The sequence below is a fragment of the Leuciscus leuciscus genome, assembly GCF_965113295.1.
Source record: "Leuciscus leuciscus genome assembly, chromosome: 1".
Taxonomy (NCBI): Eukaryota; Metazoa; Chordata; class Actinopteri; order Cypriniformes; family Leuciscidae; genus Leuciscus; species Leuciscus leuciscus.
The window spans coordinates 83,166,486-83,238,574 of record NC_138725.1 but is presented as its reverse complement, the minus strand read 5'-3'; the positions used below and the strand labels follow the sequence as shown (position 1 = coordinate 83,238,574).

The 72,089-nt window shown below is 40.3% G+C and overlaps 2 protein-coding genes across 4 annotated transcripts; one reads left to right on the top strand and one right to left on the bottom strand.

The window, feature by feature from the left end:
* Positions 1 to 42,338: 42,338 nt before the first annotated feature.
* On the bottom strand, positions 42,339 to 48,790 carry LOC309493715 (piggyBac transposable element-derived protein 4-like). Of its 3 annotated transcripts, XM_082162923.1 has the most exons (9): positions 48,049 to 48,790; positions 47,363 to 47,434; positions 47,069 to 47,137; positions 46,721 to 46,789; positions 45,904 to 45,972; positions 45,556 to 45,624; positions 44,742 to 44,807; positions 44,394 to 44,462; positions 42,339 to 44,176 (listed from the first exon to the last, which is right to left on the bottom strand). In XM_082162923.1, exons 1-9 carry the CDS (start codon positions 48,204 to 48,206, stop codon positions 42,595 to 42,597), a joined length of 2,223 nt encoding a protein of 740 aa, XP_082019049.1. In that variant the 5' UTR covers positions 48,207 to 48,790; the 3' UTR covers positions 42,339 to 42,594. The 3 variants fall into 3 exon arrangements, with proteins under 3 accessions (XP_082019049.1, XP_082019050.1, XP_082019051.1); XM_082162924.1 differs by lacking the exon at positions 44,742 to 44,807; XM_082162925.1 differs by lacking the exon at positions 47,069 to 47,137.
* A 15,812-nt stretch (positions 48,791 to 64,602) lies between these two features.
* Positions 64,603 to 66,298, top strand: LOC309480903 (uncharacterized protein). Its single transcript, XM_082145619.1, has 3 exons — positions 64,603 to 64,869; positions 65,243 to 65,374; positions 65,889 to 66,298. Exons 1-3 carry the CDS (start codon positions 64,785 to 64,787, stop codon positions 66,215 to 66,217), a joined length of 546 nt encoding a protein of 181 aa, XP_082001745.1. The 5' UTR covers positions 64,603 to 64,784; the 3' UTR covers positions 66,218 to 66,298.
* The last annotated feature ends 5,791 nt before the right edge of the window (positions 66,299 to 72,089 follow it).

Below are 72,089 nucleotides of genomic sequence, written 5' to 3'. Positions count from 1 at the left end.
ATGATTAGCATTTTGCTAGCATTATGCTAGCTTGATTAACATGTTGTTAGCATGATGCTAACTTGAATAGCATTTTGCTAGCATGATGCTAGCTTAATTAGCATATTGGTAGCATGATGCTAACATGATTAGCATGTTGCTAACATGATGCTAGCTTGATTAACAATAATGCTAGCTTGATTAGAATGTTGGTAGCTTGATGCTAACATGATTAGCATGTTGCTAGCATGTTTTTAGCTAGATTCTAACATGATTAGCATGTTGCTAGCATTATGCTAGCTTGGTTAGCATTTTGCTAGCATGATGCTAGCTTGATTAGCATGTTGCTAGCATGATGCTAGCTTGATTAGCATGTTGCTAACATAATGCTAGCATTATTAGCATGTTGCTAGCTTGATTAGCATGATGCTAGCATGATGCTAGCTTGATTAGCATGTTTGCTAGCATTATGCTTGCTTGAATAGCATTTTGCTAGCATGATGCTTGCTTGATTATCATGTTGCTAGCATGATGCTAGCTTGATTAGCATGTAGCTAGCATGATGCTAGCTTGATTAGCATGTAGCTAGCATGATGCTAGCTTGATTAGCATGTAGCTAGCATGATGCTAGCTTGATTAGCATGTTGGTAGCATAATGCTAGCATTTTTAGCATGTTGCTAGCTTGATTAGCATTTTGCTAGCATGATGCTAGCTTGATTAGCATGTTGCTAGCATTATGCTTGCTTGAATAGCATTTTGCTAGCATGTTGCTTGCTTGATTAGCATTTTTCGCTAGCATGATGCTAGCTTGATTAGCATGTTGCTAGCATTATGCTAGCTTGATTAGCATGATGCTAGCTTGATTAGCATGTTGGTAGCATAATGCTAGCATTATTAGCATGATGCTAGCATGATGCTAGCTTGATTAGCATGTTGCTAGCATGATGCTAGCATGATTAGTATGTTGCTAGCATGTTTTTAGCAAGATGCTGTTGCCAGGTGGTTGCTAGGGTTTTCTGGGTGGTTGCTATGGTGTTGCTAAGCAGTTGCTAAGGTATTCTGGGTGGTTGCTAGGCGGTTGCTAGGGTATTATTGGTGGTTGCTAGGGCTTTGCTAGGTGGTTGCTATGGTGTTGCTAGGCAGTTGCTAGGGTGTTCTGGGTGGATGCTAGGCCTTTTTATAGAGTTCTTAAAATCTTTAATAACGGGGCCGTATAGACACAAGCATGGAGCGATATTGCAAGGCTACGAGTGTGATATTGCTTTAAAAAAAAAAAAAAAAAAAAAATGTTTTTTATTGGTTTAGGGTGGTTGCTAGGGAGCTCTTAGTGGTTGCTAGGGTGCTGTAACTGGTTGCTAGGGTGTGGCTATGAAGATTTTAGGCCATTACTTATTGGCTGCTTGATAATATAAATCCTCTGAGGGAGAGAGAGAGGGAGAGAAACGCAGGGGTGTCAGGCCCTTTGGAGTGGTGTGTGTGAAAACGGCAGTTGGGATTCAAATGTTTTTAGAACTCCCCATGTAAAGTCAATGGGACTTTTTTGGCCGCTTTTTCGTCCGCTGTGCGAACATCGTACACCCGATCGCTTAGAAAAGTCATAGCACACCTCTCCTCAATGAGCCGGTCGATTTGACACCTCAATCAGGGGTCTGTGACAAACGGTGCGGGGCAAGTTACGCGCTAAACTTTGTCCAGAATAATAATAAGAACTAGAATGTACATTTCCTGAAGAAAATGTGAAGTGGTGCTTGCAGTGGCAAAACTCACCACTCGGTTGCTAGGATTTTGTACATGATTGCATACGAGACAACAACCATGTCTGTACGATGTTGTGGAGCTGAAATATGGCTTCTATATGTTGCAATATGGTTGCTAGGTAGCTCTAAACGGTTGCTATGGTGTGGTTACACAGTTACCATGATGATATTTACAGACTGGTTTCCCAACCAAAACAAACAAACACACCCCCATGTCTATACGATGTTCTGGTGCTGAGATATAGCTCATTCATGTGTTTGTACGGTTGCTAGGGTACTCCAAATGGTTGCTACGGTTTGTTTATACAGTTTATGGGGTAATATATAAAGAGTATTTGCAAGTCTGGGTCAAAAAATGCCCAACTCTGTGTTTTTACAATGTTTTGTTGCTGAGATATGGCTTGTAAATGTTGTTCAATGGTTGCTAGGGGCCTGTAACTGGTTGCTAGGGCGTGGCTATGAAGTTGTTATGTCACTACTTATTGGCTGCTTGATAGGACAAATCAAAAGAGCCCAAAACCAAGGCTCTATGACCTTCTGAATCAAAGATATGATTTTGCAAATTTTGAGCCTATGTTAAGTCTATGGGAAATTTTTCGGCTAATTTTTCGCCCGCCAGACGAACATTGTACACCCGATCGCTTATAAAAGTCATAGCACACCTCTCCTCAATAAACCGGTCGATTTGACACCTCATTCAGGGGTCTGTGACAAACGGTGTGGGGCGAGTTACGCGCCAAAGTTTTGTCTAGGTGAATAGTAATCACAACACTAGAATGTACATTTCCTGAAGAAAATGTGAAGTGGTGCTTGCAGTGGCAAAACTCGCCACTGGGCAGATGCTAACACAATTAACATGTTGTGATACCATGATATACCACGTTTTAGCATTATTTACCACGATTTACCATGTTTCTAAGATGATTTACTACGATTTACCACATTCCAGCATGATTTACTATGATTAACATGTTGTTAAAATGATGGTAGCATGATTAGCATGTTGTTAACATGATTAGCATGTTGGTAGCATGATGCTAGCATGATTAGCATTTTGCTAGCATGTTTTTAGTTAGATGCTAACATGATTAGCATGTTGCTAGCATTATGCTAGCTTGATTAACATGTTGTTAGCATGATGCTAGCTTGAATATCATTGTGCTAGCTTAATTAGCATATTGGTAGCATGATGCTAGCATGATTAGCATTATGTTAGCATGATGCTAGCTTGATTAGCATGTTGGTAGCTTGATGTTAGCATGATTAGCATGTTGCTAGCATGTTTTTAGCTAGATGCTAACATGATTAGCATGTTGCTAGCATTATGCTAGCTTGATTAGCATGTTGTTAACATGATGCTAGCTTGAATAGCATTGTGATAGCTTAATTAGCATATTGGTAGCATGATGCTAGCATGATTAGCATTATGTTAGCATAATGCTAGCTTGATTAGCATGTTGGTAGCTTGATGTTAGCATGATTAGCATGTTGCTAGCATTTGTTTTTAGCTAGATGCTAACATGATTAGCATGTTGCTAGCATTATGCTAGCTTGATTAGCATGTTGCTAGCATTATGCTAGCTTGATTAGCATTTGTTGCTAGCATGATGCTAGCTTGATTAGCATGTTGGTAGCATTATGCTAGCATTATTAGCATTATGCTAGCTTGATTAGCATGATGCTAGCTTGATTAGCATGTTGCTAGCATGATACTAGCATGATTAGTATGTTGCTAGCATGTTTTTAGCAAAGATGCTGTTGCCAGGTGGTGGTTGCTAGGGTTTTCTGGGTGGTTGCTATGGTGTTGCTAGGCAGTTGCTAAGGTGTTCTGGGTGGTTGCTAGGCAGTTGCTAGGGTATTCTTGGTGGTTGCTAGGTGGTTGCTATGGTGTTGCTAGGCAGTTGCTATGGTATTCTGGGTGGATGCTAGGGCGTTGCTAGGCAGTTGCTAGGGTGTTCTGGGTGGTTGCTAGGCGTTCTGGGTGGTTACTAGGCAGTTGCTAGGTGTTCTGGGTGGTTGCTAGGCAGTTGCTAGGGTGTTCTGGGTGGTTGCTAGAGTTTTTTTGGTGGTTAATAGAGCATTTCTAGACGTTGCTAGGGTGTTCAGGGTGGTTGCTAAGGTATTTTTGGTAGTTGCTATGGTGTTACTAGGTGGTTGGTAGTTGTCAAATATGGTTACTATGGAGTTTTTATAGAGTTCTTAAAATCTTTAATAACGAGTTCCTTCAGTACGGCACTCGGCCTGCGGCCTCGTGCCTATGGCCGAATAGGCACAAGCATGGAGCAATATCGCAAGGCTACGAGTGTGATATTGCTTTAAAAAATGTAAAAAAAAAGTTTTTATATTATTTATTGGTTTAGGGTGGTTGCTAGGGAGCTCAGAGTGGTTGCTAGGGTGCTGTAACTGGTTGCTAGGGTGTGGCTATGAAGATTTTAGGCCATTACTTATTGGCTGCTTGATAATATAAATCCTCTGAGGGAGAGAGAGAGGGAGAGAAACGCAGGGGTGTCAGGCCCTTTGGAGTGGTGTGTGTGAAAACGGCAGTTGGGATTCAAATGTTTTTAGAACTCCCCATGTAAAGTCAATGGGACTTTTTTGGCCGCTTTTTCGTCCGCTGTGCGAACATCGTACACCCGATCGCTTAGAAAAGTCATAGCACACCTCTCCTCAATGAGCCGGTCGATTTGACACCTCAATCAGGGGTCTGTGACAAACGGTGCGGGGCAAGTTACGCGCCAAACTTTTGTCCGGAATAATAAGAAGAATAATAAGTTTAGTGACAATAACACTAGTGGTGCTTTGAAAAAGCACCACTAACTAGAATGTACATTTCCTGAAGAAAATGTGAAGTGGTGCTTGCAGTGGCAAAACTCGCCACGCGGTTGCTAGGGTGTTGTACATGATTGCATACGAGCCAACAACCATGTCTGTACGATGTTGTGGAGCTGAAATATGGCTTCTATATGTTGCAATATGGTTGCTTGGTGGCTCTAAACGGTTGCTAAGGTGTGGTTACACAGTTACCATGATGATATTTACAGACTGGTTTCCCAACCGAAACAAACAAGCACACCCCCATGTCTATACGATGTTCTGGTGCTGAGATATAGCTCATTCATGTGTTTGTACGGTTGCTAGGGTACTCCAAATGGTTGCTAAGGTTTGTTTATACAGTTTATGGGGTAATATTTAAAGAGTATTTGCAGGTCTGGGTCAAAAAATGCCCAACTCTGTGTTTTTACAATGTTTTGTTGCTGAGATATGGCTTGTAAATGTTGTTCAATGGTTGCTAGGGGCCTGTAACTGGTTGCTAGGGCGTGGCTATGAAGTTGTTATGTCACTACTTATTGGCTGCTTGATAGGATGAATCAAAAGAGCCCAACCCCAAGGCTCTATGACCTTCTGAGCCAAAGATATGATTTTGCTAATTTTGTGCCTATGTTAAGTCTATGGGACATTTTTCGGCAAATTTTTCGCCCGCCAGACGAACATCTTACACCCGATCGCTTATAAAAGTCATAGCTCACCTCTCCTCAATAAACCGGTCGATTTGACACATCATTCATGGGTCTACGAGAAACGGTGTGGGGCGAGTTACGCGCCAAAGTTTTGTCTAGGTGAATAGTAATCACAACACTAGAATGTACATTTCCTGAAGAAAATGTGAAGTGGTGCTTGCAGTGGCAAAACTCGCCACGCGGTTGCTAGGGTGTTGTACATGATTGCATACGAGCCAACAACCATGTCTGTACGATGTTGTGGAGCTGAAATATGGCTTCTATATGTTGCAATATGGTTGCTTGGTGGCTCTAAACGGTTGCTAAGGTGTGGTTACACAGTTACCATGATGATATTTACAGACTGGTTTCCCAACCGAAACAAACAAGCACACCCCCATGTCTATACGATGTTCTGGTGCTGAGATATAGCTCATTCATGTGTTTGTACGGTTGCTAGGGTACTCCAAATGGTTGCTAAGGTTTGTTTATACAGTTTATGGGGTAATATTTAAAGAGTATTTGCAGGTCTGGGTCAAAAAATGCCCAACTCTGTGTTTTTACAATGTTTTGTTGCTGAGATATGGCTTGTAAATGTTGTTCAATGGTTGCTAGGGGCCTGTAACTGGTTGCTAGGGCGTGGCTATGAAGTTGTTATGTCACTACTTATTGGCTGCTTGATAGGATGAATCAAAAGAGCCCAACCCCAAGGCTCTATGACCTTCTGAGCCAAAGATATGATTTTGCTAATTTTGTGCCTATGTTAAGTCTATGGGACATTTTTCGGCAAATTTTTCGCCCGCCAGACGAACATCTTACACCCGATCGCTTATAAAAGTCATAGCTCACCTCTCCTCAATAAACCGGTCGATTTGACACATCATTCATGGGTCTACGAGAAACGGTGTGGGGCGAGTTACGCGCCAAAGTTTTGTCTAGGTGAATAGTAATCACAACACTAGAATGTACATTTCCTGAAGAAAATGTGAAGTGGTGCTTGCAGTGGCAAAACTCGCCACTGGGCAGATGCTAACACAATTAACATGTTGTGATACCATGATATACCACGTTTTAGCATTATTTACCACGATTTACCATGTTTCTAAGATGATTTACTACGATTTACCACATTCCAGCATGATTTACTATGATTAACATGTTGTTAAAATGATGCTAGCATTATTAGCATGTTGTTAAAATGATTAGCATGTTGGTAGCATGATGCTAGCATGATTAGCATGTTGCTAGCATGCTTTTAACAAGATGTTAGCATGATTAGCATTTTGTTAGCATGTTTTTAGCCAGATGCTAACATGATTAGCATGTTGCTAGCATTATGCTAGCTTGAATAGCATTTTGCTAGCATGATGCTAGCTTGATTAGCATGTTGCTAGCATGTTTTTAGCTAGACGCTAACATGATTAGCATGTTGCTAGCATAATGCTAGCTTGATTAGCATGTTGCTAGCATGATGCTAGCTTGATTAGCATGTTGCTAACATGATGCTAGCTTGATTAGCATTATGTTAGCATGATGCTAGCTTGATTCGCATGTTGGTAGCTTGATGCTAGCATGATTAGCATGTTGCTAGCATGATGCTAGCTTGATTAGCATGTTGCTAGCATGATGCTAGCTTGATTAGCATGTTGCTAGCATAATGCTAGCATTATTAGCATGTTGCTAGCTTGATTAGCATGATGCTAGCATGATGCTAGCTTGATTAGCATGTTGCTAGCATTATGCTTGCTTGAATAGCATTTTGCTAGCATGATGCTAGCTTAATTAGCATATTGGTAGCATGATGCTAGCATGATTAGCATGTTGCTAACATGATGCTAGCTTGATTAGCATGTTGGTAGCTTGATGCTAGCATTATTAGCATGTTGCTAGCATGTTTTTAACTAGATGCTAACATGATTAGCATGTTTCTAGCATGATGCTAGCTTGATTAGCATGTTGCTAGCATTATGCTAGCTTGATTAGCATGATGTTAGCATGATGCTAGCTTGATTAGCATGTTGGTAGCTTGATGCTAACATGATTAGCATGTTGCTAGCATGTTTTTAGCTAGATGCTAACATGATTAGCATGTTGCTAGCATTATGCTAGCTTGATTAGCATGTTGCTAGCATGATGCTAGCTTGATTAGCATGTTGGTAGCATAATGCTAGCATTATTAGCATGTTGCTAGCTTGATTAGCATAATGCTAGCATGATGCTAGCTTGATTAACATGTTTCTAGCATGATGCTAGCTTGATTAGCATGTTGCTAGCATTATGCTAGCTTGATTAGCATGTTGGTAGCATAATGCTAGCATTATTAGCATGTTGCTAGCTTGATTAGCATAATGCTAGCATGATGCTAGCTTGATTAACATGTTTCTAGCATGATGCTAGCTTGATTAGCATGTTGCTAGCATTATGCTAGCTTGATTAGCATGATGTTAGCATGATGCTAGCTTGATTAGCATGTTGGTAGCATAATGCTAGCATTATTAGCATGTTGCTAGCTTGATTAGCATAATGCTAGCATGATGCTAGCTTGATTAACATGTTTCTAGCATGATGCTAGCTTGATTAGCATGTTGCTAGCATTATGCTAGCTTGATTAGCATGATGTTAGCATGATGCTAGCTTGATTAGCATGTTGGTAGCTAGATGCTAACATGATTAGCATGTTGCTAGCATGTTTTTAGCTAGATGCTAACATGATTAGCATGTTGCTAACATTATGCTAGCTTGATTAGCATGTTGCTAGCATGATGCTAGCTTGATTAGCATGTTGCTAGCATTATGCTAGCTTGATTAGCATGTTGATAGCATAATGCTAGCTTGATTAGCATGTTGATAGCATAATGCTAGCTTGATTAGCATGTTGGTAGCATAATGCTAGCATTATTGGCATGTTGCTAGCTTGATTAGCATAATGCTAGCATGATGCTAGCTTGATTAATGTTGCTAGCATGTTTTTAGCAAGAAGCTGTTGCCAGGTGGTTGCTAGAGTTTTCTGGGTGGTTGCTATGGTGTTGCTAGGCAGTTGCTAAGGTTTTCTGGGTGGTTGCTAGGCAGTTGCTAGGGTATTCTTGGTAGTTGCTAGGCAGTTGCTAGGGCGTTGCTAGGTTGTTGCTAGGGTGTTCTGGGTGGTTGCTATGGTGTTGCTAGGCAGTTGCTATGGTATTCTGGGTGGATGCTAGGGCATTGCTAGGCAGTTGCTAGGTGTTCTGGGTGGTTGCTAGGCAGTTGCTAGGGTGTTTTGGGTGGTTGCTAGAGTTTTTTGGTGGTTACTAGAGCATTTCTAGACGTTGCTAGGGTGTTCAGGGTGGTTGCTAAGGTATTTTTGGTAGTTGCTATGGTGTTACTAGGTGGTTGGTAGTTGTCAAAGATGGTTACTATGGAGTTTTTATAGAGTTCTTAAAATCTTTAATAACGAGTGCCTTCAGTACGGCACTCGGCCTGCGGCCTCGTGCCTATGGCCGAATAGGCACAAGCATGGAGCAATATCGCAAGGCTATGAGTGTGATATTGCTTTAAAAAATGTAAAAAAAAAGTTTTTATATTATTTATTGGTTTAGGGTGGTTGCTAGGGAGCTCAGAGTGGTTGCTAGGGTGCTGTAACTGGTTGCTAGGGTGTGGCTATGAAGATTTTAGGCCATTACTTATTGGCTGCTTGATAATATAAATCCTCTGAGGGAGAGAGAGAGGGAGAGAAACGCAGGGGTGTCAGGCCCTTTGGAGTGGTGTGTGTGAAAACGGCAGTTGGGATTCAAATGTTTTTAGAACTCCCCATGTTAAGTCAATGGGACTTTTTTGGCCGCTTTTTCGTCCGCTGTGCGAACATCGTACACCCGATCGCTTAGAAAAGTCATAGCACACCTCTCCTCAATGAGCCGGTCGATTTGACACCTCAATCAGGGGTCTGTGACAAACGGTGCGGGGCAAGTTACGCGCCAAACTTTTGTCCGGAATAATAAGAAGAATAATAAGTTTAGTGACAATAACACTAGTGGTGCTTTGAAAAAGCACCACTAACTAGAATGTACATTTCCTGAAGAAAATGTGAAGTGGTGCTTGCAGTGGCAAAACTCGCCACGCGGTTGCTAGGGTGTTGTACATGATTGCATACGAGCCAACAACCATGTCTGTACGATGTTGTGGAGCTGAAATATGGCTTCTATATGTTGCAATATGGTTGCTTGGTGGCTCTAAACGGTTGCTAAGGTGTGGTTACACAGTTACCATGATGATATTTACAGACTGGTTTCCCAACCGAAACAAACAAGCACACCCCCATGTCTATACGATGTTCTGGTGCTGAGATATAGCTCATTCATGTGTTTGTACGGTTGCTAGGGTACTCCAAATGGTTGCTAAGGTTTGTTTATACAGTTTATGGGGTAATATTTAAAGAGTATTTGCAGGTCTGGGTCAAAAAATGCCCAACTCTGTGTTTTTACAATGTTTTGTTGCTGAGATATGGCTTGTAAATGTTGTTCAATGGTTGCTAGGGGCCTGTAACTGGTTGCTAGGGCGTGGCTATGAAGTTGTTATGTCACTACTTATTGGCTGCTTGATAGGATGAATCAAAAGAGCCCAACCCCAAGGCTCTATGACCTTCTGAACCAAAGATATGATTTTGCTAATTTTGTGCCTATGTTAAGTCTATGGGACATTTTTCGGCAAATTTTTCGCCCGCCAGACGAACATCTTACACCCGATCGCTTATAAAAGTCATAGCTCACCTCTCCTCAATAAACCGGTCGATTTGACACATCATTCATGGGTCTACGAGAAACGGTGTGGGGCGAGTTACGCGCCAAAGTTTTGTCTAGGTGAATAGTAATCACAACACTAGAATGTACATTTCCTGAAGAAAATGTGAAGTGGTGCTTGCAGTGGCAAAACTCGCCACGCGGTTGCTAGGGTGTTGTACATGATTGCATACGAGCCAACAACCATGTCTGTACGATGTTGTGGAGCTGAAATATGGCTTCTATATGTTGCAATATGGTTGCTAGGTAGCTTTAAACGGTTGCTAAGGTGTGGTTACACAGTTACCATGATGATATTTATAGACTGGTTTCCCAACCAAAACAAACAAACACACCCCCATTTCTATACGATGTTCTGGTGCTGAGATATAGCTCATTCATGTGTTTGTACAGTTGCTAGGGTACTCCAAATCGGTGCTAAGGTTTGTTTATACAGTTTATGGGGTAATATTTAAAGAGTATTTGCAGGTCTGGGTCAAAAAATGCCCAACTCTGTGTTTTTACAATGTTTAGTTGCTGAGATATGGCTTGTAAATGTTGTTCAATGGTTGCTAGGGGCAAAGTTGTTATGTCACTACTTTTTGGCTGCTGGATAGGACAAATCAAAAGAGCCCAACCCCAAGGCTCTATGACCTTCTGAGCCAAAGATATGATTTTGCAAATTTTGTGCCTATGTTAAGTCTATGGGACATTTTTCGGCGAATTTTTCGCCCGCCAGACGAACATCTTACACCCGATCACTTATAAAAGTCATAGCACACCTCTCCTCAATAAACCGGTCGATTTGACACCTCATTCAGGGGTCTGTGACAAACGGTGTGAGGCGAGTTACGCGCCGAAGTTTTTTCTAGGTGAATAGTAATCACAACACTAGAATGTACATTTCCTGAAGAAAATGTGAAGTGGTGCTTGCAGTGGCAAAACTCGCCACTGGGCAGATGCTAACACAATTAACATGTTGTGATACCATGATATACCACGTTTTAGCATTATTTACCACGATTTACCATGTTTCTAAGATGATTTACTACGATTTACCACATTCCAGCATGATTTACTATGATTAACATGTTGTTAAAATGATGCTAGCATGATTAGCATGTTGTTAACATGATTAGCATGTTGGTAGCATGATGCTAGCATGATTAGCATTTTGCTAGCATGTTTTTAGTTAGATGCTAACATGATTAGCATGTTGCTAGCATTATGCTAGCTTGATTAACATGTTGTTAGCATGATGCTAGCTTGAATATCATTGTGCTAGCTTAATTAGCATATTGGTAGCATGATGCTAGCATGATTAGCATTATGTTAGCATGATGCTAGCTTGATTAGCATGTTGGTAGCTTGATGTTAGCATGATTAGCATGTTGCTAACATGTTTTTAGCTAGATGCTAACATGATTAGCATGTTGCTATCATTATGCTAGCTTGATTAGCATGTTGTTAGCATTATGCTAGCTTGATTAGCATGTTGCTAGTATTATGCTAGCTTGATTAACATGTTATTACCATGATGCTAGCTTGAATAGCATTGTGATAGCTTAATTAGCTTATTGGTAGCATGATGCTAGCATGATTAGAATTATGTTAGCATAATACTAGCTTGATTAGCATGTTGGTAGCTTGATGTTAGCATGATTAGCATGTTGCTAGCATGTTTTTAGCTAGATGCTAACATGATTAGCATGTTGCTAGCATGATGCTACCTTGATTAGCATGTTTCTAGCATGATGCTAGCTTGATTAGCATGTTGCTAGCATTATGCTAGCTTGATTAGCATGTTGCTAGCATGATGCTAGCTTGATTAGCATGTTGGTAGCATTATGCTAGCATTATTAGCATTTTGCTAGCTTGATTAGCATGATGCTAGCATGATGCTAACTTGATTAGCATGTTGCTAGCATGATACTAGCATGATTAGTATGTTGTTAGCATGTTTTTAGCAAGATGCTGTTGCCAGGTGGTGGTTGCTAGGGTTTTCTGGGTGGTTGCTATGGTGTTGCTAGGCAGTTGCTAAGGTGTTCTGGGTGGTTGCTAGGCAGTTGCTAGGGTATTCTTGGTGGTTGCTAGGTGGTTGCTATGGTGTTGCTAGGCAGTTGCTATGGTATTCTGGGTGGATGCTAGGGCGTTGCTAGGCAGTTGCTAGGGTGTTCTGGGTGGTTGCTAGGCGTTCTGGGTGGTTACTAGGCAGTTGCTAGGTGTTCTGGGTGGTTGCTAGGCAGTTGCTAGGGTGTTCTGGGTGGTTGCTAGAGTTTTTTGGTGGTTAATAGAGCATTTCTAGACGTTGCTAGGGTGTTCAGGGTGGTTGCTAAGGTATTTTTGGTAGTTGCTATGGTGTTACTAGGTGGTTGGTAGTTGTCAAATATGGTTACTATGGAGTTTTTATAGAGTTCTTAAAATCTTTAATAACGAGTTCCTTCAGTACGGCACTCGGCCTGCGGCCTCGTGCCTATGGCCGAATAGGCACAAGCATGGAGCAATATCGCAAGGCTACGAGTGTGATATTGCTTTAAAAAATGTAAAAAAAAAGTTTTTATATTATTTATTGGTTTAGGGTGGTTGCTAGGGAGCTCAGAGTGGTTGCTAGGGTGCTGTAACTGGTTGCTAGGGTGTGGCTATGAAGATTTTAGGCCATTACTTATTGGCTGCTTGATAATATAAATCCTCTGAGGGAGAGAGAGAGGGAGAGAAACGCAGGGGTGTCAGGCCCTTTGGAGTGGTGTGTGTGAAAACGGCAGTTGGGATTCAAATGTTTTTAGAACTCCCCATGTTAAGTCAATGGGACTTTTTTGGCCGCTTTTTCGTTCGCTGTGCGAACATCGTACACCCGATCGCTTAGAAAAGATATAGCACACCTCTCCTCAATGAGCCGCTCGATTTGACACCTCACTCAGGGGTCTGTGACAAACGGTGCGGGGCGCATTACGCGCCAAACTTTTGGCAGAATAATAATAATAATAAAAAAAATAAGAAGAATAATAAGTATGAGTGACAATAACACTAGTGTTGCTTTGAAAAAGCACCACTAACTAGAATGTACATTTCCTGAAGAAAATGTGAAGTGGTGCTTGCAGTGGCAAAACTCGCCACTGGGCAGATGCTAACACAATTAACATGTTGTGATACCATGATATACCACGTTTTAGCATTATTTACCACGATTTACCATGTTTCTAAGATGAATTACTACGATTTACCACATTCCAGCATGATTTACTATGATTAACATGTTGTTAAAATGATGCTAGCATGATTAGCATGTTGTTAACATGATTAGCATGTTGGTAGCATGATGCTAGCATGATTAGCATGTTGCTAGCATGCTTTTAACAAGATGTTAACATGATTAGCATTTTGCTAGCATGTTTTTAGCCAGATGCTAACATGATTAGCATGTTGCTAGCATTATGCTAGCTTGATTAACATGTTGTTAGCATAATGCTAGCTTGAATAGCATTTTGCTAGCATGATGCTAGCTTAATTAGCATATTGGTAGCATGATGCTAGCATGATTAGCATGTTGCTAGCATGATGCTAGCTTGATTAGCATTATGTTAGCATGATGCTAGCTTGATTAGCATGTTGGTAGCTTGATGCTAGCATGATTAGCATGTTTTTAGCTAGACGCTAACATGATTAGCATGTTTCTAGCATAATGCTAGCTTGATTAACATATTGCTAGCATGATGCTAGCTTTATTAGCATGTTGCTAGCATGATGCTAGCTTGATTAGCATGTTGCTAGCATTATGCTAGCTTGATTAGCATTATGTTAGCATGATGCTAGCTTGATTAGCATGTTGGTAGCTTGATGCTAGCATGATTAGCATGTTGCTAGTATGTTTTTAGCTAGACGCTAACATGATTAGCATGTTGCTAGCATTATGCTAGCTTGATTAACATGTTGCTAGCATGATGCTAGCTTGATTAGCATGTTGCTAGCATGATGCTAACATGATTAGTATGTTGCTAGCATTTTTTTAGCAAGATGCTGTTGCCAGGTGGTGGTTGCTAGGGTTTTCTGGGTGGTTGCTATGGTGTTGTTAGGCAGTTGTTAAGGTGTTCTGGGTGGTTGCTAGGCAGTTGCTAGGGTATTCTTGGTGGTTGCTAGGCAGTTGCTAGGGTATTCTTGGTGGTTGCTAGGGCATTGCTAGGTGGTTGCAATGGTGTTGCTAGGCAGTTGCTAGGGTGTTTTGGGTGGTTACTAGGCAGTTGCTAGGTGTTCTGGGTGGTTGCTAGGCAGTTGCTAGGGTGTTCTGGGTGGTTGTTAGAGTTTTTTGGTGGTTACTAGAGCATTTCTAGACGTTGCTAGGGTGTTCAGGGTGGTTGCTAAGGTATTTTTGGTAGTTGCTATGGTGTTACTAGGTGGTTGGTAGTTGTCAAAGATGGTTACTATGGAGTTTTTATAGAGTTCTTAAAATCTTTAATAACGAGTGCCTTCAGTACGGCACTCGGCCTGCGGCCTCGTGCCTATGGCCGAATAGGCACAAGCATGGAGCAATATCGCAAGGCTACGAGTGTGATATTGCTTTAAAAAATGTAAAAAAAATGTTTGTATATTATTTATTGGTTTAGGGTTGTTGCTAGGGAGCTCAGAGTGGTTGCTAGGGTGCTGTAACTGGTTGCTAGGGTGTGGCTATGAAGATTTTAGGCCATTACTTATTGGCTGCTTGATAATATAAATCCTCTGAGGGAGAGAGAGAGGGAGAGAAACGCAGGGGTGTCAGGCCCTTTGGAGTGGTGTGTGTGAAAACGGCAGTTGGGATTCAAATGTTTTTAGAACTCCCCATGTAAAGTCAATGGGACTTTTTTGGCCGCTTTTTCGTCCGCTGTGCGAACATCGTACACCCGATCGCTTAGAAAAGTCATAGCACACCTCTCCTCAATGAGCCGGTCGATTTGATGCCTCACTCATGGGTCTGTGACAAACGATGCGGGGCGAGTTACGCGCCAAACTTTTGTCCGGAATAATAAGAAAAAGAAGAAGAATAACTAGAATGTACATTTCCTGAAGAAAATGTGAAGTGGTGCTTGCAGTGGCAAAACTCGCCACTGGGCAGATGCTAACACAATTAACATGTTGTGATACCATGATATACCACGTTTTAGCATTATTTACCACGATTTACCATGTTTCTAAGATGATTTACTACGATTTACCACATTCCAGCACGATTTACTATGATTAACATGTTGTTAAAATGATGCTAGCATGATTAGCATGTTGTTAACATGATTAGCATGTTGGTAGCATGATGTTAGCATGATTAGCATGTTGCTAGCATGTTTTTAGCTAGATGCTAACATGATTAGCATGTTGCTAGCATTATGCTAGCTTGATTAGCATGTTGTTAGCATGATGCTAGCTTGATTAGCATGTTGCTAGTATTATGCTAGCTTGATTAACATGTTGTTAGCATGATGCTAGCTTGAATAGCATTGTGATAGCTTAATTAGCATATTGGTAGCATGATGCTAGCATGATTAGCATTATGTTAGCATAATGCTAGCTTGATTAGCATGTTGGTAGCTTGATGTTAGCATGATTATCATGTTGCTAGCATTTTTTTAGCTAGATGCTAACATGATTACCATGTTGCTAGCATTATGCTAGCTTGATTAGCATGTTGCTATTATGATGCTAGCTTGATTAGCATGTTGCTAGCATGATGCTAGCTTGATTAGCATGTTGGTAGCATGATGCTAGCTTGATTAGCATGTTGGTAGCATGATGCTAGCTTGATTAGCATGTTGGTAGCATTATGCTAGCATTATTAGCATTTTGCTAGCTTGATTAGCATGATGCTAGCTTGATTAGCATGTTGCTAGCATGATACTAGCATGATTAGTATGTTGCTAGCATGTTTTTAGCAAGATGCTGTTGCCAGGTGGTGGTTGCTAGGGTTTTCTGGGTGGTTGCTATGGTGTTGCTAGGCAGTTGCTATGGTATTCTGAGTGGATGCTAGGGCGTTGCTAGGCAGTTGCTAGGGTGTTCTGGGTGGTTGCTAGGCGTTCTGGGTGGTTACTAGGCAGTTGCTAGGTGTTCTGGGTGGTTGCTAGGCAGTTGCTAGGGTGTTCTGGGTGGTTGCTAGAGTTTTTGGGTGGTTAATAGAGCATTTCTAGACGTTGCTAGGGTGTTCAGGGTGGTTGCTAAGGTATTTTTGGTAGTTGCTATGGTGTTACTAGGTGGTTGGTAGTTGTCAAATATGGTTACTATGGAGTTTTTATAGAGTTCTTAAAATCTTTAATAACGAGTTCCTTCAGTACCTTCAGTTCCTTCAGTTCCTTCAGTTCCTATGGCCGAATAGGCACAAGCATGGAGCAATATCGCAAGGCTACGAGTGTGATATTGCTTTAAAAAATGTAAAAAAAATGTTTTTATATTATTTATTGGTTTAGGGTGGTTGCTAGGGATCTCAGAGTGGTTGCTAGGGTGCTGTAACTGGTTGCTAGGGTGTGGCTATGAAGATTTTAGGCCATTACTTATTGGCTGCTTGATAATATAAATCCTCTGAGGGAGAGAGAGAGGGAGAGAAACGCAGGGGTGTCAGGCCCTTTGGAGTGGTGTGTGTGAAAACGGCAGTTGGGATTCAAATGTTTTTAGAACTCCCCATGTAAAGTCAATGGGATTTTTTTGGCCGCTTTTTCATCCGCTGTGCGAACATCGTACACCCGATCGCTTAGAAAAGTCATAGCACACCTCTCCTCAATGAGCCGCTCGATTTGACACCTCACTCAGGGGTCTGTGACAAACGGTGCGGGGCGCATTACGCGCCAAACTTTTGTCCAGAATAATAATAATAATAAAAATAAGAATAATAATAAGTATGAGCAATAACAATAGTGTTGCTTTGAAAAGCACCACTAATAAGTATGAGTGACAATAACACTAGTGTTGCTTTGAAAAAGCACCACTAATAACTAGAATGTACATTTCCTGAAGAAAATGTGAAGTGGTGCTTGCAGTGGAAAAACTCGCCACTGGGCAGATGCTAACACAATTAACATGTTGTGATACCATGATATACCACGTTTTAGCATCATTTATCACGATTTATCATGTTTCTAAGATTATTTACTACGATTTACCACATTCCAGCATGATTTACTATGATTAACATGTTGTTAGAATGATGCTAGCATGATTAGTATGTTGGCAGGATGATGCTAGCATGATTAGCATGTTTCTAGCATGATTTTAACAAGATGCTAGCATGATTAGCATTTTGCTAGTATGTTTTTAGCTAGATGCTAACATAATTAGCATGTTGCTAGAATGATGCTAGCTTAATTAACATGTTGGTAGCATGATGCTAGCCTGATTAGCATGATGCTAGCATGCTTTTAACAAGATGCTAGCATGATTATCATTTTGCTAGCATGTTTTTAGCTAGATGCTAACATGATTAGCATGTTGCTAGCATGATGCTAGCTTAATTAACATGTTGGTAGCATGATGCTAGCTTAATTAACATGTCGGCTAATTTTTCATCCGCCAGACGAACATCTTACACCCGATCGCTTATAAAAGTCATAGCACACCTCTCCTCAATAAACCGGTCGATTTGACACCTCATTCAGGGGTCTGTGACAAACGGTGTGGGGCGAGTTACGCGCCGAAGTTTTGTCTAGGTGAATAGTAATCACAACACTAGAATGTACATTTCCTGGAGAAAATGTGAAGTGGTGCTTGCAGTGGCAAAACTCGCCACTCGGTTGCTAGAGTGTGGTAAACCATGATATACCACGTTTTAGCATTATTTACCACGATTTACCATGTTTCTAAGATGATTTACTACGATTTACCACAATCCAGCATGATTTACTATGATTAACATGTTGTTAAAATGATGCTAGCATGATTAGCATGTTGTTAACATGATTAGCATGTTGGTAGCATGATGCTAGCATGATTAGCATTTTGCTAGCATGTTTTTAGTTAGATGCTAACATGATTAGCATGTTGCTAGCATTATGCTAGCTTGATTAACATGTTGTTAGCATGATGCTAGCTTGAATATCATTGTGCTAGCTTAATTAGCATATTGGTAGCATGATGCTAGCATGATTAGCATTATGCTAGCATGATGCTAGCTTGATTAGCATTATGTTAGCATGATGCTAGCTTGATTAGCATGTTGGTAGCTTGATGCTAGCATGATTAGCATGTTTTTAGCTAGACGCTAACATGATTAGCATGTTTCTAACATAATGCTAGCTTGATTAGCATATTGCTAGCATGATGCTAGCTTGATTAGCATGTTATTAGCATTATGCTAGCTTGATTAGCATTATGTTAGCATGATGCTAGCTTGATTAGCATTTTGGTAGCTTGATGCTAGCATGATTAGCATGTTGCTAGCATGTTTTTAGCTAGACGCTAACATGATTAGCATGTTTGCTAGCATAATGCTAGCTTGATTAGCATGTTGCTAGCATGATGCTAGCTTGATTAGCATGTTGCTAGCATGATGTTAGCTTGATTAGCATGTTGGTAGCATAATGCTAGCTTGATTAGCATGTTGCTAGCATTATGCTAACATGATTAGTATGTTGCTAGCATGTTTTTAGCAAGATGCTGTTGCCAGGTGGTGGTTGCTAGGGTTTTCTGGGTGGTTGCTATGGTGTTGCTAGGCAGTTGCTAAGGTGTTCTGGGTGGTTGCTAGGCAGTTGCTAGGGTATTCTTGGTGGTTGCTAGGGCGTTGCTAGGTGGTTGCTATGGTGTTGCTAGGCAGTTGCTAGGGTGTTCTGGGTGGTTGCTAGGCGTTTTGGGTGGTTGCTAGGCAGTTGCTAGGGTGTTCTGGGTGGTTGCTAGAGTTTTTTGGTGGTTACTAGAGCATTTCTAGACGTTGCTAGGGTGTTCAGGGTGGTTGCTAAGGTATTTTTGGTAGTTGCTATGGTGTTACTAGGTGGTTGGTAGTTGTCAAATATGGTTACTATGGAGTTTTTATAGAGTTCTTAAAATCTTTAATAACGAGTTCCTTCAGTACGGCACTCGGCCTGCGGCCTTGTGCCTATGGCCGAATAGGCACAAGTATGGAGCAATATCGCAAGGCTACGAGTGTGATATTGCTTTAAAAAATGTAAAAAAAAAAATTTATATTATTTATTGGTTTAGGGTGGTTGCTAGGGAGCTCAGAGTGGTTGCTAGGGTGCTGTAACTGGTTGCTAGGGTGTGGCTATGAAGATTTTAGGCCATTACTTATTGGCTGCTTGATAATATAAATCCTCTGAGGGAGAGAGAGAGGGAGAGAAACGCAGGGGTGTCAGGCCCTTTGGAGTGGTGTGTGTGAAAACGGCAGTTGGGATTCAAATGTTTTTAGAACTCCCCATGTAAAGTCAATGGGACTTTTTTGGCCGCTTTTTCGTCCGCTGTGCGAACATCGTACACCCGATCGCTTAGAAAAGATATAGCACACCTCTCCTCAATGAGCCGCTCGATTTGACACCTCACTCAGGGGTCTGTGACAAACGGTGCGGGGCGCATTACGCGCCAAACTTTTGGCAGAATAATAATAATAAAAAAAAGAAGAATAATAAGTATGAGTGACAATAACACTAGTGTTGCTTTGAAAAAGCACCACTAATAATAAGTTTAGTGACAATAACACTAGTGGTGCTTTGAAAAAGCACCACTAATAACACTAGTGGTGCTTTGAAAAAGCACCACTAATAAGTTTAAATAGGATTTCAGTAAGTTGGCTTTCTCAAGCCAACTTAATTACAATTTCAACAATATTTCAAGTGTACTCTTTCTTTGTAAAAAAAAAAGATTATAGGCCTACATTTTATCTATGTATTCATTAGTTTGAATATAGTCAACATTGGAACAGCTAACATCTTAGTTGATGACTTTATTTTTGACAAAAATAGATATAGAAATTGCTAAACAAAAGCTTATTTGACGTGGCAGTATATTCTACAGTAAAAACTGTACCCAAATCTAGTCAACAAGATGTTGTCTTTCATATTTCGCCTGACTGTAACGTTGTTTTCATGAAATATTAGGGCATATTGTTAATTTGCAGTTTAATACGTTGCTTATACAAATAGCCTACATTTTATTTCAACATATTTCAGTCGAATTTTCCTTTCCTCAGTATAGCAATACAGTTTGCTAAAACATCATCATTCATTCACACACGCAATTTAAATTTAACTTCTGGCAAAGATGAAGTTGACGATAGGCTATTGACTCGCGATCTTCGCAGTAGGCTAGTGAACGCACCGGAGAAATGCACATTTATTAGGCTACATAGTTTTTTGTTTTGGATGGTTTTGTTTAGAACCAGCTTTCTGTAAATATATTTCACATTTTTTAGACATGTGAGGCGAGTAGGCTACGGTCTGGTTAATGATGATCTCCAGTTCAAGCACCTTATGTTGTGATTGCTATAGCCTATATTTACTTTAAATCCAGGAAATTTGTTAATGAAAAAATTATTAAAATTAAGATACAATTGATACAAAACGAAATTAGTTTTAAAGAAAGGATTTGTAGTTTCTGTTTTGAGGTCTCTGTGAAAGTTTGAAAGTCTTTTAGTGGCTTTCAGAGCGCTCGCGTCCATATGGAGAACTGTCACGTAATATTGTTTTTTCCTCATAAATGCGAACACGAAAAATAAAAGACAAAAGACTTTTAAGTAAAACTTACTCCGAAATTGTGTCCTCGGCGGAATTCGCTCTTCAAAATGCTGCTGTTTGTAGTCTGAGTTACAATCTTCCTCTGAGGAAACAACTTCCTCGCTGTCCAGAATCATCTGAAGGGCGTCTTTACTGGAGAAGCGTGCCATACTCAAAACGCGATGAACTATCAGTAAGTCTGATGAAGAAACTGTGTTTTTATGGCATTGATGGGGGGGGCGTATGCGATGCATACTAGATCACCTAAACTATTTACCATTTGAATAGCGCCGGGGGCGGGGCGGCCTCAACTCATTATAGAGATAATGAGGCAGAAGGAAAAACGGTACCTCTCCTTGCTTTCAAACGGATTACATGAGTTGAAAACATTTGTTTTTTATATAAATTACTTCATTTAATAGAAGAGATTTCAAGCTTCATAAAGACATATCTCACGTGTCTGTGTGAGAAGTATTCGGTGAGTTATTGTATATTTTCGGACGCGTTTCAGAATGGACTACACTGACAGAGAGAAGGCAGAACTCGCTTCGTGTTTATTTTTCTTTATTTGGCGAAAAGCTCAACACTTTGTTTTTATTATGAGTATACACAAAAATAATACACATTTAACAGAATCGATTGATGTACGAAACTCCTATGAAAAATCAAAGTCAACAGAGTATTTATGAGTTTATTTTACACTGATAAAAAAAAAAGCGAGCTGGTATCGCCGGCGATACCGTAGACCTCAGGGGGTTAAGCTCCTTAACTCAGTATCAACCCAAGGAGCACTTTTGGCTTTAACTGTAAATTTCTTTAATGGGGCATGATTGTTAACAACTCTCATAAAACAATCCATAAATAAATTAAGGGATGCATCCACATCATCAATGTCACTTATCAAATTCCATTCAATATTATCCAATTCATTTAGAAAACTCTCCTCATTAAATACCCTATAAGATCTTTTCATAATGATTTTAGGACAGGCTCTAGGTAGCTTAGTTCTCCTGGAGACAGCAATACAGTTGTGATCACTAAAGCCAACTGTTACAGAAACGGGTGTTGAGCACATATCAGGATTATTAGTGTAAATATGATCAATACATTTTGATGTTAAAGATCCTGTATTGTTACTAGAAATTCTTGTTGGTTGATCCGTTAATTGAGATAAACCACAGGTGTCTGCCATAGTTTTAAGCTTATTCTTCAGAGGACAAATATCAGACAGCCAATCAATATTTAGATCACCCAGCCAGTATAGCTCTCTGTTTTCCTCAGTCACCTTGTCTAGCATATTACATAAACCATTTACATACTCTATCCTGGCACTAGGTGGCCTATAACAACAACCAAGAATAATCGGTTTTAAATGTGGAAGTTGTACCTGTAACCATAACACTTCAACATCATCAACCATTAAGTCATGTCTCAGTTTAACAGGGAAATTATCCCGTATATAAATGGCTACACCACCTCCAAACCTGTTTCGATCATTTCTATAAATTGAAAACCCCCCTATATCAACATCTGAATTGTCTATGAAGTGATCCAGATGAGTTTCAGAAATCATAAGTATGTCTATTTTGTTTAATTGCAAAAATAAAGACAGGTCTTGAATTTTGTTCCTTAGACTACATATATTAATATGTGCAAGGATTAAACCTTTAGGTAGTTTATTTATACTGGTCATGTACACAAACATATATAAAATTGAGCTTTAACCCTCTGAGGTCGACAAACGCGCGGGCGCGTTTTGCTGGATTTTCTCCACATTGTAGCACTATAAACTTAAATTACTCCGTCATTTATGGTCATACAGAAAAAAGAAATATAAAAAAATAATCTGTGATATTTCTACTTTTGTATGTGTCCACTTACAATCAAATCAAAACATTGTGCTTTTGTAAAATAAAGAAAATATACAGGGTGTGCGTTCTGCCTCTCCGTCGCGGTGAACTTTTTTTTCTTGAGCACGTCTATAAACTGAAACAAAACTCAGCGAATACTTGTCACACATTTTTGAGCCATATACCTTTATAAACATTTAAGTGTGTACTTTTAAATGATCGGATTCAAAACGAAAACAAATATTCTCTGTTTAAGTAATTTGTATAAAACCAACAAGATGTCCAGCTTCTCAAAGGCTTGCTCATTACAGTTAATTTGGCCACGCCCACTCGCGCAAAAGTGATTCACATGCAAATCTCCACATGGAACGCGAACGCCCTCGTTACCTCAAACACAAAACACCAAAACACTTCACAAGTCTCTGCTTTTCGTCGAGTTTGGAAGACACGTCTGAGCTTACATTGAATTTACCTCAGAAGAAGAAGAACGCGATTTGAAGACAAGAAAGATGTAAGGTAAGAAATTCTTACTTATTAGTTTATGGTATTGTTGCATAAACTTCACATTGCAGTTGAACTGTTGCTAGATATATGGTGAATATTATACTATTTAGACCCGTGTTTACTGTTAAATACTGTTTGTGGATATCTGCTCAAACATAGATATGTATAACCATAATATTTAATATTTTGGAGCGCGCGCGATCGCGTTTGAATGTATCATATTTTGGAGCGATCGCGTTTGAATGTATCATATTTTGGAGCGCGCTGTGGGTTTGAATGTATCATATTTTGGAGCGCGCTGTGGGTTTGAATGTATCATATTTTGGAGCGCGATCACGTTTGAAAGGAAAAATGCACCAAACATTAGGCTTTATGTTTTTACTATTATCTCATTTCATATCATCATAACGAATGGAAACATTTGAAGTAACATAAGATAATCAATATATTTTTCTCTAGCATTGTTACTGAAATCTTTTGGAAGATTTATAGGCTGCTATTATATAGGTTATTGTTATAATTATTTTATGCAGTACTGCACATAGCTTATGCCTACAAGGCACAACAAACATGCTGTTCATTATATTATATATTGTTGGAAACATTTGTGTGTGTGTGTGTGTGTGTGTGTGTATTCTGTGAATTTTAAAAAGCAATTTTAACCAGAAAAATCTAAAATGTATTCCCAAAATCGTGCAGGCCTAGTTCTCTTACGAGAGGTCTCTCGTACTGCGTAAGATATCTTACGCTAGGGGAAAATCCTTTTCCGCGAGATATTGAAGCCAAAAATTATCCTTAATTTTGTAATAATGCAAAACGCGTTGCAGCAGCAATGCAGACATAGGCGAGACAGCTCGCGCGCCTATTGGCTGCTCTGCGGCAACTGCAGCAGCCTATCGAGCGAGGCCTGGCGTGACGTCAGACCCAATCAGGGCACTTCGCGCCCGCTGCGTCACGTCCCGCCGAAATGGGCGTGGTCTAGGCCTATAAATATCGCTCGCAGGCAGCTATTATCTGATTTTTCATCCTTCAAGCGAAGCACACGCATCGCTGGAGCTGGATAAGAAGCCGCGCCGTCTGAAAGAGAGCACCTTCAGCGGGACGAGTCACTGAAGTCGCTGGCCGCGCCGCCTTCCTTGCCTTCCTGCTGCGCTTTCCGGCATTATATCCTTTCTCTGCTACTGTGTTTATGTATGTGTGTGTGCTCGCCGCCGCGACACACACTCCCATTGCACTAAAAGAGCTGGGCGTCTTTTTCAAGACGCCCCTTTTCCTGATCACGCAGCTCTCGCACTCGCTGACGGCGACTGCCCTCACTGCGAGTTAGGTACTGCCTATGGTGACTCTGAGGACTCACCTGGCATCCTTCTCCGAGACTGCTCCTCCGCCCCCCCCCCCCCCCCCCAACCCGCAAAGCTTGCCGGTTCGCCCGCTTGCCTTGCCTGCTTGGGGGACGATACCTGTTCTCCCTCTGTTCGAGCCGCGCACACCGCGCCGCTCACAGAGGATGTCAGGAGCGGGCGGTCACGGGGCTAGCTTTCTCTCTCCCTCTGTTCAAGCCGCGCAAACTGCGCCGCTCACAAGGGAGGCTGGAAGCGGACGGTCGGGGTTAGTTTTTCTTTACGTTATAAGAAAGCTACCCTGCCTTCTGCGCCCCATTCATGCGTCACTCACCGGCGAAAGGAGAAAGATGTGTTTTTTAGTCCCTCCGAGGATGGACTGACCTTCAATTTCTCATACATATTCCCAGTTCCCTGATCATGCGACTGGAAATATCAATATTGCAGCAGGCGAGCCTGTTTTAATACAAGCGCGCCTGCAAGCATACGCCGAAGAAAGCATGTGACGCTCTTATATGCTCGTGCATCCGAAAACCTTCGCGTTCCCCCCTGTGGCTCAGTGGCGGAATCATTGGTTTTTCTCACGAGAGACCGGAGTTCGAATCCCGGTCTAGCGGCAGTTAAAATTATGCCGCCAATGCTTCGCTCTGTCAGTTCCCTGAAAAGCGACTGCAGACGTGCATTTTGCAGCCAACGAGCGCGTTGCACAACCCGCTCGCCTGCACCCAAACACCGTTTCTATGGTTTCCGTGCGTCACTGGCGAAAGGAGAAAAGAGCGTTTTCTGGTCCCCCCGCGGACGGACCGACCTCCTCTTTCTCGTACATTTCTCATTCCCCTCTGAAGTTCGGGCGACTGGAAATGTCAGTATTGCAGTGAGCAAGCCTGTTGTAATACACGCATGCCTGCAAACAAACGCCAGCACGTTGACGCTCTCTTATAATACTCGCGCTAACTGAGTTACAATGTGTCTCCCCCTGTGGCCCAGTGGCAGACTCTCAGGTTTTTGCACGCGAGAGACCCGCGTTCGATCCCCGGGTCTACCGGCAGATAAAATTATGCCGTCAATGCTCGCTCTGTCAGTTCCCTGAAAAGGCGACTGCAGATGTGTATTTTGCAGCCAACGAGCGCGTTGTACAACCCGCTCGCCTGCACCCAAACACCGTTTCTATGGTGTTCCGTGCGTCACTGGCGTAAGGAAAAAAGGGAGTTTTTCTGGTCCCGCTGCGGACGGACCAACCTCCTTTTTCCTATACATTTCCCATTCCCCTCTGGAATTCAGGCGACTGGAAATGTCAATATTGCAGTGAACAAGCCTGTTGTAATGCACGCAGGCCTGCAATAAACGCCAGCATGTTGACGCTCTCTGTTTCTATGGCAACTTCTCGCTCGTTCAGTTCCAGTAAATGTGACTGTTCCAGTGTATCCTGCAGTAAACAAGTCGGTTCTGTCACCCGCTTGCCTGCACACAAACGCCGTTTTTACGGCTACCCAGATAAATCCCATAAGTGTGAATTTTTCTGGTGTCCCGGCCACGGCCGATGGTGCTTTATGTGTAAGAAGAATGCCCACTGCCCAGTGCCCATCTCTACACACAAGCACAGCCCGTCACACAGGGCTCGCGCACATGAATCGGCTCAGACCGATTGCGCTTCAAACATGGTGAATGTGCCCACTAACACCACGTTATGCATGTCTCACGGTTTCTGTAAAAACGAAACCAACGTGCACTCGCTTCACGCAAGCGAACGATGCTTTCGGTGTGATAAATGTGCCCGCTGTCCCGCGCCCACATCCACACATAGACATGACAGTTCCCACGGGAACCGCCCAGCCCTCCCCCTCGCGGTTAACCACCGCAGAGGAGTCGAGCGCGGGCAATCTGCCCGCTGTCATCAGCGCGCCCCATGCCTCAAATGTCACGAGCGACACGCTTGTGTTACAGCACACCGAAGCTTCTCCATCGCTGAGCGAGCGGAGCGCGCTTCGTATTCGACCCCTAGCTATCCATGCAGACGCATGGGCAAAGCTACCCGGGGTTTTCGAAGTGGGTGCTGAACATTATAGAAAGAGGCTATTCGCTGCAGTTTCGCCGACGCCCTCGCCGCTATGTGGCGCGCGTCGAGACCACGGTAAAAACAGAAGTAGCACGTCTACTTCGAGCCGAAGTGACGAAACTATTGAGCAAAGGGGCCATAGAACCTCTCTCTCAAGATCAGAGCGAGGGAGGGCTATACAGCAGATACTTCCTGGTACCGAAAAAAGACGGGGGTCTCAGACCCATACTAGATCTAAGGCAACTGAACAAAGTGCTTGTGAAGCGACAGTTCAGGATGCTCACGACCAGGCAAATCCTTGTGCAGATTCGCCAAGGAGATTGGTTTGTGTCAATAGATCTGAAAGACGCGTATTTTCAAATACAGATAGCGTCACGTCACAGGCGATATTTGAGATTCGCCTTCGAGGGCCAGGCATATCAGTACACAGTCCTGCCGTTCGGTTTGTCCCTAGAACCCCGTACATTTACGAAGTGTATGGATGCGGCGCTCGCACCCCTCAGAATGAGAGGCATGCGAGTGCTGAACTATTTGGACGATTGGCTGATTCTAGCGCAATCTCGCGCAGTGCTCATAGAACACACGACCATTTTACTCGATCACCTCGAGGATTTGGGTCTGAGTGTCAATTGGGCAAAGAGCTCCCTGTCACCCAGTCAGAAAATATCTTTCCTGGGCACAGAACTGAACTCACTATCCATGATAGCGCGACTATCACAACAGCGCGCGGTAGACATTCGACGCACAGCGAACTCTTTTCGCTGCGGCGCGTCTGTCCCGCTCAAGAAATTTCAGAAGATGCTAGGTCTCATGGCCTCAGCATCGTCAGTGCTCCAGCTGGGTCTGCTCCGCATGCGCCCGCTGCAGTTTTGGCTGAAAGCGCGAGTCCCACGCGAAGCGTGGGCACCCGGTTTGCTTCGCCTCAGGGTCAATCAGAAATGCGTTACAGCTCTGAAACCCTGGAAAGCGAACGACTGGTACCAATCAGGTGTAAGCCTGGGGACTTCCTCGAGGGTGAAAGTGGTGTCCACGGACGCGTCCACCTCGGGATGGGGAGCGCTGCTCGAGGGCAGACCGTTCTTCGGCCAGTGGTCAGAACGGGAGAAGCTCCTGCACATAAACTGCCTCGAAATGCTGGCAGTAGACAACGCGCTGACGCGTTTTTGTCCCCAAATAAAAGGTCACCACGTCTTGGTCCGTTCGGACAACATGTCTGTGGTGTCCTACATAAATCGCCAGGGCGGCATCAGATCCGAGAAACTGTACAGGCTGGCAGAACGCCTCCTGGTATGGGCTCAGTGCAACCTGCGCTCGCTCAGAGCAGCGCACGTGCCAGGGATCTTGAATTTAGGACCGGACAGACTGTCCAGGAACAATGTTCCGGCAGGCGAATGGTCTCTACACCCACAGACAGTCCAACTGCTGTGGAAGAAATTCGGCAGAGCGGAAGTGGACCTGTTTGCGTCTCAAGAAAACGCTCACTGTCAAGAATTTTTCTCCAAGAGCAGGAGCGCGCTGGCCCATGTGTGGCCCCGCCGCCCGCTCTATGCTTTTCCCCCCGTCTCTCTCCTGCCTCAGGTGATAGAACGGATCAGGGAAGAAGGATGCTCAGTACTGCTGGTAGCACCGTTCTGGAAAAACCAACCTTGGTTCCCAGCCGTGATGCAGTTAGCAAGTACTGCCCCGTGGCCAGTACCAGTGAGGAGAGATCTCCTCTCACAGGCCCGCGGCTCGATCTGGCATCCTCACCCGGAACTATGGTCCCTTCATGTCTGGGCCATCAACGGGTACATGTTGGACTCCCTAAAGGAGTATTAAACACGATCACGCAGGCTAGAGCTCCGTCTACAAGACGACTCTATTCTTCGAAATGGTCAGTGTTTTCGGGCTGGTGCACAGCCCGTGGTGTGTCACCCACAAACTGTGATGTGACGGAGGTGCTTTCCTTCCTACAAGAGCTGTTGGATGGGGGCAGGGCCCCCTCCACGCTCAAAGTTTATGTGGCGGCTATAGCAGCGTTCTCAGAAACAACGCTTGGTCAGTCAATAGGAAGGAACGATTTAGTCATCCGCTTCCTTAGAGGGGCTAAGAGACTGAATCCTCCCAGACCTCCCTCAGTCCCCGTATGGGACCTTTCTACGGTTCTGGAAGCCATGAAAGGTGCGCCATTTGAGCCTTTACAGTCAATCGATTTGAAACACCTGTCTTTCAAAACGGTGTTTTTGCTGGCTCTCGCTTCAGTGAAGCGCATAGGGGATCTGCACGCGCTCTCTGTGAGCGCGGCGTGCATGGAGTTTGGGCCCAATGACTCAAAAGTTATACTCAAACCTAAGCACGGATATGTTCCAAAATCCCTCAACACACCGTTTAGGGCACAGATTATCTCTCTGTCAGCCCTACCGGTCCCTGATGAGGAAAGAGACGCGAGCCTCCTTTGCCCAGTCAGGGCATTACGAGCTTATGTGTCTCGCTCGTCTGTTTTCAGACAGACGGAACAGCTCTTTGTTTCGTTTAGCGGACGTTCTAAGGGACTAGCCGCGTCGAAACAGAGCCTATCCAGATGGATAGTTGATGCTATAGCGCTGGCATACGCCTCCAAGGGCATGCAGTGCCCTTTGGGTGTCAGAGCGCACTCCACAAGAGGCATGGCCTCTTCGTGGGCCTGGTCAAGTGGGATTGCCTTGCAAGATATTTGTATGGCGGCAGGCTGGGCCTCCCCGTCTACATTTATAAGGTTTTATAACCTAGAGGTTCCCGCCCTGCAGGCCAGGCTGCTGTCGGTCTAAACTACCAGTATTATCTGACCTGATGCGTTCAGCTCAGAATGCTGCGTTTGCTGAGCACAGCTCAATGTTCGACAGTATAAAGCTGGGCAAACTGTGTAAGACCCACATTTTTCCCCATCAGTTCAGGCCGTACCCCGCCCTGTCTGTATGATGAAATTCGCGTCCCATCGACGCTACTTTATGTGGAAAAGTGAGGCTGCACCCCTCCTTCTTCCCGGACTCCCTGTGAGTTCACTGAGTGATTGTGCACTATATGTACCCCGGGCTTTCGCCCTTGGGTCTTTGGTGTCAGATCTCAGCATGCACGGCGTTTTACATTGGGTCCCCTAGCGTAAGATATCTTACGCAGTACGAGAGACCTCTCGTAAGAGAACGTACTCGGTTACTAACGTAACCTCGGTTCTCTCTAGAAGAGGGAACGAGTACTGCGTATCTTGCCGTGCATGCACACGCTCTGGTTGCTTCGATGATGAAAAACCAGATAATAGCTGCCTGCGAGCGATATTTATAGGCCTAGACCACGCCCATTTCGGCGGGACGTGACGCAGCGGGCGCGAAGTGCCCTGATTGGGTCTGACGTCACGCCAGGCCTCGCTCGATAGGCTGCTGCAGTTGCCGCAGAGCAGCCAATAGGCGCGCGAGCTGTCTCGCCTATGTCTGCATTGCTGCTGCAACGCGTTTTGCATTATTACAAAATTAAGGATAATTTTTGGCTTCAGTATCTCGCGGAAAAGGATTTTCCCCTAGCGTAAGATATCTTACGCAGTACTCGTTCCCTCTTCTAGAGAGAACCGAGGTTACGTTAGTAACCGAGTACGTTTCTCTTGATACCAGTATGTTCACTTTTTTTTTTTTCAGGGACCAGATGCAACTGAGTCCTGCTGACTTCAACATTCACATGAGTCTCTGTACATGAACATGGTAAAGTGAAAATCAAACACCTTGGAAATGAAAGGTATGTACAATGTTTTTAGGAATGGCACAAAGGTCTCTGTCTTTGGATCATTGTTTTCAATGCGCTCTTTTGTCATAAATAAATCCAAACAATCTAAAAGCCATTCTTTTTTAAATCTCCTCATTCTTTGTGCAAGGTTGCTCTGAATGACAGGGCCTGATCGCTCCTAATAGGGCAGTTAGGGGAGTGTCTTTGTCTTTCTCAGGTGTTAAACCCTTACATATTAATGAGATGATCACGCCTCTTCGCATAAGGCTTTTTCACACAAAACACGTCTTAGAAATTTAAAATCAATATATTGTCTTATCTGAATGAGCAGTCAGGGTGATTTTCACATAGTTTTGGAGCAAATATTCTAGGCTACGTGATACAATTTTCAAAAGTCTTGTGAAGAAATAACCAGTATGGGTTTCATGGCCTTATTTCAGTGACAATTTTTTTTGGTATTTTCACAAACCACGCATAAATGTCATTATCTCAAAACTACAAACTTTTACATACATGCTGCTGATATATTATTGTAGCAGAGTTTGTGCTCCATGACAATGTCACAAGTAACAGAAATAAGCACAAATGTCAGAGCATGTCAGAACGCCTCCAGGGCCAGAAAACAGCTCAGACCTCAGAGGGTTAAAGCTATCATCAACTTGGGCTACAGCACAAGCTCAGCGGATAGTGGAAATATTGTCCCCAATATTGAGACGCAATTTAAATAAAATGCAACTTGAGTCAATTAACCACTAAATTTGAGAATACCAGAAAGGATTAAGTAGATTTTTGTTAGATTCTAAGAGGCCAGGTTCTCAGAGAAAACTACTGGCAGCCATCTTGAAAAAGTCAAGTGTGACCTATGAATAAAACTATCTGTAGTTATACTGTCATATCCACCCTGTGTTCATCTCTGCCTTTCTCCATTTATTTATTTTTATTTATTTATTTATTTATTTTATTATAAATAAAATATAATAAATATTTATTATATATTTATATACCCCCCCCCCCCCCATAATGGACTAACATGTTAAAACCCAATGCCATACTGTATTGTATGTAATGCTGTGGTTCTAAATAAAAATATAAGTAAAAAAAAAAAAAGAAAAAAAAAATCTTTTAATAACGTTGTTTTAAACTTTAAAACGTTCCAAAACACGGAAGTAGCGCAATGCCTTGCCGAGCCCACTTCCGGCACCAGACTGTTAGGCTGGCGCTGGCGTCCTCACACTGCTATGACGTATGGTTCTGCGGTTCTGCAGTCAGACCTATCTCGTCTGGTTTGACCAATCAATGTCTTTGGACGGACATTCTAGACTTCTGGTCAGAAATTGTTTTTATCATCTAAGAAATTTTGCAAAATTGAGGGCAGTTTTAACGGACTCTGATCTTGAGATGGTTATTCATGCTTTTATTTCTTCACGTTTAGATTACTGTAACTCTCTTTTTACTTTTTTTAACAAATCCACTCTAAATCGTCTTCAAATGGTTCAAAATGCTGCGGCAAGGCTTTTAAAAGGATCTGGTAGAAGGACACACATCACACCCATTTTGTCCTCCCTACACTGGCTACCTATCAAATTTCGCATTGATTTTAAAATATTAGTTTTAACTTTTAGAGCTTTAAATGGTCAGGCCCCACAATACATCGCTGACTTGTTATGCACATACTCTCCAGGCCGTGCCCTTCGGTCCTCAGGCCAGAGTCTTTTAATGGTCCCAAAGACTCGTTATAAAACCCGGGGAGACCTGTCTTTTCAGGCTGTAGCCCCCAGACTGTGGAACGCCCTGCCCTTGTTCCTTCGTGTGGCTGACTCTGTCGATTCTTTTAAAAGGCAACTGAAGACACTGTTATTTAAACAAGCTTTTAGTAGACTGGGTTTTATTTTATTTTGGGCTTTTTAAATGTTTTAATTTTTATTGATTGTATATTAATGTGGTTGCACCTTGTAAAGCACTTTGTGATTTTATCTGTGAAAAGCGCTCCTCTAAATAAACTTTACTTACTTATGGTACTGTATAACGAATTTATCGGGATGAAAACAGAAATGTGTTGTATATTTACTGCTGTTCTGTAAAAGATACAGCCTAATACTGTATTATGGAAATACAGTACAATTCTGTAAGAAATTCGCTGTAAATTTACAGTAAAGGATTACAGTGTAAAGCGCTCTTAACATAATGGGGACTTGACTTGAATGCTAGATGTAATGCTCTTGCTATTTGTGTTTAGGCTGTAATGTGTGTGTGTGTGTATTTGTATGTGTAAATGTATGTATGTATATATATATATATATATATATATATATATATATATATATACATATACATATATATATATATATATATATATATATATATATATACATACAGTGAGGAAAATATGTATTTGAACACCCTGCTATTTTGCAAGTTCTCCCACTTGGAAATCATGGAGGGGTCTGAAATTGTCATCGTAGGTGCCTGTCCACTGTGAGAGACATAATCTAAAAAAAAAAATCCAGAAATCACAATATATGATTTTTTAACTATTTATTTGTATGATACAGCTGCAAATAAGTATTTGAACACCTGTCTATCAGCTAGAATTCTGACCCTCAAAGACCTGTTAGTCTGCCTTTAAAATGTCCACCTCCACTCCATTTATTATCCTAAATTAGATGCACCTGTTTGAGGTCGTTAGCTGCATAAAGACACCTGTCCACCCCATACAATCAGTAATAATCCAACTACTAACATGGCCAAGACCAAAGAGCTGTCCAAAGACACTAGAGACAAAATTGTACACCTCCACAAGGCTGGAAAGGGCTACGGGGAAATTGCCAAGCAGCTTGGTGAAAAAAGGTCCACTGTTGGAGCAATCATTAGAAAATGGAAGAAGCTAAACATGACTGTCAATCTCCCTCAGACTGGGGCTCCATTCAAAATCTCACCTCGTGGGGTCTCAATGATCCTAAGAAAGGTGAGAAATCAGCCCAGAACTACACGGGAGGAGCTGGTCAATGACCTGAAAAGAGCTGGGACCACCGTTTCCAAGGTTACTGTTGGTAATACACTAAGACGTCATGGTTTGAAATCATGCATGGCACGAAAGGTTCCCCTGCTTAAACCAGCACATGTCAAGGCCCGTCTTAAGTTTGCCAATGACCATTTGGATGATCCAGAGGAGTCATGGGAGAAAGTCATGTGGTCAGATGAGACCAAAATATAACTTTTTGGTCATAATTCCACTAACCGTGTTTGGAGGAAGAAGAATGATGAGTACCATCCCAAGAACACCATCCCTACTGTGAAGCATGGGGGTGGTAGAATCATGCTTTGGGGGTGTTTTTCTGCACATGGGACAGGGCGACTGCACTGTATTAAGGAGAGGATGACCGGGGCCATGTATTGCGAGATTTTGGGGAACAACCTCCTTCCCTCAGTTAGAGCATTGAAGATGGGTCGAGGCTGGGTCTTCCAACATGACAATGACCCGAAGCACACAGCCAGGATAACCAAGGAGTGGCTCTGTAAGAAGCATATCAAGGTTCTGGCGTGGCCTAGCCAGTCTCCAGACCTAAACCCAATAGAGAATCTTTGGAGGGAGCTCAAACTCCGTGTTTCTCAGCGACAGCCCAGAAACCTGACTGATCTAGAGAAGATCTGTGTGGAGGAGTGGGCCAAAATCCCTCCTGCAGTGTGTGCAAACCTGGTGAAAAACTACAGAAAACGTTTGACCTCTGTAATTGCAAACAAAGGCTACTGTACCAAATATTAACATTGATTTTGATATATATATATATATATATATATATATATATATATATATATATATATATATATATATATATATAATTCCCTCAATCCATTAAAATACTTTTCTTTCTCTTCTGTGGGAGCGTGTACATTTACTACAATTACTTTCTTCTCTTCATACTCCATTTCCACCGCTATGCATTTCCCATCTTTATCCTTATACACTGTTTTACATGTTACACCTCTGTTTTCTTTTATTAAAACTGCCACTCCTCTGCCCATTCTACCATCCCCGTTGTTAAAACTTCCCCATTCCATCTTTTCCTTATTTCACTTATAAACCCTTCTCTCCAGTTAGTTTCTAAAAAATTTTTTTTTTAAATCACATCCTCTCCTTTACACATTTTTCACTTTTTCAAATTTTCTTATATCTAAAAGTCCTCTTGCATTAAAAGCAACAATTCTTAGAAACATAAACCATAAAAAAAGACATACATTAAACCCATCTTTCAGTCCTCCTCCTGCAAGTCTTTCAATCTCTCATACCCGTTTGCAATTTTAATTAGATCGTCTTTGGGTGTTTTTTTTTGGCATTACCTTTATTGGTCTTCTCCTTTTAGTCGATTTCACAGGTACATCCTCCTTTTCTTCCGCTTCCATATTTCCTTTTGCAACAATTTGTTCCTTGTTCATTTTGTTCCATTGTGTCCAAAGCACTTTCCATACATTCAGTCCTGTCCATTTGTGTCAAAATATGTCCTTCTTGTTGAGTTTGTACCTCCTCCTGTCCACTGCACTCCCTTCTCTGTTCATCAATGTCCTTATTTCCTATTGTTTAATTTCCTTGTGTTCCTGATGTTTCTTCCTCTTGCTCTTCATTGTCTTCTTTATGCATCTGCCCACTTATCTGCTCCTCTTCATCATGTTCATTCTCCATCCAGCATTCACACTTGCTTAAAACCACTCGGCAATCCGGGCACCTCACCGCACTGCAGTCTCTAGCAAAGTGTCCCCTCTCCTCACATTTGAAGCACATGAAGTCCGGACAGTCCTTCATCACATGGTCCGGGCTCATGCACAGCCTACAGGTCCTCACCTGATGACTGTGCATCACCCGAAAATATTGCGGACCCTCTGCCGTTTCCATTTTGGTGCTGTAGGGAAGGGACACCACCTCCCTCGGGAACCTCACTTTCAGGAATCTGATTCCATCCTCAATATTGGTGCCTGGATACACTCTCCTTCTGATTTTGGAGATGGGGATTACTCCCCATCCCTCCAGTTTATTTAATATGTCCTCATCATCCATGTAAGCAGGCAGATGCATGAAGGAAACAACATAGTCTTTGTTATGCAGTTTTTTTTACCTCACAAGTCTTTCCTTTAATTATCTGTCCCTCCATTAAATCATCTGTGTCTTCTTCCCATTCTAAAGTTCTCTCGTATTCCTTTAAATGTTTGGGTCTCAACGCTAAGATTTTTGCTGCACAGTTCAGGTCTCCCGGAATATAAATGGCTCGAAGCGACCTCAGATGCTTCTGACTCCATAGGAGGAGGTGGCGGGTGAGTTGCGACATACGGCGGGAGCGTAGACCACCTTGATGGTTGATGTACGCTACTGTCGCAGTATTGTCTGATCGGACTAGTACGTGCTGACCCTTGAGCAATGCATGGAAGCGGTGCAGGGCGAGACGTACAGCCAGCAACTCGAGGCAATTGACATGCCAAAGGCGCTGGGGTCCTGTCCAGGAGCCCGCGGCAGCATGTCCATTGCACAGGGCACCCCAGCCCGTGGTGGAGGCATTTGTCGATACAACAACATGCCTAGAAACTCGTTCTAAGGGCACTCCGGCCCGTAGAAAGCTGAGGTTCGTCCACGGGGTGAATGTCTGACGGCAGGCCGGAGTCACTGGGACTCGGAGCGTGCCGTGTCGCCATGCCCACCTTGGGACTCGATCGCGGAGCCAGTGCTGAAGCGGTCTCATATGAAGCAATCCGAGCGGCGTTGCTGCGGCTGCGGATGCCATATGCCCCAGGAGCCTCTGAAATTGTTTCAGTGGAACCGCACTCTTGCCCTCGAATTGACGGAGGCAAGTCAGCAGTGACTGCACGCGCTCGCTCGTAAGCTGCGTGTACATGGCGACCGAGCCGATTTCCATACCGAGAAAAGAGATCCTCTGCACGGGGCAGAGTTTGCTCTTCTCCCAGTTGACCCGAAGGCCCAGATGAGCTAGGTGCCGGAGCACTAGGTCCCTGTGTTCGCAAACCTGGTCTTGAAAGTGAGCTAGGATCAGCCAGTCGTCGAAATAGTTCAGGATGCGAACCCCGTGTTCTAGTAGAGGAACAAATAGCTGCCTTGACGACCTTCGTGAAGACGCAAGCGGACAGGGCTATCCCAAATGGGAGAACCGCGTACTGATATGCCTGCCCCTCGAAAGCAAACAGCAGGAACGGTGTGTGTCAAGGTAAAATGGAGACATGGAAGTAGGCGTCCTTCAGGCTAAATTTTTTCTAAAATCTTAAGGTCTATAATTTTTCAACTCCCCTTTGTTACCTTTATTTTTAAAGATTATTTTCACCAGCCCCTTTTTCATACTATTGCTAAGCTGTCCCCTTTTAAAAATGTCCATAAAAATATCAAGTAACACCGGAATTAAAATGTCCTTAAAAACCTTATAAAACTCAGAGGGTAAGCCATCAATCCCAGGACTTTTCCCATTACTCAGCTGATTAACTGCTTCTTCTATTTCCTCTTCAGTTATATTTTTATCACACATTTTTCATCATCTTTTACTGGTTCAGTTGCATGGTTCAATAAACATTCTTCATCTTCTAAAATAATATCTTCTTTTTGAAATAGAGTAGAATAAAAATCTTTTACTTCTTTTAAAATTCCATCTTTATCTTTAACAATCCTATCCTCTTTCACTGCTGCCTTGTCTTTTCCAGTTCAAAGAAAAATGTTGTACTTCTCTCTCCCTCTACCATATTTTGGGCTCTGCTTCTTATTATGGCTCCCCTACACTTTTCTTCTTCTATTTCTTTAAATTTCTCTTCCAAAATTATAATTTTCTCCACATCGCATTTGCCTTCAGTTGCCTTTCTCATTTCTTCATACCATTCTTTATTTACTTCCTCTTCTTTAATTTTTTTTTTTATTTTCTTTGAATATTCAATTGAAAATATTTTATTATTTGTTTTTAGATTATCCCACCAGAAACATTTTTCATCATCATATAAATCACTATAAACACTGTTGATTATTAAATCTTCTATTTCCATTCTATATCTCATTCTGGTTTAGTAACCATACCCCAGGACCCCTCTCTAAACTACTAAAATCAATCATTGCATGTAAAAAAAAAATCATGATCGCTTTCACTATAAGGCTTATATTGGATTTTTGTTACATAATTTTCAATTTCTCTACTACATAATACTAAATCAATTCTGCTTTGCTTTAAAACCTTGTTCACTATTTGTTTTCTAGAGAATTCTCTTTTAGCTTTGTTTCTTTTTCTCCAAACATCTATTCATTTCTCCCACTATCTCTTCTGAAAACCATACAATCATTGACATCCAATCGTTCTAATGCAGTATTAAAATCACCCAATAAAAAAACATTTTGCCACACTTCAAATAATCCATTCAAGTTCTTGTAAAAAATAACCCTTTCTCTTTCATCATGTATGTTGCATATTATTATTTCTTTATCCATAGTTGTTCATTTTACTGCCAACATTCTTCCATTACTGTCTGAATGTATTACATTTGTTACTTTACTCACTCCCCTTTTAATTAATATTGCAACACCCCTTTTCCTGTTTGGATCATTAAAATAAAGGTCTCCATCCCATAACTTTTCCAAACAACCAACAATCTCTTGATTCCAGAAAGTCTCTTGTAAACATAACACATTGCTTTTTTGAGTTAAATTTGTTTTGTTTTTTTTATCCACTTTTGATAACCCTCTCACATTAATTGAAGTAACACATAATAAGCTCATAAAAAGAATAAGAAAACTCAGCTTACTTTTCTTTATCATCCTTTAATCGTTCTCTTCTAATTCTTTGTTTTTTGAGAACCTTTTCAATATTTATAATTTCTTAGTTTTTTGGTTTAAAAAAATAGCTCGATCTATATCTTCATTTGGTGCATGAATATTACATATTGTTATTTCTTCTTTTCCTTCAACCTTAACCACCAATGCCCTTCTTATATTATCTGAAGTAACTGTAGGTTGATGGGAATGGTTCAGGTGGAGTGAGGGTTTGGGGAGCAAACAGAGTCTCAGATGATATGGAGTGATGAATGACAGGGAGAAGGCAAGGTTTGTTGCAACAACAATGGTTTATTTTATCATTCATGTTGACTTTGGTTCAGTGCATTGTCTGTGTGCTACAGAAAGGAATAACAAAGTGATAATACAATTAGGGACAGTGGTCAATTAACACAAATTGAACAATTATACAAATGAACAAAGGAGATGTGAGTTTACTAAATCACAACTGAACAGGCTTTAAAACATATTTCAAACAAACAATCTTCCCACATGGCTTATGGCACATGTCTGGCAAACAAAGGAATCAATCAGCAGTAGGGATGGCTGACGCGAAACAGTCGTTCCGAAGCTTTGCGAGATCCCGAAGTGCAGATGTTTCGAAACACTGATCCGAAGCGTGATTCAAAACACCCATGTCACGTGACTATGGCCAAACGAAGCCTCGAAGTGTTTCACTAAGTGTTTCATCAGGTGTGGTCCGCCGAATCAGTGTTTGATTGACAGGGTCGGGAACAGACTACACAATCGCACATCTGTATAAAAGTGAAATCAACGCATATTGACCTCGTGGGTTTTTGTGAGAGGAGTTTGATTTTGAGATAGCGTATTTTTGGTGATATAGTGACATAGTGCGATTTGATTAGTTATAGGCTATTTAGGCTTACAGATGGTGGACAACCAGAATGAGACTTTTACCGCCGCGGGATTGGGATGTGTATTTGCTGCCTTTTACCGCTGAGTGGCGCTGTAATCACAGACTTTGAAAAGTGTCAGTTTATTCTCTTTATGACGTAATCTGCCGCGGCAGTAATCTGAGTTGAGGTCACAGATAAATTCAAGATAAATATTGTGGTTAAACGAATCAAATTCATTAAATTTAAACAAAGTAGACACACGTTAACATTGTGTGCCCAGTTTTTCTATAATTTAGAAAGGCTATGTCAATAGGTTACTTTTCATTTACTTCGTGTTATTTTAATGTGTTTGTATATTTATTAACTGAAACATAACAGTGAAATAAATTAAAATAATTTACCGTAAAATTAAAACATTTTCAGGACTTGCAGTTACTAACCGATGTTAGTCGGTTTAAGCATTCTTTGTTATATTCAGAATTAAATAGGCTTACATGTTGTTATGATTATCAATTGAATTCTTTAATAAATAATCAACCACAATGCCTATTACTGCCGCAGCAAAAATAAACCAGTCGAATTTCAAAGTCGTTCGCGAAATGGCTATACCGGGTGGCGCAAGTGACAGGGCAAAACAGCAGCAACTGCGGCATTTTAAAAGGTAAGTTTCCTATCTGTTTATTTTAAAAAAAAAGAAAACATGGCGCAAGATCTTAAAAAAAAAAAAAAAAAAACTTTTTTCATTATTTGAACAAAAATGAGACTGATTGAATATGTAAAAATATAAACAAACAAAGCAGAGAATAAAACAAACTTTTAGGGAAAAAATATAGGCCTATTATGCTACAATAGAATTGGTTAACATTAACGAAAGCAAAATATGTAAAAAATACATTTAAAACAAAATAAAACAAAAATTCGTGGCCGAGTGGTAGGCTATAACTTGCGTTTCAATAATTCAGATGACACGGGAACAAATCCCGAACTTTTTTATTATTAATGCAGAGAGATTTGATAGTTCTAAAATATTGCTACACCATATTGTTTTTTTCTCCTATAGCCTATATTAAATATTTTATATTTATAAAATAAAATTACCATTCATTTCCATTAGGGAAAATTTGTATCCAACAGAATGGCTGAATTAACATCTGCATAATAATAATAATAATAATAATAAAAATAAATAAATAAACAGCACAAGGTCTTGTAAAAACACTTTTTAAAAAAAAATTTCGACATATTATTTCGAGACAGTAAATTGCCAATGTTAAAAAAATAAACAAATAAAAAAGAATGTAACAAACTTTTAAAACAGAGAAAATAGTAGACCTAGGCTATTCAGACGATAGTTCTGTGGTCAATGCATTAACAATAGCCTCTCGGAGCTTCAAACGATCTGAGATCGAATCTCAGTGTAGCCGACAGTGTTTATGTTTTTCCGTTCTTGATGCTTAAATATGTATCTGTTTATTAAAGTCAATCATCTTGTTTAATTATCAATTGTACATTACAACATAAATTTGCTACATTCCAGTTGAGCCGCTGCAAAGACGACACTGAAGGAAGACTGTCAGCTGATTGCACCAGAAAATGAAGATGATGAAGCTCGTCTTTAATCTGCTAAAAAAAATGTTTGTGTGTGTGTGAATCATTCACGAGATTGAGATGACTGACAGTGATACCCGGCCATAGCAACGGAATACATTTTTCAAAACAGATCGAACAAATCAGAAAAATACTTTCAATACAGTATTGCTTTCAATTAAAAAAGAAACAATGAAAATGTAAAAGAAAAAGAAAATTAAGTTTGAAAACCCATCGCACATTTCAAGGTATGAATAAAGTGTCGGGACAGTTTTTTTATTTAAACAGGGTTGCATCGATAGAGTTTATTCCCTTTGTGATGCAAAATAAGAAACACAGAATCTTATTCTTGCAACATTTTACATTTCTATTGTCAAAGAAATTGCAGCTAAATTAAAACGGTACAAAACGAAAAAAGTTCAAAGCAACATAAATTAAGAACCGGCGTTTTTCTTTGCCTCTCTCGCGCTGGATATTTTTTTAATAAGTTTGGTCTCCCTCACTGCGCGCGCGGGTCTTTCTCGAAATTAAGCATTTCAGCGTAAAAAAACACCATACAGCTGATAATACTGTATATGTCGCTGTGTGTCATCCACACAAATCACGAAAGAAAAAACTGTAACAAATAGCTTTTGTTCCTTCAAAGATACAACATGCCTTGCTGAATTCACCTTACAATAAAACGAGGTGGGTCGCGAATTAAAGAGCTCTGTATCTGCTAAATTGAAATTGTGTGTAGAAAACCTTTAAATACAATCAATAAAACTACAATATATAATTTAATAAGATATAGGGCCTACTGTACATAGGCTATGGACTTTTGGAGATTTTGAGATTAATCCTTAAAAGAATTTTGCCTTTGCCTGCTCATCAGGCTGGCTCCGACACTCTCCATATGAAAGATGGAACATTAACACCTCTGTCCTGCACCCCCACGATAAAGCAACTATTGCCTTCTCCAAACCCCCTACACGCTAGCTGAGTTTGCAAAACAAAACAAAGAGTTTGCCACTCGTCGTGGTGTGCCAAAACACTTAATTATTAACTTCAATATTTCATTCAAAACAATCTCAAAACGCTTTGTGACATTTTGAAAAGCCGTGGATGCATTACTGCCACTGGAACCATGAACGCAACAGAATACTGGTTCTGATTATTGTTTGTCGTTTAAACGTCATATATATATATATATATATATATGTTTTAGAACTAGACAAATCTCTCTGCATCAACAATAGACTATAAAATGCATTAATAGGCTAATATAAAAATATCAGTAGTCCAAGTTAGTTCGGGATTCGAACCCGTGTCATCTAAATGATCGTAACGTAAGTTCAACCACTCGGCCACGATTCACTCGTTGCGACATGGCCTAACGTTCCAATGTGTGTTCGCTCACACGAGCGAGAAGCGCTCTTCATTCCTCTGGGGACCAAGCTGTTTTTGGGGTCGTTGAGATGTTCTGACATGCTCTGACATTTGTGCTTTTTTCAGTTATTTATAAACATGTTAATGGCAAAGGTGTAAAATCACTCTATATAGCACAAACAGGCCTACCATAATATGCGAGCAACGTGTATGTAGATGTTTGTATTTTTAAGAGAATAATGTTTATGCGTGGTTTTTGGAAAAAATTAAAATGAAAGTTGCTGAATTAAGACCACAAAACACATATTAAATATCTGTCCACAAGACTTTTGATTAATTGATGTTGTCCCTTTGAGTTCTAGCTTCAAAATGATCTGAAAATCATCCTGCCTAATCTTTCACATAAAACACAACATTGATTTAAACATTGTAAAACAGTTTTTTTGTCAGAAGAGGTTTATGCGTGGGAGTGGTAATGGGTCATCAATATTAATGAGATTCAGACCAGGGGTGTGACATAGACGCTCCCCCAAGTGCTAATGTGCTCAAGTGAGGCAGCCTTAAAGAATGAGGAGATTCAAATGTTTTGTTTTTCAATCTGTTTTATTGCAATTTTGTAAAAACAAAAGGTATCTCACAGTAAATGCTTATGCTCCGTTGATGCGAGCTCTAAGCAAATCAAATGTGACCAAAATAAATAATCAGTCGGCTATAAACAAAGCAATTGTGAGCGATAAATAAACAAAAGTAAAGGCAGTTCGCTATCCTCGCAGACCACGCCTGCTATGCTAGCGGGCTAAGGCTAGTAGCAGAAGTTTGGAAAGGTGGATATAAGTAGTGAAATCAAAGCAATCCGATTGTTTTGAGAATACAGTTACATGTCTTGGTGCCATTTCTGAAAACAGTTCCTGTTCAACTGAAGACACAAGTGAACATTACATGCCTGGCATTTCCAAGGTGTGTCCTGCCTTTTACCAAGCTGTCCTTTGCAAAGCACACAGATCTTGCGACCAACTGTGCAAATGTTCTTTGCATCTGAGATCAGCTCCACTCCTGGAACCGGCACATGGTCACTACTGGTTTGTGTTGGTGCTACTTTCTGTGACACACCACAGAGCTCCGCAATAAGCTGTTCCATGAACTGTTTATGGGTCATGTTACCAGATAGCTCTTTGTGGATAAGGAAAGCATTGGTGGCAGCAATGTCCAAGAAGTGTAGAAAGATCTTTCTGTACCACTTCATTGTTTTGTGTTGTGCAGTGTAGTACTGTAAGAGTTGATCGGACAGGTCAACACCACCCATGTGTTTGTTGTAGGCAGTCACAGGTGCAGGACATGGAAATGTCATTGTCCTCCATGTATCTTGTGTTTTCACCCTCCTCTGCACAGTCTCACCAGTATAAGCAGATTGAATGGTGGAACAGACAGATACCTCACGTGTGTCCATCCACTTCACAAATACAAGAGGTCCATCCCGAATCCACCTGATGGATCCCCTGGCAGATTTTTTTGAGAGTGAATTAGTTGTATCACGTGGGCAGTCCTTCCTGTTGTCCCTGTAAGTCCCACATGCACCAAACTTCATTGCAAACAAGTCTTTTAGGAGCTTTGGGCTTGTGTAAAAATTGTCCATGTACACATGGTACCCAGAGCCTAAAACTTTACAGTCTAAAAGAGATGTTACAGCATCATATGACAGTCCATGGCCTGTGGGAAAGTTGTTCTTTCCTGTGTACACAGAAAAGTCCAAAGTGTATCCATTTGAGGAGTCTGCAAGAACAAACAACTTGAAACCCCATCTGGTTGGCTTAGCTTTCATGTACTGTGTCATACCTGTGTGTGCTTTGCATGCCACCATTCTTTCATCCACAGCTAAGTTTCTTCTAGGATGATAGATGGATTTACAAGCATGACGGATAGTTTCCATGAGAGGTTTGACTCTGAAAAGACGGTCATGTTCAGGTGTGCCCCTCTTTCTGTCATTCTCCTTATCTGCATCTGGGTGACTCATGTGCACATTCCATGAAATGGTGCGGTATCTCTCTCTTGCCATGATTGTGGCAGGAAAAGGCAAAGAGAAAAGACTGTCTTGCCGCCAGTAGTCCTTGATGGAGCTGACCTTCACCATGGCCATGTAAAACACCAGCCCAATGTAGCGGTACATCTCACTGATGCTGACATCAGTCCATTTAAATTTGCGCCCCTTTGCAATTGCACCAGCAGCCTGAGCATTGGTGTTGTGGCACAGAGTTGAAACTGCATTCTCAGAAAAAAACATTTTGAAGAGAGTCTGGGGAGTGTGTGTGTCAGCAGAACTCAGCTGTGGTCCAAGTTCCCGGGCAGGCAGGAATCTCAGAGTCTGTGGAACCATATCAATGTCAGTCTCTGTTTTCCATGACAGAGTGGACTCCTTGTTGCTCGTCTGAATGTTTGTCTTGGCCCTCTTTGCCACATTCCTATAAAAATAATAATATTAATAAAGGTTAATAAAGGTTGATCAAAGTACTATCAGCATGTCAGGGCAGGGCAATCAGCATGTTGATAAAACAAAAAATATATAAGCTCTTTTATATTAACATTACCAATCAATAATTGTAATATTGTGCATGCATAACACATTTTTTGCAAAGCCACAGTAGTAGGTAAAAAAATAGTAGATAAATATGTACTTACTCTTTTTGATTTCCGTTGCTGCGTGTCCTGCGAGTTGCAGTGGAAGGCGAGAGTGAACAAGCTACATTCCTTTTAAAAAAAGTTAAAAACTGTTATTATCATATATTTTACAGAGTACTATTCCAGCACATGCATAACTGATGGACATTTAGCAATGCTGATAAAGCAACACAATATAAGCTCTTTTATATTAACATTACCAATCAATAATTGTTATATTGTGCATGCATAACACCACATTTTTTGCAAAGCCACACAGGCACATATAGGCTACATTTGTATCATCACTAAGTATATAAACAAAAATGTAACTAACATCTGTAAAATAGTAGATAAATATGTACTTACTCTTTTTGATTTCCGTTGCTGCGTGTCCTCGTTGCAGTGGAAGGCGAGAGTGAACAAGCTACATTCCTTTTAAAAAAAGTTAAAAACTGTTATTATCATATATTTTACAGAGTACCATTCCAGCACATGCATAACTGATGGACATTTAGCAATGCTGATAACATAAAACATATGTAACATCAACCAATCTCCAAAAATAAATAATAAAGTCATACAGGCTCATATTATTAACACTAAGTATAAACAAAATGTAACTAACATCTGTAAAATAGTGGGTAAATATGTACTTACTCTTTCTGATTTCTGACTGTTTTGCTAAGCGCACTCCGAGTTGCAGGCGGACGTAGTGATGACGCTACATTCCTTTTAAAAAAGTTGAAGAATATTATTACATAAATATAACTATAGTAGAATTAGTCTATAATGAATAACTGATGTAAATAATTTTAGACGCGTGCAATAAGCCTATATGCGTGTCAATGGACCATTACCGGAGAGGCACACCGCAAACATTAGCCTAACACATTTGTGCACTTCATTAACTGGGTATATTTACACATTTCAGTACATTTACACACATTTACAACTGATATTTGCGAGCATGCATCGTTAATGATAATGAGGCAGCATTTGGTTGATCAAAGTACTATCAGCATGTCAGGGCAGGGCAATCAGCATGTTGATAAAACAAAAAATATATAAGCTCTTTTATATTAACATTACCAATCAATAATTGTAATATTGTGCATGCATAACACATTTTTTGCAAAGCCACAGTAGTAGGTAAAAAAATAGTAGATAAATATGTACTTACTCTTTTTGATTTCCGTTGCTGCCTGTCCTGCGAGTTGCAGTGGAAGGCGAGAGTGAACAAGCTACATTCCTTTTAAAAAAAGTTAAAAACTGTTATTATCATATATTTTACAGAGTACTATTCCAGCACATGCATAACTGATGGACATTTAGCAATGCTGATAAAGCAACACAATATAAGCTCTTTTATATTAACATTACCAATCAATAATTGTTATATTGTGCATGCATAACACCACATTTTTTGCAAAGCCACACAGGCACATATAGGCTACATTTGTATCATCACTAAGTATATAAACAAAAATGTAACTAACATCTGTAAAATAGTAGATAAATATGTACTTACTCTTTTTGATTTCCGTTGCTGCGTGTCCTGCGAGTTGCAGTGGAAGGCGAGAGTGAACAAGCTACATTCCTTTTAAAAAAAGTTAAAAACTGTTATTATCATATATTTTACAGAGTACTATTCCAGCACATGCATAACTGATGGACATTTAGCAATGCTGATAACATAAAACATATGTAACATCAACCAATCTCCAAAAATAAATAATAAAGTCATACAGGCTCATATTATTAACACTAAGTATAAACAAAATGTAACTAACATCTGTAAAATAGTGGGTAAATATGTACTTACTCTTTCTGATTTCTGACTGTGTTGCTAAGCGCACTCCGAGTTGCAGGCGGACGTAGTGATGACGCTACATTCCTTTTAAAAAAGTTGAAGAATATTATTACATAAATATAACTATAGTAGAATTAGTCTATAATGAATAACTGATGTAAATAATTTTAGACGCGTGCAATAAGCCTATATGCGTGTCAATGGACCATTACCGGAGAGGCACACCGCAAACATTAGCCTAACACATTTGTGCACTTCATTAACTGGGTATATTTACACATTTCAGTACATTTACACACATTTACAACTGATATTTGCGAGCATGCATCGTTAATGATAATGAGGCAGCATTTGGTTGATCAAAGTACTATCAGCATGTCAGGGCAGGGCAATCAGCATGTTGATAAAACAAAAAATATATAAGCTCTTTTATATTAACATTACCAATCAATAATTGTAATATTGTGCATGCATAACACATTTTTTGCAAAGCCACAGTAGTAGGTAAAAAAATAGTAGATAAATATGTACTTACTCTTTTTGATTTCCGTTGCTGCCTGTCCTGCGAGTTGCAGTGGAAGGCGAGAGTGAACAAGCTACATTCCTTTTAAAAAAAGTTAAAAACTGTTATTATCATATATTTTACAGAGTACTATTCCAGCACATGCATAACTGATGGACATTTAGCAATGCTGATAAAGCAACACAATATAAGCTCTTTTATATTAACATTACCAATCAATAATTGTTATATTGTGCATGCATAACACCACATTTTTTGCAAAGCCACACAGGCACATATAGGCTACATTTGTATCATCACTAAGTATATAAACAAAAATGTAACTAACATCTGTAAAATAGTAGATAAATATGTACTTACTCTTTTTGATTTCCGTTGCTGCGTGTCCTGCGAGTTGCAGTGGAAGGCGAGAGTGAACAAGCTACATTCCTTTTAAAAAAAGTTAAAAACTGTTATTATCATATATTTTACAGAGTACTATTCCAGCACATGCATAACTGATGGACATTTAGCAATGCTGATAACATAAAACATATGTAACATCAACCAATCTCCAAAAATAAATAATAAAGTCATACAGGCTCATATTATTAACACTAAGTATAAACAAAATGTAACTAACATCTGTAAAATAGTGGGTAAATATGTACTTACTCTTTCTGATTTCTGACTGTGTTGCTAAGCGCACTCCGAGTTGCAGGCGGACGTAGTGATGACGCTACATTCCTTTTAAAAAAGTTGAAGAATATTATTACATAAATATAACTATAGTAGAATTAGTCTATAATGAATAACTGATGTAAATAATTTTAGACGCGTGCAATAAGCCTATATGCGTGTCAATGGACCATTACCGGAGAGGCACACCGCAAACATTAGCCTAACACATTTGTGCACTTCATTAACTGGGTATATTTACACATTTCAGCACATTTACACACATTTACAACTGATATTTGCGAGCATGCATCGTTAATGATAATGAGGCAGCATTTATATAGTCAAAATATAATCTAAACACCTACTAGGCCTACTTTCTAAATTCTATCTTTCATACATAATGATCTAAACATATCATTTAGGCTACACATACAAATACAAATTTCCTAACCAAGGGGTGTAGCATATGTACACAAAAAAAACAAAACAAAACATTTTTGACGTTGAAATGGTATGAGATATTAAATTCATGGTATAGATATGCACTTTCATTAGATCGTGTTGAATATATAGGTAGATATCAAATGTCAATACTCTGGATGGCAAGTCCACCCAGTATAATATGTAAGCTCATGTTTTGAATAGCTTGTCAACTAATGCAAGTAAGAATAAATACTTACTCATCCGAAATTCTATCCACGGCTGGATCAAGACGCTCTTCAAAATACAAACGGTCGTCATCAGAGTAGTCGCGCTCCTCTTCTGATGAAAATGTGGACTCTTCGTCGCTAGTATCCAGGACGAACTGAAGGGCTTCCGCACCGGTGTACCGTGTCATCTTCCCAACGCGCAGGTGACTGAATGATGAAACTTGAAGCTTTTAATGCATTTGCTTGGGGGCGTTTACCTGTTTTGCATAGACGGCTTAACACATTATCTTATGAATAGCGCGCTCCGTGAGTAGGCGTGAACGAATTAAAGTCAATGAGCTCGTAATGAGCTCGACTGGAATCGCTCTCTTTTTATACAGATTACAGAAGCTGATAATATTTGTTTTTTATATAAATTACTTCATTTAAAAGCTGCGATCTCAAGCTTTATGCCCGTGGGTCTGTTTGCCTGTTTGACTGAATTTTCGCAGAGTTATAGATCATTTTCGAACGCGTTTCAAACGGGAGTTCACTGACAGAGAGAAGGCAGAAATCGCATCATGTTAAAGTTTCTTTATTTGTCAAAAAGCAAAACACTTTATTTTTATTGTGAATATACAGAAAAAAAATAGAAACTGAACAGGATCGATTGATGTATTACACGAAAATGAAAGATCAAAATTAACAGAGCATTTAGTGTTTATTTTCATTGCTAAAAAAAAAAAACGAGCAAAACGCGCGGGCGCGTTTTTGGTCCCCAGAGGGTTAAACGAATCAAATTCATTAAATTTAAACAAAGTAGACACACGTTAACATTGTGTGCCCAGTTTTTCTATAATTTAGAAAGGCTATGTCAATAGGTTACTTTTCATTTACTTCGTGTTATTTTAATGTGTTTGTATATTTATTAACTGAAACATAACAGTGAAATAAATTAAAATAATTTACCGTAAAATTAAAACATTTTCAGGACTTGCAGTTACTAACCGATGTTAGTCGGTTTAAGCATTCTTTGTTATATTCAGAATTAAATAGGCTTACATGTTGTTATGATTATCAATTGAATTCTTTAATAAATAATCAACCACAATGCCTATTACTGCCGCAGCAAAAATAAACCAGTCGAATTTCAAAGTCGTTCGCGAAATGGCTATACCGGGTGGCGCAAGTGACAGGGCAAAACAGCAGCAACTGCGGCATTTTAAAAGGTAAGTTTCCTATCTGTTTATTTTTAAAAAAAAGAAAACATGGCGCAAGATCTTAAAAAAAAAAAAAAAAAAAACTTTTTTCATTATTTGAACAAAAATGAGACTGATTGAATATGTAAAAATATAAACAAACAAAGCAGAGAATAAAACAAACTTTTAGGGAAAAAATATAGGCCTATTATGCTACAATAGAATTGGTTAACATTAACGAAAGCAAAATATGTAAAAAATACATTTAAAACAAAATAAAACAAAAATTCGTGGCCGAGTGGTAGGCTATAACTTGCGTTTCAATAATTCAGATGACACGGGAACAAATCCCGAACTTTTTTATTATTAATGCAGAGAGATTTGATAGTTCTAAAATATTGCTACACCATATTGTTTTTTTCTCCTATAGCCTATATTAAATATTTTATATTTATAAAATAAAATTACCATTCATTTCCATTAGGGAAAATTTGTATCCAACAGAATGGCTGAATTAACATCTGCATAATAATAATAATAATAATAATAAAAATAAATAAATAAACAGCACAAGGTCTTGTAAAAACACTTTTTAAAAAAAAATTTCGACATATTATTTCGCGACAGTAAATTGCCAATGTTAAAAAAATAAACAAATAAAAAAGAATGTAACAAACTTTTAAAACAGAGAAAATAGTAGACCTAGGCTATTCAGACGATAGTTCTGTGGTCAATGCATTAACAATAGCCTCTCGGAGCTTCAGAACTGAGATCGAATCTCAGTGTAGCCGACAGTGTTTATGTTTTTCTGTTCTTGATGCTTAAATATGTATCTGTTTATTAAAGTCAATCATCTTGTTTAATTATCAATTGTACATTACAACATAAATTTGCTACATTCCAGTTGAGCCGCTGCAAAGACGACACTGAAGGAAGACTGTCAGCCGATCGCACCAGAAAATGAAGATGATGAAGCTCGTCTTTAATCTGCTAAAAAAAATGTTTGTGTGTGTTTGAATCATTCACGAGATTGAGATGACTGACAGTGATACCCGGCCATAGCAACGGAATACATTTTTCAAAACAGATCGAACAAATCAGAAAAATACTTTCAATACAGTATTGCTTTCAATTAAAAAAGAAACAATGAAAATGTAAAAGAAAAAGAAAATTAAGTTTGAAAACCCATCGCACATTTCAAGGTATGAATAAAGTGTCGGGACAGTTTTTTTATTTAAACAGGGTTGCATCGATAGAGTTTATTCCCTTTGTGATGCAAAATAAGAAACACAGAATCTTATTCTTGCAACATTTTACATTTCTATTGTCAAAGAAATTGCAGCTAAATTAAAACGGTACAAAACGAAAAAAGTTCAAAGCAACATAAATTAAGAACCGGCGTTTTTCTTTGCCTCTCTCGCGCTGGATATTTTTTTAATAAGTTTGGTCTCCCTCACTGCGCGCGCGGGTCTTTCTCGAAATTAAGCATTTCAGCGTAAAAAAACACCATACAGCTGATAATACTGTATATGTCGCTGTGTGTCATCCACACAAATCACGAAAGAAAAAACTGTAACAAATAGCTTTTGTTCCTTCAAAGATACAACATGCCTTGCTGAATTCACCTTACAATAAAACGAGGTGGGTCGCGAATTAAAGAGCTCTGTATCTGCTAAATTGAAATTGTGTGTAGAAAACCTTTAAATACAATCAATAAAACTACAATATATAATTTAATAAGATATAGGGCCTACTGTACATAGGCTATGGACTTTTGGAGATTTTGAGATTAATCCTTAAAAGAATTTTGCCTTTGCCTGCTCATCAGGCTGGCTCCGACACTCTCCATATGAAAGATGGAACATTAACACCTCTGTCCTGCACCCCCACGATAAAGCAACTATTGCCTTCTCCAAACCCCCCACAGGCTAGCTGAGTTTGCAAAACAAAACAAAGAGTTTGCCACTCGTCGTGGTGTGCCAAAACACTTAATTATTAACTTCAATATTTCATTCAAAACAATCTCAAAACGCTTTGTGACATTTTGAAAAGCCGTGGATGCATTACTGCCACTGGAACCATGAACGCAACAGAATACTGGTTCTGATTATTGTTTGTCGTTTAAACGTCATATATATATATATATATATATATGTTTTAGAACTAGACAAATCTCTCTGCATCAACAATAGACTATAAAATGCATTAATAGGCTAATATAAAAATATCAGTAGTCCAAGTTAGTTCGGGATTCGAACCCGTGTCATCTAAATGATCGTAACGTAAGTTCAACCACTCGGCCACGATTCACTCGTTGCGACATGGCCTAACGTTCCAATGTGTGTTCGCTCACACGAGCGAGAAGCGCTCTTCATTCAAATGAACGCGCCGCCGCGTTTGTCGAACACTAATTCAACATGCCAGAATAAAACCTGGCTTTAGAACAATGCATAGCGCCACTCGTCGTGTTATTCCAAAAAATGTACAATAATTTAGTTTCATTTATTTAAGTGTTAATGTTTGAGTTAAAAAAATCCTCTACAAATTAAATTAACACAAAGTCGGCTATAAGAGTCCTTTATAGGCTACGTAAAAAAAGCAAAGGGCTTACAGTCTTAACATTTAGGCTACTTTGCTTAAATTCGATACATTTATTTTCAGTAGGGCCTAATCAATTTGTAGGGATGTAATTTCAGTATGCTTTACCAACGCTATGTATTCAATTAAAGTTCCAAGAGGTCTGGTCTCTATATTTCCTTCCCAGCTGACACTAATATGCAAGTGCACAGCAAAAATCACAACTTGTGCTTGCTGCGAACGCAAGTTATTTAAGGTGTCTCAACTGTACACAGTCTACCCTACAGTGTGAATTCGTTACAAGGTTTCATTTAATTAAATTAATGTGCAGCAATTTGTACAAATAGAGTCTATATGCCTACTATACTGTTGTAGCCATTAAATAATCTCATTTAGTATCATATTTGTTAAAATATTATAATGTTATTTTTTTCCATCTATGTTGAATATGAAAAGTGAACAAGCACGAGTAAGATAGGATGCATTATATTGAGAGATGGATATGGAGTGGGTCAGACATGATTTTGACCACTTCATTAAGTGTTGTTTAGTAGAAAACCTTTCTTTAAAGTGAATTTCGTTTTCTATAAATTGTATCTTAATTTTAATAAATTTTTCATCAACCAATTGCCTGGATTGAATAAGTAAGAGAAGGCGCCCGCGCGGTCACTTGCATTGCACGTCAGCTGGAGCGCATCTCATCCTCCTAACTTATCGAAACTCAGCGTATAATATTCCTCACACAGACATGATAAATACATCAAATACACAAAGCTTGAAATGTCTTCAAACGAAATAATTCAAAACGAAAAGAAAAACGCTACTCTCTGATTATGTCTTTATGTGCATTTCTCTCTGGGTGCGTTCACTACAAATATATGGCGATCGTCAACTTCATCTTTGCAGTCGACACTGTCAGAAAACACTAGTTTATTGATAAAAATCAATGCACGCATCACCGGATTTACAAATACACATCTTTGATATAAATTCAATATTTGATTAAATGCTGATTGTTGCGCTTGTTCAATTTAATAAAATTAAAACTTTAATTGTGATAATTAAAATAATTGAAAATTAAATATTTAGTGGCCAAGTTTTGCTAATTTATTATATAGGCTATTATATGCCTATTGCCTATATTAAGTAGGTCATATTAAGGCATATATTAAGTTTTTTTAGCTGTTATGAGAAAAATAAATCTAACGAAATCTAAAATCTAAAAAAAAATTTGAACGCCAATTCAACATGCCAGAATAAAACCTGATTTTTGAACAATGCGTAACGCCACTCGGCCTGGTGTGCCAAAACACTACATTTTAAACTTCAATGTTTAATTCAAAACAATCTCAAAACGCGTTGTGACATTTTTTTAAAGCAGTAGCCTAGCCTATATACATTAAGAGCATTGAAACTAGGATCTTAACTAAAACGCGTTCCGCGTAATCTCTCAAAAAATATGCCACACTACTCCATTTATTTATTTTTTAAGGACTGCTTTCGAAATCACTATAAATTACTATGCAATTGTATCGCTCACGAGAGCTCTTCATTTATCTAATTCCTCAATAGAATAGTAAAAATATTCAGCGTCATTGCTCCTAATATCGTCTCTATTTTTAACTTTTGATTCTATTTTTTCAGTTCTAAAATTGATTATATCTTTGGTTCTATTCTGTTGTAGCCTAATAGGCCTATTTATATATATGAAAAATATGCCTATTAGGCTTAGGGTTTTATATTTAACCCACTTACATTTTAAAATACGGCAATTGCTGCTGTTTTGCACAATGTCCCTTTGCGCCACCTGGCGGTCATTTCGGGAACGACTTTGAAATGCGGCTGGTTTATTTTCGCCGCGGCGGTAATAGGCATTCTGGTTGTCCACCATCTGTACATTTAAATTTACACAACACATTGACTGATAGGCTAGAGACAGACAGAGTATACATATAGTGACACATTAATAAATACATAGATATAAATATATATAGCAAGATAGATTAATAGATATATATAGATAGATTATAGATACATATATAAATACATAGATAGATTATAGATAGATACATATATAGATAGATTATACATAGATAGATTCATATAGATTTGGATAGATAGATAAAATGGAGGCTCCCCAGAAGAGATGCCGTACATCTGTGGTGTGGGAGCATTTCCGTTTAGAAACCCCAAATAAAGTGAGATGTGTGTATTGTGATCGGCAGCTAGCCTACTGCAACAATACATCATCCATGATGCGCCATTTGAGGAGAATTTGAAATTTGCGTATTTGCCCAGAACTCATGATCCATAACTTACTGGAAAGAGAGAGCTGTAATCTTTCCTCATTTGTATGTCCTAGCTAAAAAATATCTTTGCATGCCAGCAACAAGTGTCCCTTGTGAGAGGATTTTTTCAAAGGCTGGAGAAATTATCTGTAAAAAAAGAAGTAGGCCAAGTCCTTCCACAGCAGAGAAATTAATATTTTTTAATAAAAATCTCTAAAAAAGTGAGACATTGTGGCTTGATTTCTTTTATTAATATTCATTTTGCAGGACCAAAATAACATTATGCACAGTGAGGAGCCTATAGGTTACAAGCTTCACAAAACAATTTTTTTTTTTAATGGCTCGTCAAGGTTGTTTCAGATCAACACCTGCAAGTGACCACTAGGTGTCACCGTTGAGACGGGTGTCGGATTGTTTCGAAGCCTCGAAACAATATGGACCATTTGGTTCAACTGTTTCATTGCTTCACGAAGCCTCGATCTGCCCACCACTAATCAGCAGTGCACATGTTAGCAGAGTGACAGTTAATCATGAAAAAGCATAAAAAAGACAATCAAATGATAGATTGACTCACGTTAATTCATAAAGACGCACACAGGATGCATCGGAGTGCCGGTAGAGAGTGCAAAGAATGAGCCGAAGGGTTCACAATCAATTTATAGGCAACAGGTGAGGCGGGCGTGGTCAGGTGGCAGATGGCAAAAGTATCCTTGAAAGAGCGAAATGGAGTAGAAAGGGAATGGAATGGCAGGAATCTTTTCATAGCCGTCCCGGAATTTAGATCAATTCCTCCTGGGAAAAAGATTCACTCCTCTACCAGCTCAGGAAGCGCCATCAAACGGGACACTGGTCTCGTGTAAATCCGACTGCCAACTTGGACGTCCACTGACCGAACACACCCATCTCTACCGGTCGTAATGCTTAATGCTATTAAGTATTAATATTAATACTTAATATTAAGACGGTATTCTTGACGGTATTCGGTATTCTTAATGTCTCTTACCTCATCTATGTTTGTACTGTCCTTTGCTCCTTCATTGTCGTCTTCTTTGTTTTTCATCCCATCCTGTTCAACTTTATCTGCAATTAGTTGTAGTTCTGTCATCATTTCTGTCTCTTCTTCTCTTTCCCATTCGTCTTTTCTTCCTCCTTCTTCTTCTCTGCTCTGTATAGCCATAGTTAAAGGGTTAGTTCACCCAAAAATGAAAATTCTGTCAGTAATTACTCACCCTCATGTTGTTCCAACCGCGTAAGACCTTCGTTCATCTTCGGAACACAAATTAAGATATTTTTGATGAAATCTGAGTGCTGGGTCACTCTCCATAGGCTGCTAGGTGGCCCAAACTTGCTGGCCCAGAAAAGTTATTAAAGAGATCGTTAATATAGTCCAAGTGACTGCAGTGGCTCAATCTTAAGTATATCAAGCGACGAGAATACTTTTTGTGCGCAAAAACAAACAAAAATAACGACTTTATTCCACTATTCATTTCCTTCTCTCTGGGCCTCGTAGTGTTTTTGCGCAGCGCGTCTGTGTTACACGTCACCACGTACGCTCACTATTGGCCGACGCTGGTCATGTGTGTGACGCGCAGCGCAAAAACACTACGCGAACCAACTAGAGGCCCAGAGAGAAGGAAATGAATAGTGGAATAAAGTCGTTATTTTTGTTTGTTTTTGCGCACAAAAACTATTCTCGTCGCTTGATATACTTAAGATTGAGCCACTGCAGTCACTTGGACTATATTAACGATCTCTTTAATAACTTTTCTGGGCCAGCAAGTTTGGGCCACCTAGCAGCCTATGGAGAGTGACCCAGCACTCAGATTTCATCAAAAATATCTTAATTTGTGTTCCGAAGATGAACGAAGGTCTTATGCGGTTGGAACAACATGAGGGTGAGTAATTACTGACAGAATTTTCATTTTTGGGTGAACTAACCCTTTAATCCATGTGTTTGTTGTGGTACACTTCCTACATAATCCTCTTCCACATTCTCCCCATCGTTGAGTATCTATGTCTCCATTTCCTCATGTTCCTCTTCGTACGTTTCACATCTGCACCTGAGAAATGCCTTTCCGCAGCCTTGGCACCGCAGGGCTTTGCAGTCCCGCGCATAATGCCCCTGCTCCAGGCATTCTCTGCAAATTAGTTGATCAGCACTTGTACATATTCTGCACGTCTTCACCTGGTGATCACGAATCACCTGAAAAACTGCATTCCTTCCTCCCTGTCAAATCTTGTATTGTATGGCAGTGACACCACTTCTTTTGGAAATTTAACTCTTATAAATCTTGTTCCATCCGCCACAGTTGTCCCAGGGTAATACCTCCTCCTCAGAGGAAGTATCGGTGTAACAAAACTGTCAGTTTTTGTAAAACATCCTCATCATTTATAGTTTGGCAATTGTAAAAAAGATACCATCCTTTCCGTTGCACAAAGTTTTTTTTTATTTCACAACATTGTCCTTTTATTAATATTCCATCCAATAATTGTTCACAGTCTTCTTCTTTCTCCAATGTGAGTTCATATTCAAAATCAGTTTTTTTCCCTTAGTCCATATAATTTGCCCATTCCAGTTTTGTCCTCCACAGCTTTAATTATCATCATAACCGTTAATTGTTCTGGGTTTTTCACATTCATTGTCAGCGTAGTTTCCTTTTTAAAAGGTTAGAACATTAGTGAAGTAAACTAAAAAGCTTACAACACCTGGTATTCCCAGGCGGTCTCCCATCCAAGTACTAACCAGGCCCGACTCTGCTTAGCTTCCGAGATCAGACGAGATCGGGCGTTCTCAAAGTGGTATGGCCGTAAGCGAAATCTGCTGCCAAAAACTGGCTATTTAAAAGGTTAGACGGGCTATTTAGCTATCAAATACTGTAGATTTGTCGATTTTGATGATTTAACGAGTTTAGCGAATTCTTCCTCTTCTATAGCAATGAATGAATCGAATTTTTCCTCAGGGAGATGCACTGCCTGAGGATAACTATAATGTATGGCGGAATAGCACTTTCGGGAGTAATTCGACTCGGCGCAGTAAAAAGTCACGCCTGATCCTCTTCCCACTATTGACAGAAGTGAGAGGAAGAGGATCAGGCGTGACTTTTTACTGCGCCGAGTCGAATTACTCCCGAAAGTGCTATTCCGCCATACATTATAGTTATCCTTTTTAACCCGCTTAGAAAAGCGCCACGTTTTATTTTGCGTTACCATACTTGATCGTGTAACTACTCGTGTAACTGTTTTTAAATAGGGAAAACGTTGATGTGTTTGGTCACTTCTAAATTCATTGCTGTCAGATACCATTGAATATACTGGGCAAAGCTAAGTACTATCAGAGTGTCACCGCGCGCCAGAGCGATTGAGTGCACGCACTGAGATGAGAGAGGTATGTATCAACTCGTCTTAGTTAAGGGAATAACATAGTTTAATATAAAAAAACGGTGGAGTATCCCTTTAACTTGAGAGGAGAGGAGAGGAGAGGAGAGGAGAGGAGAGGAGAGGAGAGGACCATACAGGTAAGTACTTGTTTCATGTAGGTAGCCGGGTAAGACTAGACAATGGGGAAGTATAGATTGCGGGTTATGTAGTGCGTGTTGATGAGTACAGAGAGGTGTTGATGATGAGTGGTGACAGATGTCATGATTAGGACTCTGATGAGAGGGAAGGAGTGGGTGGAGTGTAGAGGTCTGGTGCTGTGGATGTTGCTGACTCTGTGACAGTACCCCCTACGACGGGGACGGCCTCTGCCCCTCGGAGCCGGACAACCAGGGTGATTGGTCTGAAAGTCGAGTAACAATGATGGGTCCAGGATAGAGCTTAAATCGGGCCCAAAAAATCAAGCCCGACCCAACCCGAGCCCGAGCACGTTGTGTCCGAGCCCGGCCCGACCCGACACGTTTACTGTAATTATGAGCCCGAGCCTGATTTAAACCTGACCATTTTTAATATGTGGGCCGTTATAACCAGGGGCGGCGCCAGAATTTTTTTAAGCAGGTGCTGCTGTGCTCATTTAGGCTACAGGGGGGAGCTGCGCAGTTATATATATTATATAAATACTATTAATAAATGAGCAAAAATTGGCCACTCAATATTCAATATATCACAATTAAAGTTTTAATTTTATTAAATTGAACAAGCACAACATTCAGCATTCAATCAAATATTCTTAAAGATTTATTATTATTAATAATGTTACTTCAACATATTGTTATTTCAACATAATATGTGTGAGCAACAAGCAAGATGTGCATTTGTAAATTCGGTGACAGGGTGTGTTACGAGTTTCAAATGGTGTGACCGCGGCGCGCCGGCGACTTCATGTCATGATTATGATGTCTGCTATATTGCTTTTTATGTATTAAATCCAGGCAATTGGTTGATGAAAAATTTATTAAAATTAAGATACAATTTATACTAAACGAAATTCACTTTAAAGAAAAGCTTTCTTCAAAACAAAACTTAACAAACTTGAAACTATGTGCTTATTTAATGGCTAAAACACGTAGGCTACTACAGACTCTCTTTTTGTACAAATTGCAGCACATTCATTTAATTCAGAATTTTGCTCATGTAAGTTGAAAGGCATTTGTTTGTGCATAGTAAAACATATCTGTAACATTTATCAAGTTCATAATTGTGCGTGCAATTATCTTAATGAATAGACCTAATGCGACAAGGAAGAAGCATGCAAACTGCGTTGTTTGTTTATTCAGAAATAGTTGAATGGATCGGAAAAGTAACAAAAGCGGATATTGAGGCCTGAGGCTGACTACTATAATAATTTCTGTCATGGCAAGACTGCTTGTCTGTTCATCGTCGAAGTCCCCGTTTTTTTTTGTTTTTTGTTTTTTTTGCTGTCATAGGCGAGCAGCGTGCGCATTTAATGCACGAGACAAAGCCAACACATTATGTTGTCACTCCCCACGACTAGTTTAAAATGTGTCCATACCTCCGATTTTCCTCCAAACTTGCTCAAAGTTAATTCTCCTGTTTTAATTTTTTTCTTTGCTTCTTCAAGATCCATGTCGCACTTAGAATAGCAACAGAATAGCCTACAGCACGCACAGCAGGTGTGATGCGTCACGCGTGCGAGACTGCGAGTGGACGAGACGCTGCGCATGACACGTGACGTGCTTTATCAAGGGCCCGACCCGACCCGGCCCGACCCGGCCCGAGGACAGTGGCCAGAAATATCGGCCCGACCCGGCCCGCGGGTTGGGTCGGGTCGAGTCCGGGCTCGGGCTCGGGTTCGGGCTCGGGCTCGGGCTCGGGCAGAGAATTAAAGCTCTAGTCCAGGATGTCCTCACGGGCGACCCAAGACCTTTCCTCGGGGCCAAACCCCTCCCAGTCCACCAGGTACTCTAGCAGGCCGTACATCATCATGAACTCCTGACGGTGCGCGTATGGACACAGCAGCTGCCATAACGATACTGTTGTGCTTTTGAATGTAGCCAATTCAGGGCTTGAATTTCGGCTCGGGATTGAAGGTATTGCGCATAATTTTAATCATTCCCGCAAGTCTCCCACTTATAATGCGGGAAATTCCCACTAATATTGATTCACTTTAGCATGTAGGCTGTATTAGTAAATTATCCACACAGATTATAAGATCAAATCAGTCATTTAAAAACTTTCTGCAAGACGCAATTTCACAAACAGCGTGAGTGTTCAGCAGCGCTGCGTCTTCTTTCTCTCTGTCTCTCTAAATGGGTTGCACAAGACAAGCGGCAAGCGCGCTGCAGGCGGCAATGCTAGACTCTGGCGTTTAGGAGTCGGGACATGACGGAATATTCACTTGCATAATCGGGCCAGCATTGCATCGTGACTAAATTTTACCATTTGCACGTCTTTTTAAGTCTTACCAGTTTAAACATTCAAGCTTATTCCCTCTGTGAGAAAGGATAGCAGTTCATGAGGCAGGGATCTTACAGACAGAGCTCTATGAATAATTCAAATGACCCCAACCCTTTTCTGTTCTCTCTTTCCTGATGGATGAGTAAGTTGCACAGTCTCACATTCTGTCATTACACATTTCCAAATTGCTGTGGAAAGGTTTTAAAGTGCAGACTTTGGCATGCATACTTCTTCGGCACCAAAACATTGTTGCAATTCATTTTGTACTATATTTTGGGACTACATATTTTCAGACAGTTCATTCATCAGATTTCTTCTAGTCTTAAGTCTAAAATATGTCACGGGCTGCGTCCGAAATCGCTTGCTCTCTTGAGTAGGTACTTATTTTGAACAAGGAATTACTTCGACCAATATGAGTGTGTGTAGTATGAATGTAATCTGGACGTACTACATTTGCTATACTGTCATTATCACGTGACCTACCAGTGTCACTTACGCCGCTTCTATAACTGTGTCCCAATGTGAAGGCTGCATGCTCCGAAGGCCGTATTTGAAGGCCGATTGCGTCACAGCGGCGCGACGAAGGACGTCCCAATTCAAAGGCTGCATCCTTGGAAGGTCGCATTTGAAGGCCGATTGCATCACCGCGGCGCGATGAAGGCTGTCCCAATTCAGTTCTGCATCCTACGAAGGTCGCATTTGAAGGCCGATTGCGTCACCGCGGCGCGATGAAGGCTGTCCCAATTCAGTTCTGCATCCTACGAAGGCCATATTCGAAGGCTGGTTGCGTCATCGCGGCGCGACGAAGGCTAAAAGCGACACCAAATGCACCCTTCTTTCCCCGTGAAAGGAAGGATACAAAAACGGATCCTTAGTACCCTATTCTACCCCATAAGTCATTGCGCGCCGTTGACGACAGCTTTTTTTTTTTTTTTTTAAAGGCGGCTGAGACTAGAGTTCGGTGGCGGACAGCAAATTCACATTTAAATGAAAGTATTATGTTTTCATTTACTCAAATAGCTTAGTGAAACCAGAGTTAAAGTTTCTTATAAACTTCATCTTAACTCCTTCGTCACCATTGCGTGGCTTCATTTGTCAGGTAGTTTGAGGCAAAACTTGTGCTAATATTAGTTTAACGACCTATTTGTAATATTTGCACTAGTCTATCTCACTTGTCTATTATAAGAAATATCACTCACCCTATAAAGCCCACAACAATAAGAAAAGCAGTAGATGAGGCAATGGGTTTCACTTTTATGTGTTTTTGTAGTGTTATCATGCAAGCTATGTGGTTTTAACCAAATTGTAGTATACAGAAATATGATTTCTTAAGTATTTTGTATGCATGTCTTGATGTGTCATATTTTGCAGTGTTAACAATGCACTTAAGATTGCACACCTGTGTTAAGTACCCTTTTCTGCTTTTTTAGAGCAATTCAGAAAAAGAAAAAAAAAGTTAATACACACATCTTTGCTGAAATGTATTGTGCTGTTGTTGTTAACAAGCCATGGTTAATTTGCTCTGTCCTTAGGATTGCAAGTGTCCTGGGACAGGTGAGGGTGTGAGTGGGAAACCCACTGCTGAAACTTGGCCCTGGTTTGTCCTCATGGATGAGGTGTTGGGACAGAGGCATTGCACCACCCCCCTGTCCTCATTGCCTCAATCCCTGAGGACACACCAGGGCTGAGTCCAGCAGTGGGTGCCCACGGTGAGGAGGAGCCAGGGGAAGCAGCAGCAGCAGCAGCACCACCAGCAGCAGCAGCAGCAGCATCAGTACCACCACCAGCAGCACCAGCAGCACCAGCACCACCAGCAGCAGCATCAGTACCACCAGCACCACCAGCAGCAGCATCAGTACCACCAGCAGCAGCAGCAGCATCAGTACCACCAGCAGCAGCACCACCAGCACCACCAGCAGCAGCACGAAGGCGGCGAGACAAAGGGCAACTAGAGAGAGAGGCAGAGGCGAGGAGAGCACAGGAGAGTAGGGAGAGGATGGACAGGCTGTTTCCTCTTCTTTAGAGAATGATTGAAAAATATATATTTTTATATTTAATAAAAAAAATATATATATATATATATTTAATTCTTGTTTAAGTTTTTTTCACTTTTATTTTTTAAAAGAAAAGAAAAATCTGTACATTATTTTTATGCAACTTTAAATGTGTAAATAAAAGAGAATGCATTGTTCTGGACATTGTTTATTTTTGTAATGACAGTAATAATTTCTACATGAAACAAATTCTTGTATACTTTTTTTAATTTATTTTTTTATAAAATTGGTAAATGAAAATCATTTGTTCCACGGGCTACATTAAAGTACTTTTTCAAACTATTAACAACATACGTTAAACATATCAAAATCAACATAAACATTTACATTTGCAGCACATAAAATAATAAGCAAATGATGTAGAGTTTTATTGAGCTGAGCAGGGAGACCCTGGTGGTGCCGCTGGACCGGGATGGGCTCCACAATAGAGACTCTGGTAAGGCCTCCTGCTGGTGGGACATCATCTGGGATGCTCTCCAGAGTGTTTGAGTGCATATTTCCACTATCCACTAAGTTCTAACATTCAATTCTAACATTGTTGCATCTGGTTTGCAAAAATCATTTGAATGTAAAATAAGAGACTCAAAAACATTGCACTGTTACTGATTTATCATGCAGCTCAAAGTTTTATGGGTAAAATCTCTCTACAGTCTATTCTGAAACATCAACACAGTTTCACTGATCCAGACCAAACATGAAACCCCCGGATAGAGTGCGTGTGTGAATGTGGTCTGGACTGTGTGGAGGAGGCTCATTGTGTCAGAGATTGTCCGTCTGGAGATTGTCCGTCTGTCCGCTCATTGTCCGTCTGGATCATCAGGATACGACTGAAGCTCTGGGAAACGTGTCAGTAATCACAGGTATTTATTCACTGTGTTCAGATCCAGAGTCAGCTGATGGAGAGAAAACACATCCGAATCAGGAATTATGAATCTGGCTGATCTTTTAATGTATCTGAACTCTTCATGGCTTCAATGTTCAATGTATCATCAGTGTTTCATTACAGCTGATCAGATATCCTGTGCAAATCATCATTTACATTATTTCACCTTCTCCAGGAAGAACATGAACACATTTCAGTGAGTTTTTCTGCTTGTTTCTTAGTGACTTACATTGTAGGAAGTCGTTCCTGGTCTTGGGATGCATGTTGGTGAATGTGACTGTGGAAATAAACAGACATGAACAGTGTGAATGACAGAGAAATGACAGATAAAATACATCCATTTCTAATATGATATTAGATGATGCAGGACTAATTTCTGAGGACAGATGAATCTCCTGGTGCCTCATATATAAGAAACACTCATATCGGATTTGATCCTAAATTCCAATGGATTTCATCCTACGTCAAATATGTATTTATTACTTCTAAACCATCAAAGGATGTCTGTCGCTGTTCTGTAGAGTTGATGCACTTTCTCACGTTGCACTTTAATTAAAGATTAACTGTGCGTATGGGTGTTTTATAAATCACAGGAACATTTCAGAAACTGTTGTACGTTCACATTTCGGATCGCTCTACGCACGTCTTTATAAAGGAGGAGCAGGACTTTACCTCTATCAGAGATCTTCTTGAGCTCCTCTCTGCAGAAAATCCTCCAGTTTGTCTCTCAGCTGACGGACAGATTCTCTTACGTCATCAAAAGAGGAGAGAGAACTGAAGGGAAGGTCGAGTTCGTCTGTAGATTCAGGAGGTGCTGAGAGAGACTGGAAACTCTACAGAAAACAGAAATCAAAACTCATCAGCTCCACACTTCAGCCAATAACCTGCACTATATCAGATCTGTGCGGCTCTTGCTGACTCGACTTCTCTTCAGTGACTTGCTTCAATCCAGCACTTTCACACAGTCAGCCACATTCATCATTTAATGCTACAAACTTTTGTATTTGACACTTACACTCCTTGTGAAAAAGACAAAAAATACTCTTAAAGAGTACCGTAATTATAACAGAAATAATGTATTTTAAAACATATGAGTACAGATTGGATGTAATGTTTTTAGATACTTAACTCTATTTTATTTGCAATTAAATGAATGTGGTATAGTTAAATTTTTGTATTAAAGCAAATACCTGAACTTTAGAGTAAAAACATAAAGTGTTGCACATTTTATTGGTGCAGAGATGAGTATGGTATGTGTAGGCCTATTTTGTACAACATTTGCAACTGTTTTTATCACTTAATTAGAAGCATCACAATTTTAAATGTGTGTTTTCGGTTAGTTACATAGCGACTACTGAACAGGGTTAGGGTTAGATTTTTTTTTTTTTTTTATGTAAAGCATTGAAAATAAGAAATAAAAGCTCTGTAAACACTTGCATTTTTTGCAAGATTATAAGTGTGTCCAATCGAGTAATCAAAAGTTCTACACTTGCAGTCTTTACGCCTACTTGAACACTTGGGCCAAATAGAAGAAATACGTCATGCAAGTAGACAAGTGGGTATTTGGCAAGTGTGGGTATTTGAACAAGGCATTGGTCATAATACTAATTACGGTTATTATTACGACATCTGGCGTGAACGCAGCGCTCCGTTCCTCCAAACCTAATCAAACACACCTGAACAAGCTAATCAAGGTCTTCAAGATGAGGCTACTAGAAAGCTACAGGCAGGTGTGTTTGATCAGGGTTGGAGTTACCCAGACCTCCTTGGATCTTTAAAAACGCGTTTTCAGAAACTTTTATACAGTGATTTATGTTGCAGGATTCAGCAGCACATGTTTCCAGTGTAGTTCTGTGTGCCTTACTGTTCCTCCTGACTGACTAATTCAGCGTGTTTTGCAGCAGAGCTCGTTGTGAGATCACAGGTCGAGAGGATGACAGCTCGAGTGTACTGCTCGTTGAGAGTTGTTTTATTGTGCCTGTCTGCATGGTTGTGCACAACACTCGCTGGAGTCGCAGGTGAGAAGATCTTTTAGCTTCATTACACAGTCTGAAGAAATGCATAAATAAGTGCCTTACAAAATATGACTTCTTTTGAACGTGTAGCTACAGTACATTTAGTTGCAATAGTCAATCGATTGGAATACACATGAACTTGTCTATGTCTTCTATCTGCATTGTGCTTCGGCTTTATTACACACCCCACTACTCTGTCTTTAAAACTGATTGACAGTTTAGTGATGAATGGAATTTATTCTTGACTTTAAGCAGATAAATATGCATATTTTCAAGTTTTGAGACCTATATTTCAAAACCCCTGACTTCTAAATACTGAAACTGTTACAACACTCCCTGTTCCCTTTTAACGATCCTCTTGAATCCTCTTCTGTAGAGTCCGGTCAGTGTCCGGTGACGCTGACGGTCGTGCCGTCTAAACGAGGATGTACTTCTGATAGAGACTGCTCTGGAGGACATAAATGCTGTCAATTTCCCTGTGGGCCCGCGTGTGTGCCGCCTGTTTTCAGTGAGTTTCAATTAATGATGGATGCTAGAGGTCTCCCAAAAGAAACGCTGAGAATTTTCACTCAGACGTTGCTAGTAAACTTCATAAATAATTGCAAAGAAACTGCAAGTAACACGTTGAACTAAACATGAAACTTTGAAGTAGAATGACTGAACTAAATATAATTATTTATATTCAAACAGTAAATGAGACCTTCAGCATTCAGTGATGTTTTCTGTCATGTGTCTTCATAACATAACAAGCCAGGAGAGTGTCCAAGCACCAAAACAGGAGGAGGAAATTGTGCTCCCCTTCCCAGTGTATCTTTTATAATCTGTTGTCATATCCTGCTCCATGACAAAAGTACCTGAAATTTAGTACATATAGCACAGTTTCACAGAATAGCTTTACAAAATTAATAAAGATGATTATTTAAAATGCAATTCACTCTGTAACACTTGTTATTCATGATTTGATTTTTGTGCTGAATGCCACTGAAAGGACTAAAGACTAAAGATGATCTGTATCCCTGCAGTGAAGCCTGTGGCCAAACCGCCGAAGCCTGTAGTGAAGCCTGCGGCCGAACCGCCAAGTGGGCCAGAGTGGGCTGTACACCTTGGCCATGGCGGTCACGATCGCAGCAACGGCGGTCACGATCGCCAATACGGCCATGGCCGCCGCGATGGTCGTGGCGGTCGCGACAACGACGGCGGCCACAGTCGCCACGACGGTCACTATCGCCAATACGGCCATGGTCGCCACGATGGTCATGGCGGTCGCGCCAACGACGGCGGCCACGGTCGCCACAACGGCCACGATGGCCACGATGGCCACGGCGGTCACGGTCGCCGATGTGAATCGTGACATTGATTTTGCCGAACTCATGCTCAAGTTCTTTTGAAGATTATTTCAGTGCTTTATTCGTATTGAATGTTCCCTGTTTATCACCAAATAAATCTTGTTTAATTAAATGTTTTTGCTTGATTGGAGTTTTTGGTGCAACAAAAATACTTCTCCATTTCTGTGGATACATGTGGTTATCCTCTGTGTCAACAGAAGTTTCATCCTCTGTGTTTTGGCAATCCTTATCTTTTTTTTTTAACCATATCTTTGCCATCATGCACAGGTAGGGGTGAAGTTTTTACGCAGACACACAGATTATTGCAGTTGAGGTTTGTGGTTTATTGTAATTGTACAAACAGATGAACATGCCAGTTGATTTCATATCTTGTTTCCAGTTGTTTGCGTGTAATCTGTGGTCTGGTGAGAACTGTGTGTGCTCCCCCTACCTGTGGCTATCACTTCCTGTCACCTATGCCCCATTATATACAACCATGTGCATCTAATCCCTGTCACCCAGTGTCCCAAATACTAATATAAATCTATCCAAACAAAAAAATATTATGCAAACATAAATGGTTCCTACACACTGGCCCCTAATTGTCTTATGTAACAAATAACAATTACCAAATTTTTTTTAAATAAATAATGAAAGGAGCTATATACATTACACCCTTTTTTTTTGTTTGGGCCAAAGGTGTCCAGAACATGGCACATGGTGGGATCTGGTCTTTACCATCAGTCCTTCTCAATCTCAGTCTCTTTAATCAGACATATCTTTGTTGTTGGTCTTTCCAATATATTGTTTTTTGTCTGAAGCCGAACGGTACGCACAAGGCCTTGTGCATCTGCTCTCGTCTCCAGTATTCTGCCCATTAACCAGGAGCCTCGTGGTGCAGTGGAGCCAACCACCACAACTATGTCACCTGGAGCAAAGTTCCTTTTTACCTTTGACCACCGCTGACGTTCTTGGATTAAAGGTAAGTACTCCTGTGTCCACCTTTTCCAGAAGAGATCTGCCATGTATTGCACTTGTCTCCATCTGCGCCTTTGGTATAGGTCCTCTTTTACGAAGAGTCCAGCCGGTAGTATTGGCTTGGTTTTCAACAGAAGAAGGTGGTTTGGGGTGAGTGCTTCCAGGTCCATTGGGTCCTCAGAAAGCTTTGTAATGGGTCGATCATTTAAAATTGCTTCAACTTCACAAATTAAAGTTTGCAATCCTTCATCATCCAGAACTTGTTGGCTAAGAACAGAGTGCAGCACATTTCGAACCATGCGGATCAAACGCTCCCATACACCACCGTGATGCGATCCTGTTGGGGGGTTAAAGTACCATTCTATTCCCTTCTGAAGCATAGCAGTCTGGATTTTGTCCTGATTCAAGGCATTGAGTGCTTCTCTCAGTTCTCTTTCAGCTCCAATAAAATTTGTGCCATTGTCTGATCTTAAAGACAATACTTGACCTCGTCGACAAATAAATCTTCGCAATGCATGGATGCAGGAGTCTGTGTCAAGAGTATATGCAACTTCAAGATGTACTGCACTGCTTGCCATGCAGGTGAAGATTACGCCATATCTTTTAACAAGACTTCGTCCTCTCTTGATCTCTATAGCAGTGGTTTTCAAACTGTGGGTCGCGACCCACTTGTGGGTCACACAGTGAGAAAAGGTGGGTCGCACAAAGGCACTTAGCTGCAGCTAAATTTACGTTACGATGAGTGAAACAAAACCAGTCCGATTAATGACCAAAAGACTATGAGTTTTAGCGCCCGCCAAAGTGTTATTTGATCGCTGAGTAATGTAGATGAACTGCTGCGCTTGTGACAGAGTCACAGTGCATGTTTAACTGAAAGAACGAGCAGAGAGAGTACTCGGTCGCGCGCGCGCGCTCTCTCTCTCTCTCTCTCTCTTCGGAGCCAGGCGAAAGTGTAAAAAAGACTTCACCGTCTCCAAACTAAGCGCTGTCTTGCTCTCTCTCCCTCGCACATATTAATCAAAATAAATCGACACGGTGGTAAAAGGTCGGAAAACCAAAGTTTCATGTGGAGCATTCGGAGATTTTTTTTTTTTTTTTTCTCAATTACCGCTGGGTGTGAATTGTGCTAAATAAGTTGTTGCCTTATCTTCTCTGAAAAGCATTCCGGACATTCAGCTGACATAAAACAACACTTTAATTAAACGAAAAAAACTATCCAGTGATGAAATGTTTTCTGTGTTGACACAAATCTTGGATGTCTATGTCCTAACTGCTGGGAGAATCACACAACGCGCATGACACGTCCAATTCGCGAACTAATGACTCCTTTGAATGATTCATTTTAATGAATGGACAACTGATCTTTCCAACAGTGAACTCAGGAGATGTTTGAATCAGTAACACTTTACAATAAAGTTCTATTTATTACATAAATTACATAAAAAATACAGTTTGCTTACTCAAGCTTAAGCTTTAAAATAAATAAAACCCCTTGTTTTTTTTTGAAAAGCATATGACTACATTTTTCCACACAGTGCTATCAAGAATCGATAAGAGAATCGTTAAAGAATCGGATCGATAATCAGAATCGTCAGTGGCATTATTATTATTGATAAAATCTTATCATTTCCCATCCCTATGTGAAGACGGTAAAATTATAATCAAACATTAAAGAACATACATGTTTTTAAACGTTTTTTTAAGAGTTAAAAGTTTAACCCTAAAACCGTATTCTGGACAAATGTGGGCAAAATAATGTTGATTTATTTTTAAAAAATACTTCCCTTGATCTGAGCGGTACAAGACTTGGCCACTTTTCCTAAGTTTGCCTCCTGAACACACACAATTTTTTTTGACTCAATTCTACAATGTTAAGTGGGTGAAAAACCCACCTTAATCTTGTATTTGGGTCAAAAATGGGCACCCATAGAAATGAATGGGAAAAAGTGAAAGTGAAAGTGAAAGTGACAGTGACAGTGACAGTGAAGGTGAAAGTGAAAGTGAAAGTGAAAGTAATGTAATTTAGAGCAAAAACTGTAATTTAGAGCATTCTTCTTGTTTTTTTGTAAAAATAAATCAATAGATCCAATACAATGCATATCTAACATACACACAAATGAAGGGCTGATCCTGTACAACATTCTCATCATGCCAAAAACTCACACTAAAAAAAATAAGCATAATTTACATAGAAAATATGGTACTTTTTGAAGTAAATAAATTCAAAAATACCCCCAAAATAAAAAAAACACACCATAAATGGATAGACAAAATTTTATCGAAGACAGTGATATAACATTTATAATAAATAAAAAATAGGGTCACATCTGAGTCCTCTGTGCCCACATTTGTCCACAATTACAGAATTAAGGGCTATAAAGTGAATACAGTTTGAGGGCTACAATATTTTGCTAACATGAAGGCTTGTCACTGTCAGTCTTTTTACATCAGTGCAAACTAGGGAATGCAGATTAAGACCATCAGCATGCATTGATTAATCCCATGGCATGTAGCAAAAAAAAAAAAAAAAAAATGTGCGACCAAATCATGCTGGTGCGACCAACTGAGAAAGTTGGTAGCACCAGTGCAAGTGGGTCTTGAGATTGATTATACTTGTCTAGGTGGGTCCTAGAACGAAAAAGTTTGGGAACCCCTGCTCTATAGGACCGAAGTAGTCTACTCCAACATTTGTAAATGGAGGCTTGTCTGGTACAATCCTTTCCAGGGGTAAGTCTGACATTTTCTGTTCTCCAACTCGTCCCCGCTGTCGTTTGCACACAACACAGTCTGTTATGATCCTTCTTGCTGCCGAGTTAGCTTTGATTATCCAGTATTTTTTACGGAGTCGAGATAGCATGTGATTTCTTCCTCCGTGGCCAAGTTGTTCATGGATATGTCGTAGCAATAGTGTGGATATGTGCAGGTCTTTCGAGAGAATAACTGGATGAGAATAACTTTCGAGAGAATAACTCTTCAGGCATCGCTAGTCTACTCAGGCGACCACCTACTTTCAGAAGTCCATCATCCAACACCGGATCTTTAAAGTTACTCGCAGCAGTCTGAATCTCCTTTCTTTTTCTAGTCAGCAGTAAGATAGTTGTTTTTACTTTAAGTAGCCAAGCTACAGCTGTCATCAGACTTCTCCATGAAGATAAATAACTTATCAGAGAGCTGGTGGGGTTCAATGGACCTTTAACAATGAGGTTGCTTGTGATGTCTTGCTTGACTTCCGGATCATTGGCAGAGATTGCAGTTTCCAAATGAGGTTTCTGCCATTCTCTGTCTGGTTGACAGAGAAACTCTGGTCCCTTGATCCATCTTTTGCAGCTTAAGAAGCGATTTGCTGTTAGCCCCCTAGAGGCTTCATCTGCCGGATTTTCCTTTGTGCTAACATATCTCCATTGTGACACATCAGTATCTCCATTGTGACACATCAGTAGTATCCCTTACAAAGGAGATCCTGTTTGCTACAAATGTTCGGAAACGTTTGGTTTCGTTGTTGATATATTTCAGCACTGTTGTGCTATCAGTCCAGAAGATGGATTTGTTCAGCAGAAGATGGATTTGTTCAGCTGAAGATGTAATTCCTTCCGAAGCATTCTGTCAACCTTGACAGCTAGAACTGCAGCTGTGAGCTCCAATCTGGGAATCGTTACTTGCTTTAATGGTGATACTCTTGCTTTCCCTATCATGAAAGCAACATGTACCTCCTTGTCGTTGTTTTCCAGTCTAAGATATGAAACCGTACCGTATCCACTCTCGCTTGCATCTGAAAAGTGGTGCAACTCTGCATTTCTGATTTGACCAAAGCTTGTGGGCTTCATGCAACGGTCCACTCTAAACTGTCATCTTGTTCAGATCTGCCAACCATCCTGTCCACTGCTGAGAAACAGTTTGGGGTATGTTTTCATCCCATCCGAGTTTTTTTTTTTACAGAGTTCCTGCATAATCAGTTTGGCTGGCAGAATAAATGGTGCTAGGAATCCTAAAGGGTCGTATACAGAGCCAACCACGGACAAAATGCCGCGTCTGGTGTATGCTCGTGGCTGTGCAGTAATTCTGAACATGAACACATCTGTTTCAACGCACCAGTGCAATCCTAGTGCTCTTTCAATCGGCAGGTTGTCCCTGTCCAAGTCCAACTCTTTTGTCTCTTTGGTTCTGTTTTCTTGTGGAATGGATGCCTATACTTTATGGCTGTTGCTGATCCACTTTGACAGTACGAAACCTCCCTTCTGGCAGAGAGCAGTCAGGTCTTTCACCATAAGAACAGCGTCCTGTTCTGTGGACATGGATTTCAAGCAATCATGTACGTAAAAGTTGTTCTTTACGGTGTCTGTAACTTCTGCTGGAAAGTGAGCTTTGTTATCTTAAGCGGTCTTTCTTAGTGCAAAGTTTGCACAACTCGGTGATGTCACTGCTCCAAAGAGGTGTACTTTCATCCGGTATTCGACAATATCCTGCTGCACATCACCATCAGGCCACCATAGGAATCGCAGATAGTCAATATGTTTTTCTGACACTTTGACCTGGTGAAACATTGCTTTGATGTCAGCCATCAGGGCAACCGGCTCTTGTCTGAATCTGATGAGTACTCCGATGAGTGAGTTGGTAAGATCTGGACCCTGTAGCAATTGTTCATTGAGCGATGTTCCCTTAAAGCCAGCACCGCAGTCGAAGACCACTCTTAAGGTTCCTTTTCTTGAGTGATACACCCCGTGATGTGGGATATACCAGAGTTTCCCATCATTACGATTCAGTTGATCTACTGGTATCATTTCAGCATAGCCGTTGTCAATCATTTCTTTGAGAAAAGTTGTATATTCATTGTGAAACATCTCATTTTTACCAAACTTGCGTTTCAGGCTTTGGATGCGCTGCTCTGCTCTGCAACGGTTATTTGGCATGCTGGGATTTTTT

Excerpts from the sequence above, each read along its gene's own strand:
- LOC309480903 (XM_082145619.1), top strand. The coding sequence starts at position 64,785 with ATGACAGCTCGAGTGTACTGCTCGTTGAGAGTTGTTTTATTGTGCCTG. Across the intron at positions 64,870-65,242 it reads AACACTCGCTGGAGTCGCAG|AGTCCGGTCAGTGTCCGGTG; the intron begins GTGAGAAGATCT and ends CCTCTTCTGTAG. Across the intron at positions 65,375-65,888 it reads GTGTGTGCCGCCTGTTTTCA|TGAAGCCTGTGGCCAAACCG; the intron begins GTGAGTTTCAAT and ends GTATCCCTGCAG.
- LOC309493715 (XM_082162923.1), bottom strand. The coding sequence starts at position 48,206 with ATGACACGGTACACCGGTGCGGAAGCCCTTCAGTTCGTCCTGGATACT. Across the intron at positions 46,790-47,068 it reads AGCAACGGAAATCAAAAAGA|GAATGTAGCTTGTTCACTCT; the intron begins GTAAGTACATAT and ends TTTTTTTAAAAG. Across the intron at positions 44,177-44,393 it reads AGCAACGGAAATCAAAAAGA|GAATGTGGCAAAGAGGGCCA; the intron begins GTAAGTACATAT and ends TTATTTTTATAG.